This window comes from Lactuca saligna, chromosome 5 (assembly GCF_052625555.1).
Source record: "Lactuca saligna cultivar CGN05327 chromosome 5, ASM5262555v1, whole genome shotgun sequence".
NCBI classification, from domain to species: Eukaryota; Viridiplantae; Streptophyta; class Magnoliopsida; order Asterales; family Asteraceae; genus Lactuca; species Lactuca saligna.
In genome coordinates, this window is record NC_136421.1 from 4,404,874 (window position 1) to 4,476,962 (window position 72,089).

The 72,089-nt window shown below is 38.5% G+C and overlaps 3 protein-coding genes, 1 long non-coding RNA gene and 1 pseudogene across 9 annotated transcripts; 3 read left to right on the plus strand and 2 right to left on the minus strand.

Annotated features, from left to right (window-relative positions):
- Positions 1-396: 396 nt before the first annotated feature.
- Positions 397-4,679, plus strand: LOC144997287 (fimbrin-5-like). Of its 4 annotated transcripts, none has more exons than XM_078957150.1 (15): positions 397-681; positions 824-1,080; positions 1,206-1,376; positions 1,456-1,691; positions 1,792-1,963; positions 2,075-2,113; positions 2,214-2,282; positions 2,366-2,482; positions 2,629-2,840; positions 2,928-3,089; positions 3,288-3,487; positions 3,564-3,715; positions 3,798-3,894; positions 4,015-4,106; positions 4,181-4,679. In XM_078957150.1, the coding sequence occupies exons 2-15, from the start codon at positions 994-996 to the stop codon at positions 4,418-4,420; spliced, it is 2,046 nt and encodes a 681-aa protein (XP_078813276.1). In that variant the 5' UTR covers positions 397-681; positions 824-993; the 3' UTR covers positions 4,421-4,679. The 4 variants fall into 4 exon arrangements, with proteins under 4 accessions (XP_078813276.1, XP_078813274.1, XP_078813275.1 ...); XM_078957148.1 differs by having other exon boundaries at positions 854-1,080; XM_078957149.1 differs by lacking the exon at positions 397-681 and having other exon boundaries at positions 715-1,080.
- A 2,914-nt stretch (positions 4,680-7,593) lies between these two features.
- LOC144998190 (long-chain-alcohol O-fatty-acyltransferase-like) lies at positions 7,594-8,702 on the plus strand. The gene has a single exon (XM_078958008.1). It carries the CDS (start codon positions 7,632-7,634, stop codon positions 8,688-8,690), a length of 1,059 nt encoding a protein of 352 aa, XP_078814134.1. The 5' UTR covers positions 7,594-7,631; the 3' UTR covers positions 8,691-8,702.
- Positions 8,703-16,102: 7,400 nt separating this feature from the next.
- Positions 16,103-19,706, plus strand: LOC144998191 (uncharacterized). 3 transcript variants are annotated; one of them, XR_013660189.1, is made up of 10 exons: positions 16,103-16,414; positions 17,393-17,828; positions 17,947-18,189; positions 18,276-18,373; positions 18,539-18,589; positions 18,701-18,752; positions 18,926-18,967; positions 19,103-19,208; positions 19,299-19,369; positions 19,535-19,706. It is a non-coding gene; the product is annotated as an uncharacterized LOC144998191 (long non-coding RNA). The 3 variants fall into 3 exon arrangements; XR_013660191.1 differs by having other exon boundaries at positions 18,276-18,362; XR_013660190.1 differs by having other exon boundaries at positions 17,947-18,054.
- Positions 19,707-28,718: 9,012 nt separating this feature from the next.
- LOC144997933 (signal peptidase complex subunit 2-like) lies at positions 28,719-56,952 on the minus strand. Its single transcript, XM_078957797.1, has 6 exons — positions 56,839-56,952; positions 56,586-56,732; positions 56,315-56,368; positions 54,214-54,359; positions 53,981-54,087; positions 28,719-29,023 (listed from the first exon to the last, which is right to left on the minus strand). The coding sequence occupies exons 1-6, from the start codon at positions 56,950-56,952 to the stop codon at positions 28,719-28,721; spliced, it is 873 nt and encodes a 290-aa protein (XP_078813923.1).
- Positions 56,953-64,317: 7,365 nt separating this feature from the next.
- Positions 64,318-65,532, minus strand: LOC144998728 (putative long-chain-alcohol O-fatty-acyltransferase 8 pseudogene; annotated as a pseudogene).
- Positions 65,533-72,089: the final 6,557 nt, after the last annotated feature.

Genomic DNA, 72,089 nt, shown 5'->3' on the forward strand with positions numbered 1-72,089 from the left:
AAAAAACATCAAAAATTAATTATGTACAATTTTTAAAGTTTATTTAATCTATTAAAAAAACACCAAAAATTAATTATGTACAACTTTTAAAGTTTAAGTGACCTATTAAAAAAACACCAAAAATTAATTATGTACAGTTTTTAAATTGTACGTAATTTTATCATAAAAAAAGTCTGACGTTCTTTTGTTAAAATAAATAAACATATATGCAGAAAGTATATAAATATAAATATAAGGGTAAACAATGTCATTTCTTAAAAATAGAGAGGTTATTAATGTAAATGTAAAAAAAGAAAAAGAAAAAACTGTTCGCATAGTTCGAGAAGCTTGTCTTGAGGATTTGTTTTTCTAACAAAAACAAATTGATTTTTCCGTGACATTTATTCAAAAGCTGCAATACCACCTAAAAAATAATGATTAAAGCCGTAGGATTATTCAAAATAGGGTAGGAATAACAATACCCAAATAGTGGCATTCGTGACAATCGTTTCGTATCTGGTGTCGTCCATGCCTCTCATTCATGGCCAATTCGTTCTTGCCCGAATACCCCCATTCCCCTCTTAGCCTCGCCCTCCCCTGATACGACATGCATAATCCTTGTTAAGCAATGGACGTTTTTGGACAAAATTTATAGAAATCAATCGAAATTGGACATTCAATTACGAATGTCTTATTATGCAGGTAATATGTTCAATCAAATGTCTCAATCAATATATTGTTGGCCGAATCTTGATTACTGAACCTTGAATGCCAATCTAGCATTCGTAAATCTATTTCATATTATATTCTTAGTTCTTGTTATTTGATGATTTGATTTGATCAGGAATGCTGGTTAATGGGTTTTGGTTTTTAGATTTTCGGTGTTGTAGATTTGATCGGTTTCTTATTGGTGGTGGTTTTCGGTGAGTGATTTTGTCGGAAAAGGAGGTTGAGAGGGCAATTTGATTTAAATTTTTCCTGGGTTTGCAAAATATTGTGAACTTTGGGAAGGAGATGTCTAGATTTGAGGGGGTTCGTGTTTCTGATCAATGGCTCCAGAACCAGTTCTCACAAGCTCAACTTCGTAGCCTTAAATCCAAGGTAATAAATTTAGCCTCCCCATCCTAATGATTGATCTTGGGTTTGGAGATACAAGACATTGTAAGTATGGGTTCAACATTTTATACCATGCAATTCATGGTTTGTTGTGTTTGGTTGATGTACAGTTTTTACATTTAAAGAAGGAAAATGGTCAAGTTACTGCTGTTGACTTGCCACCCGTGCTTGTAAAATTGAAGCCCTTCAATGTGATCTTCAAGGAGGAGGAAATAAGGGATATATTGTGTGAGCCTGGTAGCGATGAGGGCAACAAACTTGACTTTGAAGGCTTTCTTAGGGTAAATATTGGTTGTCATGTCTGAAATGTTTGTTCATTAGGAGGCCATTTAACCTTTTTCATTGTGTGGGTGTGGACAGGCTTACATGAATTTACAAACACAAGCTGCTAAAAAATTGGGTAATTCAAAGAATGCATCTTCATTTCTTAAAGCAACAAACTCTACGCTACACACTGTGCAAAATTCAGAGAAAGAAGTTTATGTTGCTCATATCAATAGCTATCTGAGAGAAGACAAATTTTTGAAGCAGTTTCTTCCTATTGATGCATCCACCAATGCTTTGTTTGATCTTGTAAAAGATGGAGTTCTTCTATGGTATTATAGCAGGGTCTGCTGTTTTACTCTACTTTGTCATGACATTAGGAGCCGATTGTTTGTGGTGGTTTTGATATACATTACTAATGGTCTGATGCAGTAAACTTATCAATGTTGCTGTGCCCAATACAATAGATGATCGAGCAATTAATACCAAAAGAGAACTCAACCTTTGGGAAAGAAATGAAAATCATACCCTTTGCCTTAACTCTGCAAAGGCTATTGGTTGCACGGTTGTCAATGTTGGCAGCCAGGATCTTGCTGAAGGAAGAGTAAGTTTGTTTTTTTTCAAGTTACAACAACAATAATCACTTTAAACACAACATCCCATAGTTGATGCTTTTGGTGTAGGTTGTCTGACTTTTGCTTCCTCAATTTTGCAGCCTCATTTGGTACTTGGCCTAATTTCTCAAATCATAAAGGTGGTTTTCAAAAACTGTATTTACTAATGATTTAAGCAATCATGAATAAACAAAATGAGTTATCATAACAGACTCGTGCTTACGATGATTGCACCTGCAGATACAACTCCTGGCTGATCTCAACCTTAGAAAGACACCTCAGCTTCTGGAATTGGTGGATGAGGATGATGTAATTCTTGATCCTTGTTTTTATTTTTGGATTAATGAGAATATTCAACATGTGGTTTATATCATATGTTGTTTAATTTATAGGATGTTGAGGAGCTCATCACATTATCACCTGAGAAAATATTATTGAAATGGATGAACTTTCATCTTAAGAAAGCGGGCTACACAAAAACTGTAACAAATTTCTCTGCAGATATAAAGGTATTTTCATTGAGCTTGACATATCGATCTTTTTGTGTGGTCCGTATTAATGTTGAAATAATAATAATATGATTTATGTATCCAAAAATGGTATTGATATGAGAAGTTAGTATTAATAAATTTAGTTGGGTTGGTATTGTATGTAGGATGGAGAAGCTTATGCTTACCTGCTTAATGTTCTTGCACCAGAACACAGCAGCCCCGGTGCAGTGGTTTCAAATGATCCGGCTGAACGGGCCAAACTGGTACTGGAGCATGCCGAGAGGATGAAATGCAAAAGATACTTGACTCCAAAGGATATTCTTGACGGCTCAACCAATTTAAATCTTGCCTTTGTTGCACAGCTCTTTCACGAAAGGTTCCGCATATCACTTTATATCATAACAAAATAAAATTCATGACTCCTCACTCAACTTACCAACAATATATACATATGCATGTACAGGAATGGTCTATCAAATGATAGCAGCAAGAGCAAGGTCTGTTATGCTGAGATGATGAATGATGATGAGCAAGTCTCCAGGGAAGAGAGATGTTTCAGACTCTGGATTAATAGTCTTGGAATTTCTACCTATATTAACAACGTCTTTGAGGATCTCAGAAATGGGTATCTACATCTATATCTTATACTTATCCATTCAAAAATATCTACTAATATAAGTATAACACACTCATTTATAATTTATAATACCACCATTAATCCAACCAACATTTTATTTCATTGTATGTTTGTTTCTCTTGTTAAGACTTATAATAGATGAAATTCAGAAACATTAATTTGATTGTGAATCTCTGGTTCATGCAGTTGGATTCTTCTGGAAATCCTAGATAAGATTTCTCCAGGATCGGTCAATTGGAGGCACACAACCAAACCACCTATCAAGATGCCATTTAGAAAAGTTGAGAATTGCAATCAAGCTGTTAGGATTGGAAAACAATTAAAATTCTCCCTTGTCAACGTATCAGGGATCGACATTGTACAAGGGAATAAGAAGCTCATACTTGGTAATTAATTAATTAACAACATAAATAATGATCATGCATGGATTCTTGTAATTAAAAATGATTTCTTGCATTTCAGCTTTCTTATGGCAGCTGATGAGGTTTAATATGCTTCAACTTTTAAAGCACTTGCGATCTCGATCCCATGAGATAACAGATGGTTATATACAGAGGTGGGCCAATAGAAAAGTCAAATCCACAGGCAGAACTTCCCAAATGGAGAGTTTTAAGGTCATTTTGGTCGGTTTTTTCTTTATTTCTTATGATTGTTAAGTCATGGGTCTTCATGTGTCATTTGTTAATGTGTATGTAGGATAAAAGCCTTTCAAATGGGATATTCTTCCTTGAGCTTCTAACTTCCGTAGAGCCCAGGGTTGTCAATTGGAACCTTGTAACCAAGGGTGTAACTGGTATGCTCTTTTATGCTTTCCCTTAACTAACCTTCATCTCTCTTTCTCTTTATCTTTTATGAACAAAGACCATTTTATGGTGTACTTGAAAATATGAAAAATATGTATGATTGGTGATAGATGATGAGAAGAAGTTAAATGCAACTTATATCATCAGTGTTGCACGAAAGCTTGGTTGTTGTATATTCTTGTTGCCGGAAGACATCATGGAGGTAAATTCCAAATCTATCCTTTTAATATATGTATCATTATCATCATCTTTTACTTATTTGGCCATGGTTGACAGGTGAACCAAAAAATGATGCTTATGTTGACAGCAAGCATTATGTACTTTTACCTTCAGCAATGTGACGAAGAGACAGAATCAACTCCATCATCAGTTGCAGTCACACCGGAAGCTTCCCCAGCCACTTCTTTTTACGGGGATGATGGTGCATTTAGTGGAGACTATTTCAACATGTCTATGGATGATGCAGCCTCAGATACCACTTGTGCTTCCAATCTTGAAGACACCGCTTCACTGTAATCTTTAAAACCTTCTTTCTTTTTATATACATAAATAAATATAATAGTATAGTTTTTCTAGATTTTTAAAGAGTAGTCGAAGATGGGAAAATCTTCGGTAGAAAGGTCAAAAGACCACTTTGACTTTGACTTTGACTTTTTTTTTTTTCTTTTCTTTTGGGGAGAGGGGAGGGGAGGGAATTTCTTTATTGTACTTGTGAACTGGATTGGTTTTGGTTTTGACAATTGTTATTAATCAACATATGCTCAAATTACATGTATTTATACATCTCAAATTGTTTATCTATTACACCTACTTCTCGAGTTTTCGTAAAAGAAAATAAAAAAGAAGGGGAAGAGAAATATATGGAGAGAAAATAAAATAAGGGAAAATAAAGGAAATTGTATGTTGGCATTCATGAGTTAGAAGAAAGGAAAGGAAGATTAGGCTTTCTGGCAAAGAAAAGAAAAATAAAAAATAAAAAATCCGGTGACAATCAATTTTTATTTTTTAGAAACTTGAATTTAAATTATTTGGAAATTGACTAAACTAACTGTCTTCAAGCCATTTTTAAGAAAATAACCGATCTTTTCTTTTTCAAACTAACCACATAAGCATCATCTGGGACCCGATTTTTATCGGGTCACCCACATGGTTAATCTAGCTAAATATTGTGGTCCCCTTTACATATGGCATTTCCGAGAATTAGTTCATTCGCATTTCATAGTTGATGGACACTCCATTTTAGGCATTTAAGAGTTATTTTTGTGGGTGTTTATTGTTATTTTAAGTAGAGGTTGCAATCGTGTCGTGTTGTGTCGAAACACTAAACAGGTTGAAAGTGTTTGATTCTAACCCAACCTGTTTAATTAACGTGTTGTGCCATGTCAATCTGTTTATTTCCATGTGGAGTTCGTGTCAGCTTTCATGTTAGGGATATACCTTGAAATATGTCGTATCGGTTAAAAGATTGAGAATGTTGAAAGATTAGGAGTTAGGTAGGCGGAATGGAAAAATTAATAGTTTGGAGGCGGAATAAATGAAGTCATATCAAGTTCAGATGACAATCGAAAGAGTGGGAGTTGGGGAGGCGGAAGACAAGGTCATGAGGATGAGAGAGTGGTCAAAAGGATTGTGTAGTTTAGGAGAGAATGGAAAAACTGAAAATGAAGTCTTGATTTTGAAGGCTAAGTTATTTCAACATTAAAAAATGATTCAATTTGAATGTTTTCTTTTACTTAAGATATCTTTCTAATTTATTTAAATAATTAAAACAACTTAGCATATATATAGGGTGTAAGAAAATAAGGTGTTTTTGTTGTGTAAAATTGTTTTTATTTTTTTAAAAACGTTTTTAATAATAATAAAAAAAAAACCAGAGTTGAGTTTTCATTTTCAGTTTTCAATAAAAAATTTGGAAAACACGTGTGGTTGAAACCGGTGAAGTTTTCATTTTATAAATTTAGAAAATTTTGAAAAACTATAAAAATCACTTTTCTAATTTATATACAATCTTGATAACAAAAATTTCTAATCTTCTTGGAAAAAAATTTAAAACTGAATCAACAGATCATGTTTTCAAAAAAAATTAATTTAATTTGAAAATTTTCATAGAGTACTGGAAAATTTACACAGCTAAACGCACGCTAAGCTTTTCCTTCCCAGTCCTTCAATTTTCTTCCCTTTCCCTCTTTAAATGAAACTCGAGAACACATTTCCTCTGTTTCCCTTTCGTGAAGAAAAACTCAAGAACATCTATTTCTTCACTTTCCCTCCTTATAAAAAGCTTAAGAATGTCCATTTTCTCTTGATTCCTCTTATTTCCTTCTATTTCTTTCCTTCGAAAACACACAAAAACAGGAAATAAAAGATGAGATAGTAATAAAAATATATACCTCGGGAAATCGAAGGTGAATTACTTGGATTAAAGGTTGCAACTCTAGCCAACTCAACTACAAAAGTTATTACAACTTGAACAACTCAACTACAAAAGTTATTAATTATATTCACATATGCATATTCTCCATGTGCAATTGAAAAAAATTGCATTTCTTTTTCATTGTTAATCATTTAGACTTAGCATATATGTTTGTCTGGTGTTGTTTTATATGTTGTTGTAAAAAGAGTTTTCAAGTATTTTTAAGTTCTAATTTAATACCAATGCAATGCACGATAAAATCCTTTCCAAAAAAAACATGTTTTTGGCAAAAACAACTATGTTTTCGTCGGACCAAAAAACTAGAAAATAGCATACTATAAATGTTTATTCCGTTTTCACTTAAATTAAGTTAATTTTCTGAAAGATGATTTTTAGGCTAAAGGGTGTGGCTGTGTTTTGTGCCACCTCAGCCGTGCACACCGCCCCCAGGCCGCGGTTCTCTGCGGTTTTGGCCGCAGTGCGGTAGTCCATGGCCGCACTCCTTTTTCTCTTTTCTCCTCTTTACTTGCACTCTCTCTCTCTCCTCACAACCAATTATCTTCTTTCTCTCTCCTAACCTTTTTCCCACTCCCTCATTACGGTTTCTAGTTGATGAAATAAAAACAAATCTGAGTTGGCATCTACGTGGCATAGGAGGGAGTGCGGTTTCGGTGGCACCACTCCCTCCAGCCTTAGGGGCCCGCCCAATTTAACAGCTCCTCGTGAACAAATGAACAACGGTTTATGCAAGGTTGTCAAGATCGGGATCCTACCTAGGATCGTGTTTGGGTTTGCAAAATCGGAATCGTAAGATCGGGATCGAGATCCTAAGATCCCACAAAATAAAATATAATTTTAATTTATAATATTAATCATAAAAAATATTTCAAACATTTAATTTTTCGTTCAAAAGTTATAAAAACTTTAAAATATTAGTCATAAGTCACAATAAAAATGATAAGGGGTAGATTGGTAAAAGGTAAAAGACATAAAATGGTAAAAAAAATTCATTTGAAAAAAAAAATTAAAGGAAGATAGGATCGGATCGGATCGCGATTTTGACAACCATGGGTTTATGATCATAGAAAATATAAAAAATAATAAAAATAATAATAATAAAATACCCAGCACCAGGCCACCACAACAAGTTGAGTTGCATGACATATGCCGGGGTAGATGGATTTGAAACGGCGGGGCAATTGCAGATGTGCATATCATAAAATAATATTATGAATATTTAATGAATATTCATATCTCGATAAACCCTAATAAACTATATATTTAATACAAAATGAAAGAATTAAGTACAGAGAAATGGAGGACGGCGAAGAACTCAAAACTTTTGCCAGAGTATGGATTCTAGCCATCACCTCTCTCGGTTACTGCTACTTGATACCAACTCGGATCTCCAATGGCGTCTCCAGGTTCGTATTTCTCCTACCCGTCATCATCTTCTTCTTCATCCTCCCACTCCCTCTCTCCTCTGTCCATCTCGCCGGCCCCACCATCTTCTACCTTGTCTGGCTCGCTAATTTCAAACTCGTACTCCTCGCATTCAATCGTGGTCCTTTAGCTTCCGATCCGCCGTTACCTTTCTTCATTTTCATCTCCATCGCTCTTCTTCCAATCAATCCTAAACATGCCGTTGCTGATATCTCAGATCCAGTTCTAGATTCAGCTTCAGTTCCATCGCATAAACCAACTCTATTGGCGTTTAAAGCATTGATTTTAGCTGTAATCGTTGGGACTTATCGGTACCAGGATAACCTCCATCGGTATGTGATTTTAGGTTTCTACTGTTGCCATGTCTACCTCGGTGTTGAGCTTGTTCTCGCGATCACTGCGTATTTTGTTAGGTTTTTTCTCGGATTCAAGTTTGAGATCGAACCGCAGTTTAATGAGCCTTACCTTGCTACATCGCTTCAGGATTTTTGGGGCCGGCGGTGGAACCTTATGGTAACGAGAATCCTCCGGCCTACTGTGTACGATCCGATTCGTGAGATCTCGTTGCCGGTTCTCGGAAAGCTATGGAGCCGGCTGCCGGCGATTTTCGCAACTTTTCTGGTGTCGGGGCTAATGCACGAGTTGATCTATCTATATATCACACGTGTTCAGCCAACGTGGGAGGTGACGTGGTTTTTTGTACTACAGGGTGTGTGTACGGCTGTAGAGGTGGCAGTGAAGAAGGCGGCAAAAGGCAAGTTCCAGTTGCACAGGGCGATGTCGGGGCCGCTTACGGTGGTGTTTGTGGCAGTGACTGGTGTTTGGTTGTTCTTGCCACAGATATTAAGGAACGGTGTGGATGTGAAGGCCATAAACGAATATTCTATCTTACTAAATTTTTTGAGGTCGACATGGGAGAGTAAAATTTGATAAAATCATAAATGGGCTGTGTAAGCGGTAATCATGCTAATTTACATTTCCGTAAGAGGTTTCCCATTTGGGATATTTTTCCCATTTGGGATACAAACTTCTGCAATCCATGCAAAATCAATTCAAACAAGTGAAACCTTTGTTGTTCATCAACCAAAGTTATGGATATGTTTTTAATTCAAATTTTCAAATTTTTTAAATACAAGTGATATAAGAGAATACGTAAAATTGTAAACTAAACTGTATTTTTTTTATTAATTTATGACATTAGTTTTCCAACTTTTTTTCAATATAGTTCATTTAGGAATTACCCGGTTGCTAACTGAGGTGGAATGTAGCATGCTTTTTTTTTTTTATTACATGTCATTATTCGGTAATTGAAAGAAAATAAAATGAAATATAGTAACTGGTTATTCAAATATATTGAAAAATATGGTGACTTGTGCCCAAAGGGTAATCAGAGGCACCGAGATTAACAAACCAATCCCCACTTGGCATTACTCCTCAAACTGACATGGTGTGCATAGTAGTCGTGCAACATACGTATGTGTTTATACGTGTCAATATGAATTTAATTTGTGTCTATATGTGTTTAAACAGATAAATTCGTGTTTGATGCGAAACATGAATTTAATATTCATGTCGACACAAACAACGAATTTAAAATGGAAATTTCTTTTGACACACCAATCTATTTCTTTTAAACAATTAAATCTAGGAAATTGTTTTCATCATAATTACTTTCTAGTAGTTTACAAATAACCATTGTTGGTCCGGCGAAGCAACGATGAAATATAACTTCTAATATATATTTTTTATATGTATAATTATTTGATGTACCGAATGACTTCTATTTCAGCGTTATCGTCGGCAAAATATTTAATCAACTTTTAATATTTTTATTTTTTATTAGTTTTTTTCATAGGTTTTTAATTATATATAAATTACAAAATCATAAATTAAACCCATATATTTTTTGAGTATTTTTCAGTAGATATAAATTATTATTAGAGAAATATATATTATTATGAGATAAATAACTATTTTAAATATTACATAACGTGAACCACTATATTATTACTCGTGCAACGTAAAATTTATATACATATCTATTACTACTAGTAAACATTTATTTTTAAATAGTAAAAAAAGTTAATTACTAAAAGATTAAATAATTAGAAAAAAAAAAGTTTTAAAGCAAGGTTGATAAGCAGGCAAAAACAAAAGTCGTGGCATTCTTTGAAAAAAAGGTAAACATTGTTTTTGTCTTGTTTTATTAAAAACTAATAGATCTATAAAGAAATGATTAAAGTAATTATAAAGTCCTTTAAAAAGCAAGGTCAAATAATAATTACTATATTAACCTAAAAAATAAACCTAATAATATAGATTGATGTTATAGATTGGTGTGTTTAAAGTAGGACCCATTTAAAATTGATGTCGACACGAAACACAAATTTCTAAACTGTTTTGTATCCCCTTCGGCTTTCGAACTTAACTGTTTTGTCTCCTTTTCGGGTTTTGACTTTGTTAGACTATAACAATTTTTACATCATCACCAACATAAGTGTTTTTAAGAAAAATAAGAGTATAATCAAAACTCTTACTCATTCATGATAATGAGTTTTACGAACCAATTCCTCATATTTGTAATGTCCAAAAATGCATACTTTTATTATTTGGTTAATTACAACTCATATCACCTCGTAGTTCTATACGATCGTAAGACACTTGATGATAAGATCTAAGATAAGACCGTTCCATTTACCCATAGGTAAAAGTTTCAAGTTCCCTCACGATGTTTAATGTCGTCTTTACTTTCCAACCAAAACATTCACTCTTCATAACAAAAATAGAAGCTAATAACTCTCTTTTAGCTTCTTGTGCTGCAACTCTCCTAGATCCTGACGTTAAATCCAAAGTCGAGTTGCCTTTCACACTTTTGGATCAACGGTTGGGTCTCCCCCAAATGGGTTTGAACTCCCAGTTGTTGCTATCTACAATCAATCAAAGCCCACACTGTCTCTGTCTATGTGATTTGCAACTTTCTTCCTTCTTAAAAGAAACTTCTAATTGTCATATTAATGACTTTATCACCCCTAACGTAGTACCACTACTTATGCTCACGAATGATTTTCTCGTATTTCACAATCATGGTCTGATTAAGATCATGATAAGCAAGAAGTCGTCTACCAACGTACAAGTGTACAAAACAGTATAAGAGGGTAATACTAGCAACAAGGATGGTTGTTGAACTCAATATTATACATGCCTCCTCTTTGGTACAATCAACTTGTCTTTCTCCAGTTGTTTATTTTGACCACATCTAAATTATCTGGACACAAATGCACAACAAACATCCTCATGCATCTTCTCATTCTCTTTACCACATTCGTAACTCTTATGACTTGCCACACGAGCATCAAACTCTTGGACTTCTTAGCTGATAGTGGTACTCGAACCTACACCCACTATTCATCATCTGTTGGACTTCAGTCCTAACCTTCAAGTTACAAACTCAATCTTCATCGTAGATTCTCGTTCCTTCTCAAGTTAGGTCGTAGACTGAATCTAAGATAAAGACTTTACTTTGGCTTTAGTAACAGACCGAATGGTCACACTCTAATGGCCTTCCATTGCACAGTGCAACGAACTAGACTCTTGTCTTTTATGAGTCAAATACTAGCACGGAAGAAACTTTCCTTCATGTTCTAATGTGGTACAACCACATCATAAAAGGTAGCATTTCTAGCTATTGGTAACTCAACCTTAACGAAGGTTGCAATCTTTCGTCGATCAATCTCCTTCTTAATTCTCCCGACTAAAGTCGGTTACTACATCGCATCAATCAACTCACTTACGCGAATCTGTATTACTCAGACTCGATGGCCACTAGGGTCTGAACAAAGATCATTTTCCTAGTCATCACCAAAACACAAGTAATAACAGAAACAAGCAAAACAAACTCAATTATTAGTGCCTTAGTAACATTGTGACCCTTCCTGATCTAAGTGTGAATCATGTGCTTCGGGTAATACATGCCTTTACTACCTTTCACACCTATTCATACCAGTGGCCAGATCCTAGTCTTCAATTCAAGAGTCACAAAGACAATCTAGCATCCTACATAGTATAGTGAGAATACTCACTTTACAATCGAAGCTAAAAGTACCAAAACTCTCACAGACGAAAAGCGAGTGCTACCCACCACCTAATGAAACACCCAAGGTCAAACCTTACTCTATCATCTAAAACTACTCAATTGACCAAAAGTATTAGGTCAAAAAGTCAACGGTCACCACGTCGTGGCTATTCTCCGACAAAATAGTCGTGACCAGCTCTGCCACCATGTCGTGGCAACAAAATGACAAAACAGTAGCAAAAACCCATCACCACGTCGTAGCGAGCAACATGGCACATCGTGGTTTCTAGTTGAAGACAACTTAATTGATTAAGCTCTAAATCTGTTAAGTCCTTTGCTCAAACTTTCCAGAAGGATTCTTCACACTTATATCTATTATAAAAGTCCTTACTTTGTGGACATGCATGTCCAATGCATGTCTTTCACTTAACTAGGTAAAAAATGTGAGAGATGGGGTCAAAACCCCATGTATGGACTAAAAACTACATAACACTTCAGATCTTAAGCATCTAACCCTCTTGAGACCTCAGGGATCAATAAAGTTGCCAACTTTATTGATCATAACCATTTAAACCAGCTCATACATCAGGAAATGTGCATAAAACCTAGATGTAGAAAGGTAGAGCAAAAGATATTGTAGCATCCCAAAATTCTAGACCAAAAATTTCATTTTTGATATAACGATTCATAAAACAATTTTTTTTAAGAAAACATTATCAAGTTATTTCATATCATAAAAACCATAGATCATATGTCTCAAAAGCATATCATAAAAACCATAGTAACAATGTCAAAGTACAAATCCAAAGAATCTCATATGCGGAAAATCATGTGTGTGATGCGCTGCTACCGTGCCGACTCCTTTCCCTTCGCGGAAGAAGTACCTGAAACCAAAACTGAAAACCATAAGCACAAAGCTTAGTGAGTTCCCCTATCATACCACATACCAAACATAGCACATACTTTCTAACATATTCGGGTACTAGCTACCCCTTCAGTCTCTTTCAATCGGTAACTTGCCTAGCATACCAGGGTGCTAGCCTACCCCTTTGGTCCTTTTGACTGGTATCTTGCCTAGTATAGCAGGGTGCTGGCCTACCCCTTCGGTCCTGTCGACCGATACCTCACCTAGCATATCAGGGTGCTGGCCTACCCCTTCAATCCTTTCGACCGATATCAGGGACTATTTCACCCCCTACTCCTACCACATAGCATCCTAGTCCATAAACATACAAGTCATATACTGCTTAGCTTATCCGGGTGTTGGTATACCCCTTCGAACCTATCAACTGGTAATGGGGTCTATCCTACCTCTCCTACCACTATCGCATAACATCATAGCATACTAGAACATAAGCGTAATAGGTAGTGACATACCAGATAATTATCACAAAGACATTCATCTCTACTATAACTCTACTAGTGGGCCGACATTGATGCCTTCGACGCACTTCTACGGGAAGGTAACTCACCTCAATTTCGTGAAGTAGTTGAACTGTCCTCGATGCTAGGATCAACTCCTCTCAAACTCCTACACATAACAATCTTCTTTAATTACTCTTTCATACTCATAACCCCTTTAAGGGTCAACTATGGTCAATGGTCAAAGTAAAGTTAACATCCTGGTTGACTCAACTCGCCGAGTTGGTGTATCAGCTCGTCGAGCTCATAATCCGTAAAACCTTGAAATATCAATCTTACTCTTCAAGTTCTTTCATGAATCGTTGAGTTCCATGACTCGTAAAACTTTGAAACTCCCAATCCTACTCGTCGATTTCTTTCATGAACTCGTAGATTTCTTCATTATAACGTAGTCGAGTCCTTTTACTCAAAACTCATCGAGTTCCTCCTTGAACTCGTCGAGTTCTCCTTCATAGAGATTCGGGACATTTTGCTCCTAACTCGCCGAGTTCCTCCTTAAATTCGTCGGGTTCTCCTTCAATCTTCAATCTGAAACAAGTCCAACTCACTGAGGCATCTCCTAGAATCAACTAGTTTACTCAGTAACAGAAAAGGTTATGGGACCACGACCCAACTTGTCGAGTTGTATGAACAACTGTTGAGTCCCCCATAGACTAAATCCATACAGTCGCTTTTAATCAGGCTTATTGCATCCAAAACATAGATCTAGTTCCCTAGGGTCGATATATCACGTAAAGTTTCTAACTTTACGTGCATACATGGGTTATTTAACTCAAAAGCCGTAAAAAGTGGTTTATATGATGCATGGGACTCTTATGGCCATAAAGTTGGCACCTTTATGCCATGGAGTCCCTCAAAGACTCTGGATCTGAAGTTATTACCCCAAAACATGGTTGCATCCATGAATGGTTCCATAATATGCTCCATATAGCCCTAAACTACCCCATGAAGAGATCTAGTAAATAAATAGACAAGGTATAGACTTTATACCTCAAATGAACTGGAAAAGAAGTTCTTCTTCTTGATCCAAAACTCCTTCCTTCAACCAAGCACTTCTAGCTTCCACTCCTTCAAGAAAATACTAAAGAATCACTCCTTTTTCACTCACACACACTCACAAAGATCAAGATCACAAATTAGGGTTTTTTGGACTAAGGGAGGCGATGGGGGAGGCCACAATGGGGGTGTTAAGGTCTTTAAATAGGGTGCAAACCTTAAAAATTAGTGTTTCACTCTAGCAGCCCTACTCATTGAGTCGATGCTTCTTGACTCGTTGAGTAGACTTCAAGTCCCATAACTGGGAGACATGAAAGGTACTGCGGATCTGACTAAGCTCGGCTGGAAGATCCAGCATATATGTCACGTTGTCCACCCAGGCTGCAACCCTAAAAGGAACAATATACCTGGGGCCCAACTTGCCCCGCTTCCTAAACTGGATGACACCTTTCCAAGGTGACACCTTCAGGAGAACCATATCCCCGACCTGGAACTCCAGGTCCGATCGGCGTCTGTCAGCATAGCTCTTCTGCCGAATCTGAGCAGTCTGAAGTCTGCTCCTGACCTGCTCACTACTAGAAAAATAGCCTTTTACGACGCGCGAACCATGACACGCAGTGATTTATGATACGCAAAGGTGAGTGTCTAAAAAATAATATCATCTCTTCCAAAATTTAAAGGATTTCAGACGCGCATTTTTGTTTGCCCTAAAATTAGTGTCTAAACAAAAAAAAAAAAAAAAAAAAAAAAAAAAAAAAAAAAAACGGAGGGCACCTGCGTGTCGTCTACGACCGTCGCTTTATAAATTTTAATAGAACACGCGCGTTCCATCCGGGGAAAATGAAATCCCAAAAACTTAAAATCCCCGCCTTCCTTTTTTTTCTCCCTCCACTTTAATTTCCCTAGTAGCTAGGGATTTTTTTCAAGAACTTGCCCCGATTGCCCTCCTGTACAGCTCGTTCTCTCTTCAACTTCCCTTTCTCTCCTTCTCACTTCAACAAACCCTTTCTCTTCTTCTCAGTTCTCGATGTCGACAGCTTCTCCCACCTCCGATGTTTCTCTTGGTGTTGGCGCCTCCCACCTTTAACCTCCGTCTAGCCCCACCCCACCGTCCAACGCTTTCCAGCGTCACCCAGATGATGGAGCCCCTCATCTTCGGCAATCTCACCTCGCCTAACCTTGCCAGCAACATTAGGTCCGGTGACCTTAGGGTCACTGCTTCTATTGCTCAAATTTACAAGCCCTGTGTCTTATTAAGGTATGTTTTTCTTGATTCTAACTTCTCAATGTTTTCGTTCTTCTATAAGAGTCTCATGGCTCCTTTACTTTCCATCTTCATGCTGTTAGTGTTTGTACTCCACGTTGCCTCTGAATCCACGAGAGAAGTAGTAGAACAAATCGATGGAGAAGAATTCACTGAGGACTTGCTTTTCAGGCCACTTCCTGATCAGAAAGCTCTTTCTGATTTTCACTTCGAGAGTAGGGTTCCTCCGAAAAATTCTTATGGACATCACCACCGGCTTTTTCCCAAAGCTATCTATTAGATGGTATGATTACAATAGTTCGTTAGTTACTTTACTTGATTAGATTCATTTTTCTATCTAGGCATTATTTGAATCCTTAGGTTTAACAGTACCAAAGGCTTTCTAATTGTTGCTCTGGTCCATCCTAATTGAGTATAGGGTTTAATGATTCATTGATTAGGATGATTTGTCAAGTTGATCATTATATCATCTAGTTTTGAGGGGTTTCTTCAATAGAAGGTCTAGGTATGATTTGTCAAGTTGATCATTATATCATCTAGTTTTTGCCTGAGATTTTTTGCTGCCAGCTATCCCTTCAGGTCCTTCATTTAGAGATTTTGTTGTCTGGAAAGGGGAGACTGCAACTCCTACTCCTGCTCCAGCTTGGTCAACTGATTCAGGAAAGATTGCAAGGCATACTTCCTTAAGGTACATTCTTAAAGAACAAGAGAATAAAGGTGGTGGTTCTTCTGTTCAACAACAACAACATCAAGTACATGTCCCAATGCAGAAGCCCATGTCATCATCTGTTCAAACTAAAAATGGTTCTTCATGGTCATCACCTGTCCAGATTATGTCACATAGTGGGAGCACTCTTATGTATTATGTCAAAAGCACCTATTCAGAAATTTGCTGATTATGTATGTCAGCTTTCCTCTTCCTTTTTGCTTCTTATTATTTATGCACCCTTATGCCACAAATCTCTTTATTTATCATACTAAATATGCAACCATCCCTTATTTTACTCCTAACTTGTTGTATAATTCATTCGTGTCAGCTGCATATATGTTGCATAAAATAAATTGGTAAAAGTAGACATGTGAATTATGGTTGGAGTGTTTTATATTTAAAAGGATTAAATGCATATGCATATTTATGAAACAACATACACCCTCTTCCCGATTCTGCAACAAATTTGTTTCTTTATTAGAAAATATGCACCGGTGTATTATATATTGTAGGACCAAAACATACGATGTTTTACCAGCAACCTGTTTAACCTGATGAAACATGGGTGTATAAGTTGCATAAATAGGTTAAAAAGGGAAAGATGATTGCATAAATTGGTAAAAAAAAAAATTGGAACATTATTGCATGGATTGGATAAATCAGAAACATAGTTATTATGTGAGTTAAGCTGGTGTGTTCTTGTTTCTATATGTATAAACTTGATATTTTGTTAGGGCTTTTTTTTTTTCCAGCAAATGCTGTCTCAGTAAATATATTTATCAATCCACATAATTTTATACATAATGGACAATTATGCTGTTTACATGTTTACTTCATTAGATTTTCAAAATTAGATCATATTTTTCTTTTTTATCGCAGTCATGTTTCTTACCTTTGAAGCTAGCTAAAATTCAAAATATTGCCAATTAATATCCTTTTCTTTTACCATGTTCGTTCTTTAATCCACTAAGATTCATTGTTTTGACTGTTATACCCCTCAATTTGAAACTTAATTTTTTTCTTCCTTGATCATTCTTTAAACCACCATAATCAGAGAATTAATATATTTAGAAACATATGAATCATAACCAGATCATATGGATGTTGGATTTTTATGCTTCAATCCAGATGTCTAGTTAAATTTATTTGACTTGTTTATTGCATTGCAGGTAGGTAGTTGATGAATGAGGCTTTCTCAGCCTCCTATTGCATTGGATTTGGTTGAAAAAAATAGATGGTAAAAAGAATCAAGGATGGGGTCAAAGGAAGTAAGTGGGGAAAAGGATTCAAAATCGTCAGATGAGTACTTATCCTCTTCTCTTTGTGTGTTTTTGAATCAAACCTGTAAGTATTGTCATATATATCTTAAGTTCTTGGGTCATTATGTGACATTACTATAGGTAACAATCTAATTATCTATGCCACCCTGTTTTTGGCTGCATGTTGAATTCTTTTGATATTATTTTTTGTGTATTTGATTCAGGTGCATGATATTGTTTGTTTGGAAAGTGTGGTGGTTAATCTAACTTTGGACTTGAAGGTTCATGCTTTTGATGCTATTTTTAGTTTGATGGGAATAATGAACTCTCCACTGGACCAGTGTTTGTATGCCATCCTCAATTATACTGCCTTTCTCTAATGGAATCTTATATAAAAACAATTTAAAATGCTTAAATACCTTTTTGACGGATTTTGGGTTCTTAATTTTTATTTATTAATCTAGCAATACGAATGGCTTCTTGGCACACAATTCTAACCATTGGAGTTGGCAAAATCAGACTCGGCAACAATCTGGAAATCTACACCATGGCCAACTGATTTTGGGGTTTACGTAAGCTTTTTTTACCAGATTTCTTTTTTTATAAAAAAAAGATTGTTTAATTTTTGACTAGTATACGGAGGTTGATGTGTACAAGAAACTCTCTACTTATGTTATCTCGTGGATGCTGATCGCTGCATTGACAAGGTTATTTTTGTCATTAGTTAAAAATTTCAGATATTGATATGAAGTGTTTTATAATTGGTCAATGTATAAAATGAGTTTGGTTTCAGGTTGATGCTAAGTTGAAGGCTGCAGTTGAGAAAGAGGTTGGTAGGATAAGAGGTTTGGTTGGATTAGCTTTTTCCACAACACAGAAGGTTAGGGACAGGTGTGATTATGGTTGGGTCAAACTTAATGATCTTTTCGCCTCAATTTAGTAAAATAAGGGATTAGAGTTGATTAAATTTAAATCCCATTTAAAGAAATACAAATTGGCTTTCAAATCATGGTGAAGAAGCTAAGCTAACAGAGTTTTGTGGCTTTGTGATGAAAGATGAATGAAGATGTTATGGTGAAGCCCTGCCAATGACACATAAACTAAAAGGTCTATATTTTTTCTCTTGATTAAGTCTTGTTTTTGTTAAGTAAACAAGAAACATAAACTAAAAGGTCTATATTTTGTTTCTTGATTGGTTTGATGCAACAACTTCTTTAGCTGGTTCAGTGGGACCCAATGTGAAGATGACATGGATTAAATTCAAGATGGAGTATGTTCAGATTATATATTCTTTTAATTAATCATGCATAAAAAAAATAAGCATCTTTTTATTGTTTGCTTGAATAAAACCTTTCTTAAAACCTTTTCTTTTTCTTTTTTTGAAATCCACCTTCCTTCATTATTGTGTTACTGATTTTGTTTTTGAAAATTCTTTTTTTAAAGGATGCTGATGAAGAGGACTTTGGTGATGAGGATGATGAAAAGGTAAACAAGTATAACAACCCTTTTATATATCGATCTCTGCTAAAAGGATATCTATTGCTTGATGATCTTTCTGCAAATTGAAGTACAAAATATATTAGGCATATGATCTAATATATTTTGTACTTCAATTTGCAGAAAGATCATCAAGCAATATATATCCTTTTAGCAGAGATCAATATATATGAGCTTTTTGCTTTCAAACATTGTTGGGGAAGAAGGTTGAAACTTGCTCTTTGTGAAGGTAATTTTTTTTCTTAATGTATTATCCTCTATATTCTTGATATTTTCCCACTTTTAAAATCTTTTATCAAATTCTCACTTTTGGATACAGAGCTTGATGAGAGAATGTGTGACCTAAATCTTTTATCAAGTTCTCACTTTTGGAGGTGGCCATAAGAAAAGGTAAGCAAAGGGTAATTTGGTATTTGTTGCTATTATTGTGTATTACAATACTTCCATGTATATATGTATAAAGTTTGTTCTTATTCGGATTTGCCTGTTACCATTGATTTCCTTATTGAGGCATTGTACTTTGAAAATGTTAATTCTTACCTTTTGTCCATGTAGGATCCACCAGGAACAGGAAAAACACAAACAATTTTTGGGCTTCTTAGTGCCATATTACATACCAACTGAGTATCTAAGTCTCTTAACTTTGTAAGACATTGATTACTTGAGAGTATTTTTAGTAACATTGTAAGAGATTGATTACTTGAGGGTACTTATGGTATATAATGTTATATTCTTTTGTTAACATGGTCCTTAGTGCAATGAATTATCTTTATTGTTTATGGTATTTTATTTTGTATTATGAGACTTTTAATGTGCTATTTAATTTGAAAATTAGTAAATCTATCAAAAAAGTATTTTATTTCTATTATGAGATTTTAAATGCAAATTTAATTTAAAAATTAATAAATATATAATTTTTTTTATACATTTAAAATTACGATACGCAAAAATGTGTGTCATCTTCATTTATGACATGGCCTTTCTTGACAGGGGCTTTCTTGATACGCGTTGCGTGTCATTAACACGCGCGTCGTAAGGTTACGACACGCGAATGCATGTTGTCTTCCTTTATGATAGGGCCTTCCTTGATACGCATTGCGTGTTGTAAACGCACGTCGTAAATGAACGTCGTAAATGCGCGTCGTCTCTCTTTATGATAGGGCCTTCCTTGACGCGCATTTGCGCGTCCTCTGAGCCTTTTACGACGCGCAATGAGCGTCGTAAAAGGCTGTTTTTCTAGTAGTGGTTGTATCCTCTCCGTCATCTTGAGTACCACTTCGGTGCTCCCCATGACCCTCTGTCGAACATCACCCCAGCATATCGGGGTTCTGCACTTCCTCTTGTATAACATCTCAAAAGGAGGATGGTCGATACTCGCGTGGTAGCTATTATTGTAAGAAAACTCTGTCAAGGGAAGGTGGGTATCCCAGCTACCACTGAAGTACAGGATGTATTCCCGCATCATATCCTCCAGAGTCTAGATGGTCCGCTCGCTCTGACCATCCGTCTGCAGGTGAAAAGTCGTGCTAAAGTGCAGACGAGTGCCCAACTTGTCATGATTTTCTTCCAGAATCTAGAAGTAAATCGCAGGTCTCAGTCAGAAATCACAGAAACTGGAACTCCGTTCCGAGCTACTACCTCTTTGATGTAGATGTCGGCCATCTTCTCAACCGAAATGCTCTCCTGGATCGGTATGAAGTGGGCACTCTTGGTCAACCAATCCACAATGACCCAAATCAAATCCACTCCCTGTGCGGTCCTAGGAAGCTTCGTGATGAAATCCATAGTAATATCCTCCCACTTCCACACAGGGATGTCCAACGGATGCGTCTTGTCGTGAGGCCTCTAGTCCTCTACATTGACCTTCATGTAGGTCAAGCATCTCTCGATGTACCAAGCTACGTCCCGCTTCATACAGGACCACCAGTAGTCAGGGCGAAGATCTCTGTACATCTTCGTCGCCCCGAGATGGATGGAAAATCTGGACTTGTGGGCCTTATCTATCAAAATCTACCGTACTCCGCCCCAGTACGGAACCCAGACCCTCCCATGCAGGATCAGCACCCCAAGGCTGTCATAGTCGACTGATGCCACCTAGCCTATGATTTGCTCACACTTCCAACGCTCCTCCTTCATACCCTCCACCTGCACCTCTCAAATCCGCTCCAAAAGTGGAGTCACCATTGTTATCCTCGAACAAAGGTCTCTGATCGGGCAGCCTTGCGGTTAAGCGCATCGGTCACAATGTTGGTCGTCCCTGGGTGGTATAGGATCTCACAATCGTAATCCTTCACCACATCTTGCCATCGATGTTGCCTCGTGTTCATATTCGGCTGTTCCATGAGGTACCTCAAGCTCTTTTGGTTCGTGTATATGGTACAATGGACCCCATATAGGTAATGCCGCTGAATCTTGAGGGCGAAAACAACCGCCCGCAACTCCAGATCAAGCGTCGGGTAGTTCACCTTGTGAGGCTTTAGTTGCCTCGAGGTGTAAGCGATGATGTGCCCCCTCTGCATCAATACTGCGCCCAAGCCTGAAATAGAGGCATCATAGTACACTACAAAATCCTCCACGCCCTTTGGCAGGGCTAAGATAGGCGCCTTGCACAACCTCTCTCTCAGCCTCTCGAACGTTGCATGCTGCTCAGGCCCCCAACAAAAGACCACGACCTTCTTCATCAGTCGGGTCAAGGGTACTGCTATCTTGGAGAAGTCTTGTATGAATCCCCTATAATAGCCCGCTAACCCAAGGAAACACCGAATCTCAGATGGAGACTTTGGAAACTCCCATCTCATCACGACTTTCACTTTGGCCGGGTCGACCAAAATACCGTTCTGGTTGACAAGGTGCCCAAGAAACTGCATCTCGCGCAACCAGAAATCGCACTTGGAGTAGTTGTCGTACAAGCTCTCCCCCCTCAGGGTATCCAACACATCTCACAAGTGCTCCTCATGTTGCTCCTGCATCTTGGAGAAAACAAGATGTCATCAATAAATACAATCACAGATCGATCCAACATCGGTCTGTATATGCGGTTCATGAGGTCCATGAACGAGGCAGGGGCAGTGGTGAGCCCAAAGGGCATCACCACGAAGTCGTAGTGGCCATAGTGAGTCCGGAAAACAGTCTTCTATACTTCCTTATCTCTGACCCTTATCTGATGGTAGCCCGAACGTAAATCTATCTTGGAAAACCAAGATGCCCCTGTAGCTGGTCGAAGCGATCATCAATCCCAGGGCGAACTGTTTGGTCTAATGAATCCTTTGTCTAGCAACTCCCGCAGCTCTGTAGATAACTCCTGCATCTCGGGAGGAGCCAACTGATATGGTGCCTTGGCTATCGGAGCCGCACCATGGACTAGGTCGATCCGGAACTCCACCTGTCTCTCCGGAGGTATCCTCACTATCCCAGACAGCTCCTATGGAATTACGTTTGGGTACTCTTGCACCACTGGTACATCACTCACAGTCGCCTTACCCGCCTACTGGGTATCCATAACGTAGGCGACATACCCTGCACAACCCTGCAGAAGGTAGCGCCTAGCCCTCTCTGCCGAACACAAAGTTGGTCCACGATGCGGCCTCTCGCCCTGAATCACTAGCTCTCCCTCACTTTGGGTCCTAACACATACCAACTACTGTGCACAATTGATCACTGCCCTATTAGGGCTCACCCAATCCATACTGATGATAACCTTTTTCCCATGCAACGGAATAGGAACCAAATCTACTAGGTAGCGTTGTTAAAATGTTATCGTGTGCGTATTAAGCAAATAAATTATCACTGTTGGTTGCACTAAAAATATAGCACAGGGAAGCAGGGTTGAATGCTCAGGGACACATCCTAACAGTAAATGCCTTTTTGCATCAGGCACAATCTAGTCAAGATAGAAATTATAAAAGGGGATTATGATTAAAACTAAAAAACTAAAAATGCAGTGATAGTAAACTAAATGAAAATCAATAATAAAAACGATTTCAGCTCTGCTGCGACTTCCCTAATCATGCAATCAACCCAGATCTGGTTATTTGAGGTGCGTTCTATCTAAGCTGGTACTAAGAAAAACCAGCAAGCTTTAGTAATTTCTCTTTTACCTTATTTAGTTAACCAAAACAAGCTCTTCAATTAACCCTAACTTTTTACTGCCTAATCAAACAAGCTCTTAATTAAGATCAGAAAAGTTGCATTAAGATCTATGTAAAATTCCCAGCAATATCTAATACTTCTCACAAGCTCGGAAGCATAAAGATATGATTTTTATAGTTTATACCAGAGTTAAATCCCAAAACAGAAGCAATCTAATACTTGTTACTTTTACCAATTTATTAGAACAGTTACAGATTCTATTAATTGATTAACTTGAATGATTAAACCCTAGCTAGGTGATCAGACTAACAAGAATTCAAATCAAACATTCATTAAGCTCAAAACTAAAGAATCTAGATAGAAACACAAATAAAAACCAGATCTAATGATCAATCACATGAAAAGTACTTGTCTTTGCAGAACTGAAAACTAAGGTTTAGCCAGACATGGCCAAAATATGATAAAAACAAATGAAAAGAGACATCAAGCAACTAATCTTACTAATCTACTTGAAGGAGATGCTCCACAGTCTTCAGATCTTTAGAAATCGATGAAATCGGAGAAGGAACACCTCCAAAATCGTATTTTCATCATGTGGAACCTCTGGAATCGCCAACTTAGGTTACTGGAAGGTTATTAGGGTCTATTTATACGTCCATCAGCAAAAACGATGTGCATGTGATCGTATGTACACAACCTGCAATCGCAGGTTTTGAAGGAAACACGTCTCGTGCCTTTTTAATGAAGTAGGATGCTATTTTAGCACTTTTTGGCCAACCTGCGATCGTATGTACACAACCTGCGATCACAGGTATTGAGTTTTCACTCTTGAATGAATTTTGGGCACTAAAAAACCTCGAATCCATGTTGCGACCTAACCTGCGATCGCAAAAAGGCCCCATGCGATCGCATGAACACAACCTGTGATAGCATGTTGTGCCTAAGACGTCCAAAATTTTGTCTACTTTTCAGATCATTTTGAATCGCGTCAATCAGAGTTACGGTTCTTGATATATGGTCAAAATACTGACAGGGGGTCAAAGTTGCCATCAACATCCTTTAACTTTAGATTGCATATTCTATCTTCGTGTGATCAATTCGATTGAATGTTTCTTGACCAAATCATCTTCCAATCATTCATCAACATACTCCATAAGTCCCAAGCTCCACTTTAAGCTCCAAACGTGCATCCAACTGCTCCCAAAGCACTGCTCCACTCAAACTATCTGAAATTGACATAAAAACATGAGTAGTACGGGAATTCTAACGAAAGACATGAGGTGAATATTGTTTAAATAAATGACATGAAAATGTACAAAATATGATGCTAAAATGATAATGAAAACTACCCTAAAAGATGCATAAAACGACTTCTAACAAATCTCCCCACGCTTAAACCTTAGTTGCCCTCAAGTAAGAAAAAGATATAACATTATAAACAATTGGAAAGATGTAGATGACATAAAAAGAATTAGAATAAAATAAAAAGAAAACTTAAACTAAAGTACTTCACTCTTTTTTTTGTCACATGATTAGATTTCACAACGAGGAAGCTCCAATGAAATCACTACCTAGACAACAGTCTCAATACTTTATATTAAGGATTCATGTTTCATGTTTAATATGTCAAACAAGCTTGAGCAAATAATTTTTACGCCGAATTAAATTTGTGAAAACAACGTATTTTTAAAAATAATTTCACGAAAATTCGTTTATAAAAACATAGCTTGACCGACCCCTCCTTTTTTCCGAACTCGTCCAGTAAATGCGGTAAGCTCCATTATAGACATAAAATCCAAGCTTACCCCTATGATTCCACTATCGAGGGATCAATCTCATCATACCACACATCTTCTTCGTCTTGATCAATTCTTTAGATTTAACTTGCTTGCTTATTAATTTCGACTTGAACTTAACATGGATTTGACTTTGAATTGCAGATTTCTTCAAGTTGCTTGATATACCATTTCTAACATATATATATATATATATATATATATATATATATATATATATATATATATATATATATATATATATATATTGACTGGGCGTGAATTTTACTTTGAGGCCCACCATATCTTCAGTACTTCAAAAATGATAACTATTTTGTAGGTATAACGAGAGTTCCCTCCTAACCTCAAAAGGCGCAGAAACTATAGGGTTCAGTACTTCAAGGAATGATAAAGGTTATCCAATCTAGGTTCTTTTTAAGGCATTCAAGGAAATTATTTTCAAAACACTGTTCATTTTTTCATCCCACACTTCCATTGTAAAAATTATCCGATTCTTATATTGGTTCATATTAAAAACATTTAAAGCACTTGAAAAGATAATTCTTTATATTGATTGTAATGAGACCGTTATTTTCGGTAACTATCACACTTCATCTTAACAGAGCTATCAAATGTAAAAAAATATCCTCATCTCATGTATATTCCAATTTTTTAATTTTCGAATTTTATTGATTTTTTTTAAAATTTTTATATGCAGAAAATAAAAATAAAAATATCTAGAAATAAAATATTGTGGGTTTTTTTTTATGAATGCAGAAAAATAAAAAGGAAAATAAAATATTTTTGGATTTTCAAATTTTTAGTATGCAAATGCAATGCAAAAAATAAAATGCAAAAAGAAAAATAAATTTTGAAAAAATTTAAATAAAAAACTGAAAAATTAAAATTTTTAAGAAAAAAAGCAACATTTTACATTAACCCCCTCCCCAAGCTTAAGATGATGTATTGTCCTCAATGCTCAGGGAGAATTGAACAGGTCAATAAAGAAAATAAAAACAAAAGGGTGCAGCTAGGAAAGAATGTACCTGATAAGTTTGCAGAAATTCTGATTTTGACGAAGATGTGGCGAAACATCTGAATTTCGGCAACTCTGAAGATCCTCCAATTTCCCTAAGTTTGCTTGGAAATGCGACCATCTCTTTATTAATAGCATAAAAACTAAAAAATACTCATCGGGTTGCCTCCCGAAAAGCCGCCCTTTTTTTAAAATCATTGGCTCGACTTTGCCCAACCAGATTATTAAATGGTATGGTTTTGCCCTTTTTTAAACTCTTTTCCTTGTCGCTCTAGATCCCTTCAAATATGGAAAGATGGGTGGATCTGGAGCTTGTTCAACTATTTGGAAAAACTCCAGATTATCTTCAGAAATATCTTTCAAATTATTTTCAGACTTCTTCCGTTTTCTGATCTTCTTCTTTTTCTTCCCATAATTATTTTTTTCAGATTCCTTTCTTTTCAGATTTATATCAGAAATCACATTTCCCTCTTTTTCTTCCAAAATTTTTTTTCTTTTTAACTCCATCTCAGCCCCTTCAGATAACTTCTTTTCAGGTTTATCAGCTTCTACGAATTCCATTTCAACAGCCAAGTTCCCTCCTTCGTTTTCCCCAAGCTTATCTTCAGCCAGCTCCTTGGATATATTATCAGATGAATTCCTATCTAAAAAAATTTCTTGCATAAAGACATTAGAAAACTCAGAGCAGCCCTTAGAAAAGGACTGTTGGTACCTATATAATTGACAGAAACATTTTCAGAAGGAAAATCATCATTATTAATTTTAAAGTTCACAACTTCCTTATCAAACTCCATTGAAAGTGTACCAGCAAAAACATCAATTTTTGTTTTTGTAGTTTTCATAAAAGGTCTTCCCAAAATAATAGAGTTTGTATCTGAAGTATCCAAGTTTCCCATGTCCAAAAATGTAAAAATCAGCTGGAAAAATCAGATTATCCACTTGGACAAGAACATCCTCCAGCACACCTTTTGGGTGTACTGTTGAGTGATCAATCAACTGTATAATTGTCCCGGTCTTTTGTAAAGTTCCCATTTTTTATTTTTCAAAAACAGAATAGGGAAGGACATTAACTGAAGCTCCTAAATCAAGCATGACTTTTGGAAAATTAAGTTTCCCCAATTTACAAGGAACTAAGAAAATCCTCGGATCCTTGCACTTTGGAGGCAAACCTTTTTGTAAAATAGAAGAGATATTTTCACCAACTTTTACAATCTCATTAAATTTCATTTTTTTTTCTTTGAGTTATATAAGAAACTTAGCATAGCGAGGGATATGTTGGATAATATATAAAAGTGGGATATTCACCTCAACCTTGAGAAGAATTTCCATAATATCTTCATCGTCTCTTTCACGCTTCGTACTCTTCAGTCTTGATGGGAATGAAGGTAATGGCTTGTACTCCTTTAGAATTGGCTTGGGTAGTGTTGGAGTTTCTTTTTCTTCCAGCTTTTTAGATTCTTCTTCAACCAACACCCCTTCAAAGTCTTCAACTTTAGCTTCATTTTCTATCCCTTCCACATCTCCTTCATCTATCAGAACCTCTTCAAAATCTTCTTCATCTTTGTTTTCTGGTTCAGATGAGCTTGGGCCTTCATATGTTTTCCTGCTTCTCAAGAAAATAACACTCACATTATGCTTTGGATTGTTTTCAGTATGCCTTGGTAACTTTCTTTGAGACTCCAGACGACCCACAAATGTGGCAAGTTGAGACACCTGTTGCTCCAGATTCTTGATACTAGCTCTAGTTTCAGTCTACAATGCTTGGGTGCTCGTGGCAAGACTCTTTACTATATCTTCTTAAGCCACACTGGAGCTACTGGGTTGATGTTGCAAGTTTTTGATTCTAGAAATTCGAGTTCTGAAATTTGGGCTGAAAGTGAGAATTTTGATAAAAATTTGTCTGCTGAAAACCCGGTTGCTGAAAATTCCGTTGCTGTTGAAATCTGGATGGAAGCTGAAATTGTTGTTTCTACTGATAATTATTCTGAAAATTTTGGTGGTAGTCCTTGTCAATTTTTACTGCAACTGTATCCTCTTGCAATATTGGGTACATGTCATTAGGGTGATCAATCTTCAAGCAAATCCCACATTGTTTCTTTGCAGCTGCTTTTTCTTTGGTCAGGAGCAGAACAACTTTCGTCAATTCAGATATCTGAGCTTCCAGATGAACATTGTTGACTTCATTAACACCCCTTGGTTGATCTGGATACCACTCGTCTTCATTCCCGGAATGTTTAGATTCGATCGCTAGCTTTTCAATCATCTCTCTAATTTCAGTTGGTGTCATATCACCCAAAGAACCACCACTGGAAGCATTTATAAGGCGTCTTTCCATGGGTGTCAGACCTTCACAGAAACAGTTATAGAGCTGTTAATCACTAATTCCATGTTGGGGGCAACTGACCAACAACTTCTTGAATCTCTTCCAGTAAGTATGTAAAGCTTCTCTTTTTCCTTGTTTGATACCAAGGATTTCTCTTTTGAGACTGGAGACTCGCGTTTCTGGAAAATGTTTCTCTAAGAACAACTTCACAAGCTCTATCCAAGTGGTGATGGAACCAAATGGGAGTTCATATAACCATTCTCTTGCTGAATCTTGAACTGAAAAGGGGAATGCCCTTAGTTTGATCTGGTCTTCAGTAACTGCATGAGGCTTCATTCCTGTACATACCACATGAAATTCCTTGAGGAATTTATGTGGGTCTTCATTTTCTAGACTGCGAAATGTGGGAAGAAGGTGAATCAACCCAGATTTGAGTTCGATGTTTTGGGCTTCTGAAAACATAATGCAAAGGGGATGCTGGTTGACCTCTTGAGTGGCCCATTCTCTAAGGGTCTTCTATGCTTCATCTCCACTCATGGTTAAGTCTTCAAATTCGGTTTCAGAAGAGTCTATGGTTTCATATTTAATAGAAGAGGGCGGGGAATATATTTTATAAGGGCTGTTTTGAGGAGAAGATGGGGGTACTTTCGGAAAAAATGGATCTGGTTCATTCCACAAGGGAGTGCCTTGTGGTGTGGAAATTTCTGGAGGTAGGGAGGATGATGAACTAAAGAGACCAGCTGATTTTTTCTTTCTTGTTGCTTCTTTCTTCAGTCTCCTTGCAGTTCGCTCGATTTCTAGATCAAAAACTAAACGTGTACCTAAACAAAAAATTCTCGGCATAAAACTATTAGAAAGCACCGTGTCCCCGGCAACAACGCCAATTTGTAACACGTTTTCGCGTGTGTATTAAGCAAATAAATTATCACTGATGGTTGCACTAAATATATAGCACAATGAAGCATGGTCGAATCCTCAGGAACACGGCCTAATAGTCAATGCCTTTTTGCATCAGGCATGATCTAGTCAAGATAGAAATTATAAAAGGGGATTTTAATTAAAAACTAAAAAACTAAAAATGCAGTGATAGTAAACTAAATGAGAATCAATAATAAAAATGATTTCAGCTCTGCTGCGACTTCCCTAATCATGCAATCAACCCAAATCCGGTTATTTGAAGTGTGTTCTATCTAAGCTGGTACTAATAAAAACTAACAAGCTCTAGTAATTTCTCTTTTACCATATTTAGTTAACCAAAACAAGCTCTTCAATTCACCCTAACTTTTTACTGTCTAATCAAACAAGCTCTTAATTAAGATCAGAAAAGTTGCATTAAGATCTATGTAAAATTTCCAGCAATATCCAATACTTCTCACAAGCTCGGAATCGTAAAGATATGATTTTTACAGTTTATACCAGAGTTAAATCCCAAAAAAAAAAAACTAATCTGATACTTGTTACTTTTACCAATTTATGAGAACCATTACGGATTCTATTAATTGATTAACTAGAATGATAAAATCCTAGCTAGGTGATCAGACTAACAAGAATTCAAATCAAACATTCATTAAGCTCAAAATTGAAGAATCTAGATAGAAACACAAATCAAAAACCAGATCTAATGATCAATCACATGAAACGTACTTGTCTTTGTAGAACTAAAAACTAGGATTTAGCAAGACATGGCCAAAATATGATAAAAACAAATGAAAAGAGACATCAAACAACTAATCTTACTAATCTACTTGAAGGAGATGCTCCACAGTCTTCAGATCTTCAGAAATCGATGAAATCGGAGAAGAAACACCTCCAAAATCGTATTTTCGTCGTGTGGAACCTCTGGAATCGCCAACTTAGGTTACTGGAAGGTTATTAGGGTCTATTTATACATCCAGCAGCAAAAACGACATGCATGCGATCGCATATACACAACCTACAATCGCAGGTTTTAAAGGAAATGCCTCTCGTGCCTTTTTAATGAAGTAGGATGCTATTTTAGAACTTTTTGGCCAACCTGTGATCGCATGTACACAACCTGCAATCACAGGTATTGAGTTTTCACTCCCGAATGAATTTTGGGCACTAAAAAACCTCGAATCCATGCTGCAACTTAACCTGCGATCGCAAAAAGTCCACATGCTATCGCATGAAGGCAACCTGCAATCGCATGTTGTGCCTAGGGCGTTCGAAATTTCGTTTACTTTTCATATCATTTTAAATCGCGTCAATCGGAGTTATGGTTCTCGAGATATGGTCAAAATACTGACAGGGGGTCAAAGCTGTCAGCAACATCCTTTAACTTTAGATTGCATATTCTATCTTCGTGTGATCAATTCGATCGAATATTTCTTGACCAAAGCATCTTCAAATCCTTCCTCAAGATACTCCATAAGTCCCACTCTCCACTTTAAGCTCCAAACGCACATCCAACTGCTCCCAAAGCATTGCTCCACTCAAACTATCTGAAATTGACATAAAAACATGAGCACTACGGGAATTCTAATGAAAGACATGAGTAGAACATTATTTAAATAAATGACATGAAAATGTACAAAATATGATGCCAAAATGATAATGAAAACTAACCTAAAATATGCATAAAATGGCATCTAACAAGCGTTCATCATACAACCTCAAAACACAATCTATGAAAACCTCTGATGCCCGGACAGATAGGTCGTCATCAATCTCCACCTATAAAGGGCAATACAACATGCCCGAAGACTTAGAAAACCTCATACGAAGAGCAATAGAGACAAATGATCGGATAGCCCCCAAGTCAAATAACACCTATACTGGGATGTCGTTCACATGGAAAGATCCAAAACAAAACACATAAACATAGCACATAAATATCATAACCGACATGTAATAAAAGCTAGGGAGAAGAAAACATACCCATCACCACATCCGGTGCAGCACGCACCTCCTCGGTGGTCAACTGGAAGGCTCGGCTCCTCACACTGGAGCATATGTCTTGCCCTATTGGCCATCCGTGATCCTCAGGGTCGTTGGATCTAGCGTCGCCACTGACGCTCCTGATGTTAGTCTCGGGAAGTTGGCATTTTTGTGGCCCTTATGATTGCAACGAAAGCAAATCAGGTCTGATGCCTAGAGGGTGGGGTAGGGGCAGTACAATACCTTCTAAATTACCCAAGCTTTCCGCACTTATAACATCCCGATGATCCCAGTCTACAAACTCCCTCATGAGTCTTACCGCATTTCCCGTAGCGGCTCTAGCCCTGCTGGCCCTTTGACTTACTGTCAGATCCCTTGGGTTTCTTCCTTGAAACCACAGTAACCTACCCATCCTCCACCTTCATCTTCCGGATGTGCTCTATATCAATCTCCCTCTCTCTCTCTCTCTCTCTCACACACACACACACACCCTAGCTATCATGTCCTCCAAAGTCGGGCATGTTGAGTGGCTGACATATATCCTGATATCAGCTCTCAACACGTCATAGTACCGGGTCTTCCGCATCTCCTCGTCCCCCGCGTACTGAGGCACCAGTAAGGCCCTCTCCCTGAACTTGGTGGTAATCTCATCGACCAACTCAGTTGTCTGTCTCATGTCAAGAAACTCCCTATCCAGCTACTGAATCTCCATAGTTGGCGCAAACTCAACCCAAAACCAAGTCACAAAATCTGACCAAGTAATAGGCTCAATGGTTGGGGCTCCCAACGAATAACTGACTGTCTCCCACTAATCTTGAGCTCGGTCTCTCAAACAACTTGCAGTTTACCGGACCTTCGACCCCTCAGGGAAGAAGCTCATCAACTGTGTAGACATGATGTCTACAATCCACCTCCTGGCAACAATGGGGTCCTTCACCCCGTGGAAATCTGGCGCACCACATCCCCTGAAGTCCTTGAAGGAGAGTGTGTGTGTCCCTGTCTGGCCAGATGCCATGTCACTCCTAAACACCCTGAGATGCTCCTCCATCAGCTCGATGATCCCTTCCTTGATCGACCCGAAAATCACCGGGGTCGCCTCAAGGATTCCTCTTGTAATTTGTGACGTGATGAACTTGTGTAACCCATTATCAATCGGCTCGGAACCCGCACTCGAACCTAAACCTGATCTCGATCCTGAACCTCCTACTCTGAAATGTGTCACCACCATTCTGAAACAAAACACATAATCGGCAGGGTCATACATAATTTCGAGAGGTCTCACACACTCTACACGTTCCCTGGTTCTATCTCATCCCTCCTTGATTCGAGTATGGATCCTCTACTTTTAGTAGTATGGGCCCATACTACTTTCCACATCTATCTGTACTTTCCTCAAGCATTTCCTTGACTTCACCAAGTCCTTTTCACTATTACTGTTTTCTACACTAAACTCATCCTAGGCTTACCCTAGGGTAACTTTCCAACCCAATCTCCGGCATCGGCTGCATAAGAAGTCCCTGCTATCTCTCCCTAACTAGCTTGCGAATACCATTACATATTACTAAGACTAGATAATTCTTCGAATGAGAGGTCCTACCCTAAAATGGTTGGACTCAGACAAGAGCTGCGAAATAGGGCTAGACCTAACCTTCTAAAATTATTTAGTCCTTGCAATATGTAACTTAACATATTTGTTTACTAGTTAATTAAATATTACTAAGACTCCTAAAAGCACAAAGCATGCAACATTCGGGCATTGAGTAACCCAAACTAAACATATCCTATCCAGGCTATCATATCATTAACTAATCAGTACTATCATGCAACTCAATAAGCACATACAATAGGCATATCAGGCATCTTCCTAGATCCTTAGCCATAATCTAGCATGCAGTTCACATACATACAATAGGCATATAAGGCATCCTTCCTAGATCCTTGTCCCTAATCTATCATGTAGTTCTCATAATCATAGCATATATCTTAGCAAACTTGTATGGGTATCTTGGGGAAAACTTAATTGAGCTCGGCCGATTGCACGCATCACACACCTTGTTTTTTCTCAAAACTCTTATTTTAATTTTTAAAAAACTATTTTCTTGTAAAAATCTTTCAAACCCTCGATTTGAGTCCAGACACCCCCAAAGGTGTGTCCGAATCTCTCGAACCAATGCTCTGATACCAAATTGTAGCATCCTAAAATTCTAGACCAAACAATTTAATTTTTGATATAACGATTCATAAAAGAATTTTTTTAAGAAAACATTATCAAGTTATTTCATATTATAAAAACCATAGATCATATGTATCAAAAGTGTAACGCCCGCAGATCCGGGCTAGTCAATTTAGAGGCAATAGGGGTCAAAAATGACTTTTTGACAAAAGATTATTTAGAATGAATAGTCTTAACCAAGTTTTAGAATATGTCACAAGGTTTCCGTACATATAAAGAACGCCGAAATCCGAGTTATAACGAAGAAGTTATGGCCCGCCGAAGTTTTACGGCAAAACCGTCACATCACCGGAAGATGTAAATAGTGAATTTACGATAGAAGACTTTTTAGCCTTAGCAATCTAAATAAAAGTCGTAGAATATGTTAAACTAAGAGCGTCGATAAAAAGAACGCCCAAATCTGACTTCGTATGAGGAAGTTATGATTTTTCTAAGATTCGGCTTAGCAGTGTACAGCCCGAAACTCGAATTTTAGTTCGAGCGGTTTTTGGATTACGTGAACTAAATGAGAGTTGAATATCTCATTAATAGGAACTCAACGGTAAAAAGACAGACGAAAACGGAGTCCGTATGAAGGAGTTACGAATTCTTCGCGGTCATTTAACAGTCTAAACGCCTCGTACTGTTAAATTTAAGATCGGTCGAGAATTAGCTGACGGAGTCAAAATGAAAGTTGTAGATATTATTTTTACCTATGCGTGGATATAAAGAACGTCAAAAACGGAGGTCGTATGTGAAAGTTACGGATTTTAGAAGTCGGAAGTGTGTTGTGCGAAAATGGGTGATGTGGCACAATCATGGTCATTGCTTTCTCCCCAAGTCTTGCCACTAGATGGTGACATGTGACACCAAGTTCAGCCATTTTCACCCTATAAATACCACCTCTCCCACCCTCATTTTCTTCACACCTTTTCCATTCTTTCTTCTCTTTACTCTCTCTCTAGAACCTCTCTCTAGCCCCGAAATCCCCCGAAAAGCCTAGGGAACCTCCCTAGCACGAGGCGGAAGCCCCGGAGTGCTCGACGGCTCTGAGAAGAAGAGCTTTTCGGCTCGGAAACGCTGCTCCAAGCAAAGCCTGGTTTTCTATAAAACCCGCTGTAAGTGAGCTACGTCTACGCTATTTTTAATATAGTTTTTATTTAATTATATGAACGTTATTAAGAACATATAATAAATACTTGGGCTATTATTATGGGTTATATAAGTATTTTTTTAACGCTTATATAATAGTAATAATAGCTAGACTATTAATTAGTCTCGGCGAATAATAGACTAAAATCTATTGGTGATAATACTAGGTTTCGTCGAAGGAAATTATTTTAAAGTAAACGAAGCGCTGTCCGAGTACCGAGTCACCACCTTCTCAGGTGAGTGCATAGTCCCTTTCATGAACATGATTTTAATACAAGTATTGATTGAAGTATTAATTATATGTTTATGTGCGAGTTAACTGATGTTGCTTGAAATTCGTGTTAAAGAGCATACCTGATTATATTTGATAATTTAGGATAAAGAGTAGACCTAAATTAAATATGAGGAATATTGGATAGTATATTCTTACGAGTACAAGTGAGTTAAACTCAGAGAATAGAAGTTAGTATATGTCACTTATCCGGGAGTATGGATTAGACATAGTCATTGTCCCTAGTCCGAGAATATGGATTAGGCATAATCATTCGTCGTTAATCCGAGAGTATGGATTAGCTATTGTCCCTAGTCTGAGAGTATGGATTAGGCATAATCATTCATCGTTAATACGAGAGTATGGATTAGCTATTGTCCCTAGTCCGAGAGTATGGATTAGGCATAATCATTCATCTTTAATCCGAGAGTATGGATTAGTCATTCGTCCCTAGTCCGAGAGTATGGATTTGGTAAATTCGTTCATTTCTGATCCGAGAGTATGGAGTAGGTAAAACGACTAATCTTAGGTCCGAGAGTATGGATAGCCTCGTTGCGAGGATCAACGGGGTGGGATAAGAGTTGTTTATATATATATATGGTGAAATTGTATATTTTGTGAATTTTAAACTATATATATGGTATAACATTGTGGGATTGAAATCCCTATGTGCTCACCAGGTTTCCCAACCTGACCCACTCAGTTTATTTATACCACAGGTGTTGATATGAAGTGACATTACACTGAGAGATTTAAAGAGATGTAGACCACTAGTGTGAATAATTGTAAGTTCTGTTTATGCTTATGTTCCTGTATTAACGATGACATCCCAAATGTTTTAAAATGAAATAAATACGTTTCTTCGAAAATGTTTTAATAACGTATTTACCATGTTTTTCTGGGAACAAATTCCGCAACCTTTTTATAAAATGAAGTACTCTGATTTTTATAAACCATAAACAAAAATCGGTCTTTTCTGGCCGTGATTTTGGGGATGTCACAGTTGGTATCAGAGCATTAGTTTAAGCGAGCTGGGAATATGGATTTATTTCTAGACTTAAACTTAGAATGCTAAGCGATGATTGTGAGGTGTGAGCACTAGCTTATTTTAGGAATTATGCCTAAAATGCTTTTATGTGCTAAATACTTGTGCCTGATATGCTGTTACTTGTTCGGATCTATGGTCTGTTGCCGACCGGATCTGGAAACCTTATGTGTTTAGGATTCTAAACGTACGACTACGATATTAGAACTAGCATATAAACGTTTTGGAGTGATAAGGATGATTTAACCGTCAATCCTAAGTAAAGATCTAGATTCACCTTATTCGGTGTATAGATCAAGATGGCAAGAACCCGTAGCGGAAACGTGAATGCAAATGGGAACAGAAACCAACCCCCAGTGATTGAGCACATACCGGTGATGGAAGCCGCCGCTGAGCCAGTCACAATGGCCGGAGTGCAAGCGATGATCCAAGCGATGTTGGATCGTCAAATGGAGGAAACTAGACGTTTGCTCCAGCAAAATCGTGAGGAAGCCACTATTCAGATCAAACAGCCTGAGTTGAACGAAGGGCAGACTGAGGAAGGAAACTACAGTGGGACTGTTGGTCAAGTCAACCCACCAATAGTTCGACAAAACAACCAAGATGACGAGGTCGAGAGGAATGGATGCAAGTACAAGGATTTTATGACTTGCAAGCCATCGACTTTCACTGGAAAGGAGGATCCGATCGGGGTCATGGATTGGATCTCGGAGATGGAGTTAGCCTTCATGACATGCGGTTGTAGAGGGAAGCTACATACCACATTTGTAGTGCGTCAGTTTCGAGGAGGCGCTGTACGTTGGTGGAATACCTTGGGGAAGACTCTGAGCCCTAATGAGCCTCTGCAACTGACATGGGCAGAATTTCTGGTGCAATTCAAACAAAAGTACTGCTCAGCTCAAAACCTGCTTGAGCTAGAGAACCAGTTTCTAACCCTGAAGAAGGGAAGCATGTCAATCGATGAATACACCAACAACTTCACAGAGAAGATGGAGTTCGCCTTGCGTCTTGTTCCGGATGAGCTGACGAAAATCGACAAGTACGCAAAACGACTTCCATGGGAGTACGCGGTGCCAGTGCGTCAAGCACCTACTCTAGAGGCAGCTATCTGGGCTGCCAAGTCTGTCGAAGATATGATCAAGGGAAGAGCCTCCAGCAAGATGGAGGTTGGCGAGAAGAGAAAGTTTGAAGGATCTTCAAGGTCCAACGAGAAGAGAAATTTCTCGAAGTTTGAAGAAGGAACGCAATGGTGTGACAAGTGTAGAAAGAAGCACATCGGGAAATGCTCTAAATATACGACATGCTTTAAATGCGGGAAGACTGGTCATTACGCCAGCGAATGCACAACCAAGAGAGAAGTGTGCTTTAAGTGTGGAGAAGAAGGACACTTCAAACAAGACTGCCCAAAGAGAGAAAGGGCTACAAAGCCAAATGTACCACCAAAGCCAAAGGCGAGAGCATTTCAAATGATCCTTGACGAAGCAGATGACAATGCAAGGATTCAAGAGTGAAGGCTTGACATCCGAGGATCGAGTTATGGAGTAATCATGTAGATAGTACCTCATGATGTAGCCCGTTAGAGGCATAGTCTAGGGTGAACTTGAACACCTATGTAACAGTTTCAAGAAATAATATAAAACCTTTGTTTTGTTATCTGATGTGTTAAGTTGTTGTATGGTTTTCTTGTATGGTGACTTGAAAAAACTGCGGGACAATACATGGGACGAGTATGAGTAGGTGTGAATGGTAGTAGAGGCCTATACTACCGGAAGCACAGGACTCACACTTGGATCAGGGAAAGTCACAAGGTTACCAAGAAGCCAGTAATTGATTTCGTTTTATTCAAGTATGCCGTTACCATTGTTTCGGTAATGACTAAGAAGATTGTTGTTATCCCGACCCTAGTGGTCATATCACCTTGAGTCCGACTACGATGAGTAGGTTACGTGGTTCAGAGAACCAAGTTTGATATAGCGTCCGACTTAAACTAAACGGTTAAAAATCAAAGCGATCAATAGAAGTATCGCGCTCGTTGGTAGCTAGAAATGCTACATGTTAAAGTATGATTATATCACATTAGAACATGAAGGAAGGCTTAGTCTGTTTTAGAATTTAAGAGACCTGAGTCTAAACGTACATCACATAATGATAGGTCATAATTTGGAGTCTAATATGAGGTAGAGAGCAGGTGCACGATCAAGTACTGCTTACAGTCTAAGAGATAGACTTGAAGGAATAAAGAAGTTATAATTATTACCTAGGATGAAGAGATGACGTATGGAGTCATTATACGATCCTTGTTTCGTTGATGATTCCGGGACGTAATCATCCTAAGGGGGAGATAATTGTAACGCCCGCAGATCCGGGCTAGTCAATTTAGAGGCAATAGGGGTCAAAAATGACTTTTCGACAAAAGATTATTTTGAATGAATAGTCTTAACCAAGTTTTAGAATATGTCACAAGGTTTCCGTACATATAAAGAACGCCGAAATCCGAGTTATAACGAAGAAGTTATGGCCCGCCGAAGTTTTACGGCAAAACCGGCACAACACCGGAAGACGTAAATAGTGAATTTACGATAGAAGACTTTTTAGCCTTAGCAATCTAAATAAAAGTCGTATAATATGTTAAACTAAGAGCGTCGATAAAAAGAATGCCCAAATCTGACTTCGTATGAGGAAGTTATGATTTTTCTAAGATTCGGCTTAGCAGTGTACAGCCCGAAACTCGAATTTTAGTTCGAGCGGTTTTTGGCTTACGTGAACTAAATGAGAGTTGAAGATCTCATTAATAGGAACTCAACGGTAAAAAGACAGACGAAAACGGAGTCCGGATGAAGGAGTTACGAATTCTTCGCGGTCATTTAACAGTCTAAACGCCTCGTACTGTTAAATTTAAGATCGGTCGAGAATTAGCTGACGGAGTCAAAATGAAAGTTGTAGATATTATTTTTACCTATGCGTGGATATAAAGAACGTCAAAAACGGAGGTCGTATGTGAATGTTACGGATTTTAGAAGTCGGAAGTGTGTTGTGCGAAAATGGGTGATGTGGCACAATCTTGGCCATTGCTTTCTCCCCAAGTCTTGCCACTAGATGGTGACATGTGGCACCAAGTTCAGCCATTTTCACCCTATAAATACCACCTCTCCCACCCTCATTTTCTTCACACCTTTTCCATTCTTTCTTCTCTTTACTCTCTCTCTAGAACCTCTCTCTAGCCCCGAAATCCCCCGAAATCCCTAGGGAACCTCCCTAGCACGAGGCGGAAGCCCCGGAGTGCTCGACGGCTCTGAGAAGAAGAGCTTTTCGGCTCGGAAACGCTGCTCCAAGCAAAGCCTGGTTTTCTATAAAACCCGCTGTAAGTGAGCTACGTCTACGCTATTTTTAATATAGTTTTTATTTAATTATATGAACGTTATTAAGAACATATAATAAATACTTGGGCTATTATTATGGGTTATATAAGTATTTTTTTAACGCTTATATAATAGTAATAATAGCTAGACTATTAATTAGTCTCGGCGAATAATAGACTAAAATCTATTGGTGATAATACTAGGTTTCGTCGAAGGAAATTATTTTAAAGTAAACGAAGCGCTGTCCGAGTACCGAGTCACCACCTTCTCAGGTGAGTGCATAGTCCCTTTCATGAACATGATTTTAATACAAGTATTGATTGAAGTATTAATTATATGTTTATGTGCGAGTTAACTGATGTTGCTTGAAATTCGTGTTAAAGAGCATACCTGATTATATTTGATAATTTAGGATAAAGAGTAGACCTAAATTAAATATGAGGAATATTGGATAGTATATTCTTACGAGTACAAGTGAGTTAAACTCAGAGAATAGAAGTTAGTATATGTCACTTATCCGGGAGTATGGATTAGACATAGTCATTGTCCCTAGTCCGAGAATATGGATTAGGCATAATCATTCGTCGTTAATCCGAGAGTATGGATTAGCTATTGTCCCTAGTCTGAGAGTATGGATTAGGCATAATCATTCATCGTTAATCCGAGAGTATGGATTAGCTATTGTCCCTAGTCCGAGAGTATGGATTAGGCATAATCATTCATCTTTAATCCGAGAGTATGGATTAGTCATTCGTCCCTAGTCCGAAAGTATGGATTTGGTAAATTCGTTCATTTCTGATCCGAGAGTATGGAGTAGGTAAAACGACTAATCTTAGGTCCGAGAGTATGGATAGCCTCGTTGCGAGGATCGACGGGGTGGGATAAGAGTTGTTTATATATATATATATATATATATATATATATATATATATATATATATATATATATATATATATATATATATATGGTGAAATTGTATATTTTGTGAATTTTAAACTATATATATGGTATAACATTGTGGGATTGAAATCCCTATGTGCTCACCAGGTTTCCCAACCTGACCCACTCGGTTTATTTATACCACAGGTGTTGATATGAAGTGACATTACACTGAGAGATTTAAAGAGATGTAGACCACTAGTGTGAATAATTGTAAGTTCTGTTTATGCTTATGTTCCTGTATTAACGATGACATCCCAAATGTTTTAAAATGAAATAAATACGTTTCTTCGAAAATGTTTTAATAACGTATTTACCATGTTTTTCTGGGAACAAATTCCGCAACCTTTTTATAAAATGAAGTACTCTGATTTTTATAAAGCATAAACAAAATCGGTCTTTTCTGGCCGTGATTTTGGGGATGTCACAAAAAGCATGTCATATAATAGTAACAATGTGAGAGTACAAATCCCAAGAATCTCATATGCGGAAAATCGTGTGTGTGATGCACTGCTATCGTGTCGGCTCCTTTCTCTTCACGGAAGAAGTAACTAAAACCAAAACTGAAAATCATAAGCACAAAGCTTAGTGAGTTCCCCCATCATACCACATACCAAACATAGCACATACTGTCTAATATATCCAAGAACTAGCTACCCATTCGGTCTCTTTCAACGGGTAACTTGCCTAGCATACCAGGGTGCTGGCCTACCCCTTTGGTCCTTTCGACCGGTATCTTGCCTAGCATATCAGGGTGATGGCCTACCCCTTCGATCCTTTCGACCGGTACCACGCCTAGCATATCAGGGTGTTAGCCTACCCCTTCGGTCATTTCGACCGTTACCGAGCACTATTTCACCCCCTACTCCTACCACATAGCATTTTAGTGAATAAACATATAACTCATATACTACCTAGCTTATTCGAGTGTTGGCATACCCCTTCGGTCCTATCGACCGGTACTGGGTTCTATCCTACCCCTCCTACCACTATCAAATAAAATCATAGCATACTAGCAGGTAGTGACATATCAGATAATTATCACAAAGATAAGCATATCTATTATAGCTCTACTAGTGGGTTGGTATTGGTGCCTTCGACCCACTTCTACATGAAGGTAACTCACCTCAATGTCGTGAAGTAGTTGAACTGTCCTTGGTGATGGGATCAACTCCTCTCAAACACCTGCACATAACAATCTCCTTTAATTACTCTTTCATTCTCATAACCCCTTTAAGGGTCAACTTTGGTCAATGGTCAAAGTCAAAGTCAACATCATGGTCAATGTCAACATCTTGGTTGACTCAAATCGCCGAGTTGGTCCATCAACTCGTCGAGTTCCATAATCTATAAAACCTTTAAATCTCGATCCTACTCATCAAGTTCTTTCATGAACTCATCGAGTTCCTCATTATAACGCAGTTGGGACCTTTTACTCATAACTCATCGAGTTCCTCCTTGAACTCATCAAGTTCTCCTTCATATAGAGTCGGGACATTTTGCTCCTAACTCGCTGAGTTCCTCCTTGAACCCGTCGAGTTCTCCTTCAATCTTCAATCCCAAACATTTCCAACTCGCTGAGTCATCTCCTAGACTCAACAATGTAACATCCTCCTCTGGCACATATCACAATATTGTCCACTTTGGGCTCCCAGTGCGAAAACTTCCCAGGAGATCACCCATCCATGAATTGCTATCATCTGGGCACACTTAACTGCAGAGTTCTTATGGGATCTACTTTCCTCACGACTTTAAAACACGTTGTGATAGGGAGGTATCAACACCCTTTATAAGGAATGCTTAGTTCTCCTTCCCAGGCGTTGTGGGATTAGGTGCAACCTACCTTTACCCCCCATTATAGGGTTCTATGTCCCCATCGAACACATCAACACGTGCCCTATCTCTGATACCATTTGTAACATCCCCCTCTGGCACGTATCACAATATTGTCAGCTTTGGGCTCCCGGTGCGAAAACTTCCCAGGGGGTCACCCATCCCTAACTTGCTCTTGCCCGGGCACGCTGGTATCAGAGTTGGGGCAAGGGCCAATGTGTTCGACGGGGACGTCGAACCCTATAATGAAGGGTGAAGGTGGGTTGCACCTAATCCCACATCGGATTGGAAGGAGAACTAAGCATTCCTTATAAAGGGTGTGGATACCTTCCCTAACACAACGCATTTTAAAGTCGTGAGGGCAGCAGATCCCATAAGAACTCTTTTGTTAAGTGTGTCCGGACGAGAGTAATCCAGGGATGGGTGACCCCCTCAGAAGTTTTGGTGTTGGGAGCCCAAAGAGGACAATATTGTGATACGTATCAGAGAGGGATGTTAAAAACAAGTTTACTCAGTAACAGAAAAAGGTTGGGGGGACCAAGACCCAACTCGTTGAGTCCCCCATAGACTAAATCCATATAGTCGCTTTTAGTTGGGCTTAATGCATCCAAAACATAGATCTGGTTCCCTAGGGTCGATATATCACGTAAAGTTTCTAACTTCACATGTATACATGGGTTATTTAGCACAAAAAGTCGTAAAAGGTAAAATTTTCTTGAATCATCAAGTTTCAAACTATAGAACAAGGTTCATTTATCTTGCTCCAAGATCTGGTCATCGTCATCCGTAAGAGGAAATGTAATTAAGAAGAAATGGTGAAATTGATCGTCGACGATTTGGAGCTTCGACGAGCCTACAACGCTGCAATTGAGAGGTTCGACGAGCCTACAAAGCTGCAATTGATCGCACCAACCAAAAGGTTGTACTGTCGATCCATGTCGCCAAAAACTGTGGTATTTGGGGTAAGACAAGCAAAATCGGAAAAGGTCAGATGGCTAAGCCTAGAGTTCTTGCAATATCCGATAAGCTTTCTCTTCATATCTCTATTTGTTTTCCTTTATCTTTATTTTGTGTTTTCATTGCAGGTTGCTAACAGTAATAACCTGTTTAAGACGATGTGGTGCCGATTTTTGTATTGCAGTGTTTATTAGTTGGGTTTATGATTTACTTAGCTAACTGGTTATTGCTTTCGCTTGATGCACTTCATACTTTTGAGAACTTGTGCATCTTTAATTGAACTTAGGAATTTGTTAATGATGCTAATTGGGCAATTCATTGGTGTCACTAAGGTTATTTGATTCTAGAGGTGTAAGGATAAGAATTCAAGAAGATACGTTGTCCTGATTAGGGAAGAAAGCTACTTACATAAATAAAGTTAGGATTGAGGTAGATAACAAATATATATTATATAATGATGGAATTGATCTAGAAAAGATTTGTTTGTATTGGGCTTAGTGATCAAGAGAAAAGTCCAATGAAGAAACTAAAATGAAGGATAAATCACCAAAAGTATCAATATATTGCCAATAGAGCTAACAATACAAATATCTTGTGCATTTCAAACAACTTTGATGATTTTTAATATATGATCATCCAAAGACTCCATATGTGGCATATCATGCATGTTACGTGACAATGTGGCATGCCATTTTGGGTTTGATAGCCATATTGTTCTAAATTAGAAAAACAAAAGTTGTAAACCCTAACAAAGTGAATTAGCGGTAACAAAGTGACCAAATGTGTAAAAATCAAAAAATATATTACCCTTTTAAGTCATTATCCCTTTAAATAACCACAGATTAACAAATGTTTTTATCGATGGCTAACAAGAAAAGTTCAATTATCATGTTAAAAGGGGGCTTATTAAGCATGCATCATTTTATCTATTTTTATGACTAACAATATCAAATGTGACTTTTTGTAACGAGCGTTTCCGGTATGTTAATTCCTTGGTATTTGTTTTGAAGTTTTGCAAGAGGGACTCGGCGAGTTCATAGCCTGACTCGCCGAGTAGGGTCGGGATTTCGAGCACGTGTTAGCTGGAGACTCGGTGAGTCCATATTCCGGACTCGGTGAGTCTGTCCGTCTGGGAGAAACCCTAAATCCCCGAGTTGCCCACTATTTAAGCCACCTTATGGCCCTCATTCTCGCCTCCTTCACCCTCAGAAGCTGTGAGAAAAACCTTAATTCATCCTTGAGTGTTTGTAAGTGATTTTTGTGTGCATTTGTGAAGGTTTGAAGAAGGAGAAGAAGAAAGGAGCAAGAAGAAGGATTGTAGAGCAGAGATTCAAGGGAAAGCAAGAGCTCTTTGAGGTATTCTTCTAGTTTCTTTCCCTTTTTATGCTTAAAAGCCCTTTTGAGATCTAGTTGGTGCCTTTCTCAAGCTTTGTGTTGATATGGAAGCCTTCTTATGTCGAGATATCTTTAGATCTGTATATTTAGGAGTTGTAGAGCCCAGATCTATTGCCTTTTTGGAGCTATTTTGCATATTAGCCCTAGATCTACCTCCTTTAGGCATCTTTTAGCCTTTATTCCCTTATTCATGTGTTTGTGCACGTAAAGTTGGAAACTTTACGTGGTAAACCAGCTTATTGGACTCAGATCTATCATTTGTATGTTCTGGATTCGAGCAGAAACGAGTGTAGAATAGTTGCATGGCGGTGACTCGGCGAGTCGAGTCGCGAGTCCCCGATTCCTTCCTTTTGAGCGGTGTCTGTCGTGTGGGACCAGTGAGTAGTAGGGTGGACTCAGCAAGTCGAGGGTAGACTCGGTAATGAAGGGACTCGGCGAGTTGTTCATACAACTCGGCGAGTCCAAGGCAATCTTCTTAAGTTCAAGAACAACTCGTCGAGTTGTTCATATGACTCGGCGAGTAGGATGAAGATTGTCTGAGTTCTTGGATCGAGAGGGTACTCGTCGAGTTGATGCCATACTCGACGAGTAGCAGCGAGTAGGGTTGAGGTGGGAGAGTAGAGACTCGGCGAGTTGGCGGCCCAACTCGGCGAGTCAGGTCAAATGAGAGTTGACTGTAACCAAGGGTAAAAGAGTCATTTTACCCAAGTGCAATGTTTAGTATTTGATTGAGTGTGTTTATGGACTTGTAGACGGGGATATACCGGAGCAGCAGCAGTTAGATTCCAGAGTCTTACACTCAGCAACCAGTTTACGAGGTGAGTTTCCTTCCCGTAGTTAGGGTGCTTGACGTCTTTGTGATACAAGCATGTTTGTGTTATGAGTTCCGGACTCTGTTCCGATGCAGTGTGCAGTATATGTGATTATGATAGTGTTATGTGTTATGCTATGCCATGATCGGTTAGTTCCGGACTTCGGTCCGATGCAGTCAGCTCCGGACTTCGATCCGATGCAGTTAGTTCCGGATTTCAATCCGATGCAGATAGTTCCGGACTCGGGTCCGATGCAAGGGACAAGGTCCCAGTCAGTTCCGGACTTCGGTCCGATGCAGCTAGTTCCAGACTTCGGTCTGATGCAGCGGGCAAGGCCCAGTATGTGCTTTATATATATGTTGTATGGTATGTGGTATTTTGGGGGAGCTCACTAAGCTTCGTGCTTACAGTTTCAGTTTTGGTTTCAGGTACTCCCGCAAGCAAAGGGAAGAGCTCGGGGTGATAGCATCGCACACACCACAGCTTTAGCTTTTATCCTGGGAATTGATTTAGTTTGTTTTGATTTGACATAGTATGATACAGCTTTCCGCACAGTGTTTTTATTATGTTTGGGATACATCACGTATGGTTTTATGATATGACACTCAGATTATGGTTTTGGTTATATTGAAAAACGAAATTTTTGGGTCATATTTTTGGGTCGTTTCAAGTTGGTATCAGAGCCCTGGTTTGAGGGATTCGGATACACTTCCGGATGTATCTGAACTCAAACTAAGGGAAATAAAAAGATTTTTTTAAAAAAAAAGAAAACGTCTTCTAAAAAGAATTTTGAAAGCACTTAGAAAGAAAGAATTTTTTTTCGAGATAAAGGTGTGTGCATGCGATCAGCCTAGCTCAAGTAAGTACTCCCAAATTACCCATACAAGTTATTTGTTCAGTTTCAGTTTCAGTAGAACAGCATGCTAGTATAGGACTAAGGATCTAGGAGAATGCCTTATGTGCCTGCTTTATGTGTTACAGCTTTATGAGTATTGCATGCTAGTATTGAGTAGACAGCAGTAGGATAGCCTGTTTAGGTTATGCCTGATAGTATGAGCTTAACATCCTATGCTAGTACAGTTTCTTGTTATGAGAATAGTTTTGCTTGAGTCTGTTTCCCTTATCCGAATGCTGCTTGCTTCGTGCTTTGTGGGGTTCTGAGTGATGGGAGTTAGCCATTAAGTGAACACGTCACACCACATGTGATCAAGGTTGAATAATCCCAGAGTGCTGGAACTGGCCCCATTGCGCAGCTCTTGTTTGAGTCCAACCATTATAGGGACGGGTCTTTTACTTGAAAGATTATCTGATCCTCATCACATGTGATGGTGTTTAGGTGGTGGTTAATTGGCATTATGAGGAAACCTTCAGCAGTTGAGGACCAGTTGTGTTGAGCCTGAGGTTTCCCTAGGGCAAGCCTAGGATGAGAGTAGCAGAGAGCAGCAGTAGTAGAAGTGACTTGGTGGAGTCAAGGCAGTTCTGGAGGAAAGTACGGATATATGTGGAAGGTAGTATGGGCCCGTACTACTGAAAGCAGAGGATCCGTACTCAAATCAAGGAAGGCCAAGACAAGACCAGGAAGCTAGTAGTAGTATCATGATCCCTTGAGATATTTCAGTGTTCTGATGTTGTTATGATATGTTTCAGAATGGTAGTTTTGCGTTCGAGACCAGCAGTCGGCAGCTCAGATGCCGGAGGGGGATCAGGATCAGGATCCGACCCGGAGGTCGGGCAGATGGATGAGTAGACCAGAGAGTTCCTTTCTTCTGAGGTCACCCGCATCATACTGGAGCAGACTCCTGTGATCTTCGGTTCGATCAAGGAGGGTATTTTAGAGTTAATGGATGAGAGATTGGGTATTTTCCGTGCCGAGATGGCGGCCATGATGGGGTCGTGCACACTTACATTCAGGGAGTTCAGGGCATGCGGAGCTCCAGACTATCATGGGGCGCGGGACCCCATAGCGAGTACCAGATGGTTGGCGGATGTGGCCAACGCTTTCCGCTCTAGCAGGTGTCCCGAGGGGGACAAGGTCAGATTGGCGTCTTATCTTCTGAAGGACAGGGCGCGGGATTGGTGGGAGGAGGTCGGACATGCCATCGGGGATGATGCGGCATTGGATGCCATGACCTGGGCTGATTTCTCTACCAGGTTCAGGGCGGAGTTTGCACCAGTCATTGAGGTGCAGCAGTTAGCTAGGGAGTTTCAGGACCTTACCCAGACTATAGAGATAGTGGCGGAGATCACCGCCAAGTTCAGGGAGAGGGCTCTTCTTGTTCCTCAGTATGCAGCCGATGAGGAGATGAAGAAGGCCCGTTATCATGAGATGTTGCAGAGTGATATCCGCATGTTTGTGAGCCGGTCCAGCTGTAAAACGCTGGATGACATGATTGCTAGAGCTCGGGAGAGGGAGATTGATCTCGAGATGGAGAACAAGAGGAAACCGGAGGCGGTTTCGGGTCCAGGCAGTTCAGGCAAAAAGCCCAAGGTATCTGATCACAAGTCCAGGAGTCAGCAGAGCCATGGTCGATGTGGCAAGTGTGGGAGATTACACGAGGGAACGTGCAAGGCAGGGAGTTCTGGCTGCTACAAGTGCGGTCGAATTGGGCATTTGAGCAGGGATTGTACGGCCCCTGCTACTGCTGTTGCAGCATCAGATCTGATTTGCTTTCAGTGCAATCAGAGGGGACATAAAAAGTCCCAGTGTCCAAGTTTAGCTGCAGCAGGGAAGGTGGTTGCACCTGCCCCTGCTACTTTGAGGATTACAGATGGCCGTCAGGGCCGAGCAGAGACACCAGTGGCTAGGAGCCGAGCTTTTCAGTTGACAGCAGAGGAGGTGCGAGCGACTCCTGATGTGGTAACGGGTATGTATCTTTCCTTCATCTCTTAATTATTATTATCGTTGAATATTACTTGATGGTATGTTTTATTTAGGGTCGTTCTCGGTGAACGGCATTTCTGCTTTGGTATTGTTCGATTCGGGGGCTACCCGATCATTCGTATCGCTTGCGCTTAGCAAGAGATTTAGTAGAGCTCCTGGGGAGCTGGATTGTCCACTAGAGGTTGAGATAGCAGATGATAGGACCGTGAGGGTCGGCAGAGTGCATAGAGGGTGTTCCCTTCAGATATTTGATGAGCAGTTTTCAGTGGATCTGGTACCTATTCCCCTGCGAGGGAATAAAGTTATTGTGGGTATGGATTGGCTAAGCCCCAATGGGGCGGTGATTGATTGTGAGCTTCAGCTAGTGAGGGTTCGCACTCCCAATGGGGGAGAGTTAGTGATTCAGGGCGAGAGGCCACAGCGAGGACCGACCTTTTGTTCCGCCGCAAGGGCGAGGCGCTATGTTCAGCAGGGTTGCGCCGGTTTTGTAGCTTACGTCTTGGATGCCCGGGAGAAGGGCAAGACGATAGTTGATGATGTTCCTATTGTTCGAGACTACCCGGATGTGTTTCCCAAGGATTTGCCGGGGATACCTCCTGAGAGACAGGTTGAGTTCAGGATCGACCTAATTCATGGTGCGGCTCCGATAGCCAAAGCACCGTATCGACTAGCTTCCCCTGAGATGTAGGAGTTGTCTACATAGCTGCAGGAGCTGTTAGACAAGGGTTTCATTCGGCCGAGCAGTTCGCCTTGGGGAGCGCCGATCCTGTTTGTGAGGAAGAAGGATGGGTCACATCGTATGTGCATTGATTATCGGGAGTTGAATAAGGTAACGGTGAAGAACCGTTACCCACTTTCGAGGATAGATGATTTGTTTGATCAGCTTCAGGGAGCGTCTTGGTTCTCCAAGATCGATCTACGCTCCGGTTATCATCAGATGCGGGTTAGAGATGAGGATGTACAGAAGACTGCTTTCAGGACCCGGTATGGTCATTATTAGTTCGTGGTGATGCCATTTGGGCTCACCAATGCCCCAGCCGCGTTCATGGACCTCATGAACCGCGTGTGCAGGCCGATGCTGGATCGGCCAGTGATAGTATTCATAGATGATATCTTGGTATATTCCAAGACGCAGGAGCAGCACGAGGAGCACCTGCGGGAGGTGCTGGAGGCTTTGAGGAGGGAGAGACTTTTTGTAAAGTTCTCCAAGTGTGAGTTCTGGTTGCGCGAGGTGCAGTTTCTTGGTTATCTCGTCAACCAGAAGGGTATTTTGGTAGATCCGGCCAAGATAGAGGCCGTGATGCAGTGAGAGGTCCCGAAGTCTCCATCTGAGATTCAGAGCTTCCTAGGGTTAGCAGGGTATTATCGGAGATTTATTCAGGACTTCTCCAAGATAGCAGTGCCGCTCACCCGACTAACCAAAAAGTCGGTGGTATTTCGTTGGGGGCCTGAGCAGCAGGCGGCGTTCGAGACTCTCAGACAGAAATTGTGCGAGGCTCCGATCCTTACCTTGCCAGAGGGAGTAGAGGACTTCGTAGTCTATTGTGATGCTTCGATCACAGGTATGGGGGGCAGTATTGATGCAGCGAGGCCATGTGGTAGCTTATGCCTCGAGACAGTTGAAGCCTCACAAGGCTAATTATCCTACCCACGATTTGGAGCTGGGGGCAGTTGTGTTTGCCCTCAAGATTTGGAGGCATTACCTTTATGGGGTCCGTTGTACTATTTACACGGATCACAAGAGTTTGAGGTATCTTATAGATCAGCCGAGTCTGAACATGAGGCAGAGGAGGTGGTTGGACGTACTGAAGGATTATGATTGTGAGATCCTTTATCATCCAGGGAAGGCCAACGTGGTGGCCGACGCCCTAAGCCGCAAAGTGTCGGCGGGCCCTATCAGAGATCTGTGTGTGAGGATGACAGTGATCACTCCGTTGTTGGAGCGGAACAATGAGGCTCAGATGGAGGGCCTCAAGGAGGAGAGGCAGAAGTGTGAGAGGATAGTGGGCCGAGTAGCTTCGTTTGATTATGACAGTCGGGGTTTGCTGATGCTTCACGGGAGGGTGTGGGTACCGTACTGGGGTGGAGTACGGCAGGTATTGATGGACGAGGCTCATAAGTCTCGATTTTCTATCCACCCAGGGGCGACGAAAATGTATCGAGATCTTCGACCTGATTATTGGTGGCCCTGCATGAAGCAGGACGTCGCTTGGTATGTTGAGAGATGCTTGACCTGCCGGAAGGTCAAGGCGGAGCACCAGAGGCCTCATGGCAAGATGCAGCCATTGGACATTCCCGTGTGGAAGTGGGAGGATATCACCATGGATTTTGTCACCAAGCTCCCCAGGACCGCATGTGGAGTGGATTCGAGATGGGTAGTAGTGGATCGGTTGACGAAGAGTCCCCATTTTATTCCGATCCAGGAGAGTATATCGGCGGAAAAGTTAGCCGATATCTATGTGCGAGAGATTGTGGCACGTCATGGAGTGCCGGTATCGGTGGTGTCAGACCGAGATGCCCGTTTCACATCCAGATTCTGGAAGCGGTTCCACGACGAGATGGGTACTCGTCTCCATTTCAGCACCGCTTTTCACCCCCAGACTAACGGGCAGAGCGAGAGGACGATTCAGACTCTTGAGGACATGCTTAGGGCATGTGTTCTAGATTTTGGGGGCAGTTGGGATACGTATCTTCCGTTAGCAGAATTCTCGTATAACAACAGTTATCATGCGAGCATTGATCGACCTCCTTTTGAGATGCTGTATGGGAGGAAGTGTAGGACCCCGATTTGTTGGGGCGAGGTCGGTCAGCGAGTCATCGGGAGCACAGAAGTGGTGCTCAAGACGACTGAGTTGATCCAGCAGGTCCGTAGCAGGCTGCAGACTGCGCAGAGTCGGCAGAAGAGCTACGCCGACAGGAGGCGTTCGGACTTGGAGTTCCAGGTGGGAGATATGGTCCTTCTGAAGGTCTCACCTTGGAAGGGTGTCATCAGGTTCTGGAAGAGGGGCAAGTTGGGCCCCAGATTTATTGGTCCTTTCAGGGTTTTGGCCCGGGTGGGTCGGGTTGCTTATCGGTTAGATCTCCCTGAGGAGCTTAGTTAGATCCACAACACCTTCCATGTGTCTCAGTTGAGGAAGTGTTTGGTGGATGAGTCAGCAGTCGTTCCCCTAGAAGATATTCAGGTTGATAGCAGCCTGAATTATATTGAGAGGTCGGTCGCGATTCTGGACCGGAAGACCAAGACCTTGAGGAAAAAGGTAATTCAGTTAGTGAAGGAGCAGTGGCAGCACCGGAAGGGGTCTGAGTGGACGTGGGAGGCTGAGGAGGAGATGAGAGTGCACTACCCGGAGATATTTGCAGATTCAGCCGTAGCAGACTTCGAGGACGAAGTCTGAGATAAGTGGGGGAGATTTGTAATGACCCGTTTCCGGTATGTTAATTCCTTGGTATTTGTTTTGAAGTTTTGCAAGAGGGACTCGGCGAGTTCATAGCCTGACTCGCCGAGTAGGGTCGGGATTTCGAGCACGTGTTAGCTGGAGACTCGGCGAGTCCATATTCCAGACTCGGCGAGTCTGTCCGTCTGGGAGAAACCCTAAATCCCCGGGTTGCCCACTATTTAAGCCACCTTATGGCCCTCATTCTCGCCTCCTTCACCCTCAGAAGCTGTGAGAAAAACCCTAATTCGTCCTTGAGTGTTTGTAAGTGATTTTTGTGTGCATTTGTGAAGGTTTGAAGAAGGAGAAGAAGAAAGGAGCAAGAAGAAGGATTGTAGAGCAGAGATTCAAGGGAAAGCAAGAGCTCTTTGAGGTATTCTTCTAGTTTCTTTCCCTTTTTATGCTTAAAATCCCTTTTGAGATCTAGTTGGTGCCTTTCTCAAGCTTTGTGTTGATATGGAAGCCTTCTTATGCCGAGATATCTTTAGATCTGTATATTTAGGAGTTGTAGAGCCCAGATCTATTGCCTTTTTGGAGCTATTTTGCATATTAGCCCTAGATCTACCTCCTTTAGGCATCTTTTAGCCTTTATTCCCTTATTCATGTGTTTGTGCACGTAAAGTTGGAAACTTTACGTGGTAAACCAGCTTATTGGACTCAGATCTATCATTTGTATGTTCTGGATTCGAGCAGAAACGAGTGTAGAATAGTTGCATGGTGGTGACTCGGCGAGTCGAGTCGCGAGTCCCCGATTCCTTCCTTTTGAGCGGTGTCTGTCGTGTGGGACCAGTGAGTAGTAGGGTGGACTCAGCAAGTCGAGGGTAGACTCGGTAATGAAGGGACTCGGCGAGTTGTTCATACAACTCGGCGAGTCCAAGGCAATCTTCTTAAGTTCAAGAACAACTCGTCGAGTTGTTCATATGACTCGGCGAGTCGGATGAAGATTGTCTGAGTTCTTGGATCGAGAGGGTACTCGTCGAGTCGATGCCATACTCGACGAGTAGCAGCGAGTAGGGTTGAGGTGGGAGAGTAGAGACTCGGCGAGTTGGCGGCCCAACTCGGCGAGTCAGGTCAAATGAGAGTTGACTGTGACCAAGGGTAAAAGAGTCATTTTACCCAAGTGCAATGTTTAGTATTTGATTGAGTGTGTTTATGGACTTGTAGCCGGGGAGATACCGGAGCAGCAGCAGTTAGATTCCAGAGTCTTACACTCAGCAGCCAATTTACGAGGTGAGTTTCCTTCCCGTAGTTAGGGTGCTTGAGGTCTTTGTGATACAAGCATGTTTGTGTTATGAGTTCCGGACTCTGTTCCGATGCAGTGTGCAGTATATGTGATTATGATAGTGTTATGTGTTATGCTATGCCATGATCGGTTAGTTCCGGACTTCGGTCCGATGCAGTCAGCTCCGGACTTCGATCCGATGCAGTTAGTTCCAGATTTCAATCCGATGCAGATAGTTCTGGACTCGGGTCCGATGCAGGGGACAAGGTCCCAGTCAGTTCCGGACTTCGGTCCGATGCAGCTAGTTCCAGACTTCGGTCTGATGCAGTGGGCAAGGCCCAGTATGTGCTTTATATATATGTTGTATGGTATGTGGTATTTTGGGGGAGCTCACTAAGCTTCGTGCTTACAGTTTCAGTTTTGGTTTCAGGTACTCCCGCAAGCAAAGGGAAGAGCTCGGGGTGATAGCATCGCACACACCACAGCTTTAGCTTTTATCCTGGGAATTGATTTAGTTTGTTTTGATTTGACATAGTATGATACAGCTTTCTGCACAGTGTTTTTATTATGTTTGGGATACATCACGTATGGTTTTATGATATGACACTCAGATTATGGTTTTGGTTATATTGAAAAACGAAATTTTTGGGTCATATTTTTGGGTTGTTTCAAGTTGGTATCAGAGCCCTGGTTTGAGGGATTCGGATACACTTCCGGATGTATCTGAACTCAAACTAAGGGAAATAAAAAGATTTTTTTTTTAAAAAAGAAAACGTCTTCTAAAAAGAATTTTGAAAGCACTTAGAAAGAAAGAATTTTTTTTTCGAGATAAAGGTGTGTGCATGCGATCAGCCTAGCTCAAGTAAGTACTCCCAAATTACCCATACAAGTTATTTGTTCAGTTTCAGTTTCAGTAGAACAGCATGCTAGTATAGGACTAAGGATCTAGGAGAATGCCTTATGTGCCTGCTTTATGTGTTACAGCTTTATGAGTATTGCATGCTAGTATTGAGTAGACAGCAGTAGGATAGCCTGTTTAGGTTATGCCTGATAGTATGAGCTTAACATCCTATGCTAGTACAGTTTCTTGTTATGAGAATAGTTTTGCTTGAGTCTGTTTCCCTTATCCGAATGCTGCTTGCTTCGTGCTTTGTGGGGTTCTGAGTGATGGGAGTTAGCCATTAGGTGAACACGTCACACCACATGTGATCAGGGTTGAATAATCCCAGAGTTTTGGAACTGGCCCCATTGCGCAGCTCTTGTTTGAGTCCAACCATTATAGGGACATGTCTTTTACTTGAAAGATTATCTGATCCTCATCACATGTGATGGTGTTTAGGTGGTGTTTAATTGGCATTATGAGGAAACCTTCAGCAGCTGAGGACCAGTTGTGTTGAGCCTTAGCATACTCATTCACTAGGCCCTCCACATCTTTCCAAAACAACCCTTCCACCAACACTCCATCCTTTGTAAGCCTACAAAACAACCCATATGCAATGCAACAACTATTATAAACTACTATATACATGTATGCATCTATGTGTGAGTGTGATATATATATATATATATATATATATATATATATATATATATATATATACCATTTGGTAACACTTTTGGTAAACTCGACAGTTGATTTTGCAGAAATGGTTTTTGGATCAACGCTTACTATGGTGAGTGTATACATGTCAGAGAATCTGGGCAATTTAGAAGACACCATTAATACAGTATTGTTATAAGCAGAAGCCTGTCAAGATAACAAGTATACCATTTCCATCAAAACTCAAGATAATTTTGAAGTTTAAACATTATCTCAAATTTAGAAGACACCATCAAGCATACGATATCTTCTTAATATGTAACATCCTGACTCTCAGGTATTATATTTATGTATTTATTTATTTTTAGGATCTAACGAGTGACTCGACGAGTTGTGTGCCCGACTCGTCGAGTAGAGTTGGATTGATCACGTGGGTTTAATGACCAACTCGACGAGTCAAAGAGGTGACTCACCGAGTTGGCGTTGTATGAGGAAACCCTAAATCTCCGGTTTTGTGTCCTATTTAAAGGTCCTTAAGCCCTCATTTCTGCCTCACCAGCCACCTTACATCCTTGAGAGAAACCCTAATTGTCCGCTTGAGCTAAAGAGTGAGAGAGAAGCTAATCTTATGATTATTAGTGCACTTTTGAAAGGGAAGTGGAGAGCATCAAATCTTAGATCAAGAGGAGTCTTTGGATCTAGAGGTTCATCAGGGTTTGCTTCAGTTGGAGGTAAAAAGATGCTAACTTGATCATTTCCTTATGAGATCTTGCTTTAGGGAGTTTTTAGGGTTTTCTCCCATCCTTTTGTGTCATTGAGTCCTTTTAGAATAATGGATTATAGGAGGTCTTGTAAGTCCAAAGACCCAAACTTTATTGAGCTAAATACAAGATCTTGTGCATCTAACCCTTGTTGGAGCTTGTATTGGCATTATGGAGCAGATATGTCATGCATGAACGTAAAAATCGATGCTTTACGTGATATTCTAGCCTTGGGAGACTAGATCTAGAGTTTGGAGTGGTGGATCTGCCTTAAGACGTCTGAATGAGAATACAAACTGAATGGACTCGCCGAGTCAATGAGCAGACTCGACGAGCCGGCTAGGGTTTTTCCCGATGAGTCTGGACAACGGTAACTCAGCGAGTTGATGAGACAATTTGATGAGTTAAGTTGGGTTTTCATGATGTTCTGAGGAACAATGGGTACTCGGCGAATCATATAGATGCACTCGGCGAGTCAAGTCAACAAGGAAAGTTGACTCGAGTGTTGACTTCTGTTGACTTTAGGGTTTAGGCAAGGCAGGGATTATGGGGACCATGGAAGGGTAAAATGGTCTTTTACCCATCCCAAGAGTTAGAGAGGGATTAGCATGAGTTTAAATAGAGTTGTGATCTTTAATTGTTAATTAGAGATGTGTATTGCGTGTAGGCAGAGATTAGATTGTTCAAGGGGTATCTGGTTTCCTTGCTTGCTTACGAGGTGAGTCTTCTCACTATACTTACCTGAGTGGTAATACCGAGTGACCGGAGGGTCTTATTTGATTTATCGACCGGAGGGTCCTATGTGCTTATATTGATTTATGTGATATTATGCATTTATGTCTTTATGATATATGCTATGGTATTCTGTGTTTTACTAAGATCGGACCGGTGGGTCTTCACTGAGATATTGGACTGGAGGGTCCAACCTAAGCTGTGAGATCGAAGGATCCTCACTGAGGCACATGACCGGAGGGTCCACACTAAGCCGTGAGACTGGAGGGTCTTCACCGAGACGCATGACCGGAGGGTCCATGCCGAGTTATATCCATGAGAGGCTTAATATTTGTGTATGTGGTATTTTGGGGAACTCACTAAGCTTTGTGCTTACCGTGTTATGTGATATGTGTTTCAGATACTTCTCAGGATCGCGGGAAGGCATCAACTTGATTGTACACACCGATTCGAGACTATGTGGATGATTCTGGGATAGTGACATTTTTATGTGGATTTGTGTTGACACTTGAAACAATTATGTTTTTGAGAAATATATTATGAGTTTTCTGAGTTTTAAAAATGAAAATTTTGATTTGAAAATTTACGTTGTTACATAATAAGCAAGTAGAATTTGAGCCTATTTAAGGATTATAACTACTGATCTATATTAAGATGAATCAAACTTACTATAGGAGGGTAGGTGAATAGAAATGAGTTCTTTTCCTTGGTGTAGATGATCAGCTGTAATATCCCATTGAATACTACATATTTGCCATAGTCAAAGATCAAACAAACTCAATTCTTCAAAATAGCAATAAAAGAAATTTAAGAGTGTAGAGTGTACATCATGTATCTCATTTTAGAATTGTGAAAAATATTGAACTTTCAGTTATCAATTTTGTAAATACAATGCACTATAGTGGAAATTGAATTTGGGGCTTAGAAAAGGATATAATATGATGCATCTAATGAGGATATTCCTGTTATCCATAAACTTCTGATTGTAAAACTGAGAAAAGAGGGCAATGATAATAATGATCGCTCTGATCAACAATCTAACGTTACTCATCCTCACATCTTCGTTGTAACCTTGATTAGTCACGATCTATTTCACAATTTAAGAAAAAAAGATTGACCATTACAGCATATATGAAAGAAATTGAAATCTGAATTCGAGATGTTTCTTGTTTGTGAGTAGAATTGCTTTGTACCTCAGTGACAGATTCGTCGAGTAAGTGTTTGATGGAGTGATGATCTAAGAGATTGGTCTTTTTAGGGTTTTTGATAGCGAAACTAGTGTTGTTGTTGATCGTCGCCGTCACCATCTTTGATATGTCTTGTCATGTATTTCCGATTGAGAATTCTAGGGAATGATATGATATTTGGGGATTGCAACTAAATCACAAAAATCCATGGGCCAGGTCTCTAGACTCCTTGCGTTTGTCGGTTTTTGTATTAAGCCCAGCTAGATGTTTTCTGTGTTTTTGGACCAAAACTTTCGTCCAAGTTTGCTTATCAATATATTTAATACAAATTTCACGTAATTTTTTTTTGCTTGGTTGACCTTTAAATTAATATAAAACTATTTTTTTATTTTTGTTAGATTTATATGTATGCTTACTTATTTTTTAAGTGAAAAAAAACACACACAAGTGAGTGTACCATCTCTCTCTTTCTCTTGAAAATCACGAATTTGTGTTTTAAAATCAACACTTGCTAAAAAAATAATAGATGTACCATCTCATTCTCAATTGAAAACCGAAATAGTCTAGCATGCTCAGTTGAAATCGTCGCTCACATCTCTTCATCTATCAAGACGTGTGTCCTAAACTCGAGGATGAGGAAGAAATTTGAACAATTTATGTGTATATATATATATATATGTGTGTGTGTGTGTGTATGTGTGTGTGTGTTCTTCGATTCGGAAAGCAACTGACCGAAAAAAATTAAAACCAGTAAAAGATTTGATTAACAAAGGAAATCGAAGCAAAACCATCAGTTAACCTCTTATTCAATTTCATTAAGCTTCCTGGTATCTATTGTTTTCCGTCTATAATTTGAGTTGAGATTGGATTTTAGTTTATGCATAAGAATACCCTAGTCTAGACAACATGTATATTACATAACATTGAAAGGTACATCGACTCATTGAGTATTTATTTTGTTTGGAATTTTCATAAGAGCAAATTACCAAAAAGTCACTATATTTTTGATATCCCAAAAGTCACTAAATTTTAATGTTTTCGATTTTAACATCCAAAATGTGATATCACCAAATAATGACACGTGACTAAAAAGTGTTACGTCGACTTGCATGACTGGGCCTAGGTGAGTGGTCAAAGTTTAAACAATTTGAAAAAAATCAAGAAGTTGATTGAAACAAGAAAAAAACATCATAAATGGTCCATGTGGTTTCCCAAAATCTGAAGTTTAGTCACTGTGGTTTAAAAACATCATAGATAGTCCATGTGCTTTCAAAACTTTTGACGATTGGTCCTTATTGTTAACTCCGTTAAATTTTTCCGTTAACTAAAGGGCATTTTCGTCTTTTCACGATCACAAGGACCATTTATGAAGTTTTTCTCTTATTTACAAAGGGGTCTCTCTCTCTCTCTCTCTCTCTCTCTTGATGTCTGCTTCCCCTTCCTTTGTTTCCCTCTCTCACACAGTGTACAAAAAGTTGAAGCTTTCATGGTGCCATGATTCATCGGCTACCGACTACACCCATCGTGGTAAATCAAACGCCCCACCATGCTCAACAACTGATGGGCTCAACAACTGCTAGATCGATGTTGATTTCTCCCTCTCCGGCAAATCTGAGTCGTCAACCCTTTTCCATTCAGTTGACTTTCAAAACACAGTCACCCAACGTCACAGTTCTCCTTTTTCTCCTTTCTGAATAGACTAGCCTCTTCTTTTATCTTTTATTTTTTACATTTGCAGCTATTAGGGATGATGATAATGGAAGAATATGGGAGGTCTTTCGTGATTGAAGGTGATGTTGGGTGGTGATGTTTGTGTGGGTGGTGTAGGGGATTAACAGGAGAGAAGAAGTTAACGAAGGTAAGTGAATGGAGACTGGAATTAGAAAGCTGTGAATGTTTGTTTGAAGGTCAATTGCTATGGTTTTATAGAGTAGGACTTTAGGGTAAGGTGGCTGGAAGTTTTGAGGAAATAAGGGTGGTGATGGGTGGTGGTTTTGGTGGTCATGGTGGAGAAATGGTGAAGGTGGGTCTTGGTGAAGCGGTGGCTGGAATGGAGATTGTGGAGCTGGGAACGGTGTTCGGTCATGGTGAATGGAGGAATAAGGTGATTCATGATGGTAGAAGGTGGCGATGGTTGTGTGGATCTTGGGAGGTTGATGGTGGTCATGGAGAGAGAGAGAGAGAGAGAGAGAGAGAGAGAGAGAGATTTAATATTAAATATTAATAATAATAATAATAATAATAATAATAATAATAATCATAATAATAATAATAATAGTATTAAATAAGAGAAAAACTTCATAAATAGTCCCTATGATTGTGAAAAGACGAAAATGCCCTTTAGTTAACGGACAAATTTAACGGAGTTAACAATAAGGACCAATCGTCAAAAGTTTTGAAAGCACAGGGACCATCTATGACATTTTTAATCCATAGGGACTAAACTTCAGATTTTGGGAAACCACAAGGACCATTTATGATGTTTTTTCTTGAAACAAAAAAAATGCATCAAATTTTTTATTTATTTATTCAATCTACCTTTTTTAAAAAGGACAAAATTGCAAAAATGGTTCCTGTGGTATGCATTTTTTTGGGGTTTCAGTCCAAACCTCGATTTTTTTTGGATTTATGATCCTTTTGGCCTAGTTTGTACGCAAAATTGGTCCCCCCGACTTAACTGTCGTTAAGTTTTTGCTGTTAACCTCCTCATGTGCATCTCACATGAGGGTATATTTGTCTTTTCATTTCTAAATGACCATTTTTCCACCTAATTTTTTTAAAAAAGTAATACTTTTTTATTTATTTTAATAATGAAAAAATAAAAGATCTCTCTCTCTCTCTCTCTCTCTCTCTCTCTCTCTCAAAAGCACACAGACCCAGATGACATTATGATGTTATCCCTCCTCTTCATATACAAATCAATTTTCACATTCATATACAAGGAGATGTAATAGTGCTTATGTTTACATAAAACGTCTGCATAAAGATTTCTTAGTTGCCTAAGTTCAAAACTAAACACCATGCCCACTATCAACTTCACTTTGAAGTATCTACTAGAAGACCATGTGCAATCCAATTTCAATCACGAAGCAAAACTTATCTCAATAACCTTACTCATGAGTTGAGCTATCAACCAATGCCTGCATATGCCTCCAACTTATCTCCTCTCTTGTCTCCCCATTTGCAGCCTTCCAAACCCTAAAAACGATGTTAACATATGCCTCCAACATCGACTTCCTCCCGAAAGGAATTTGAGACCTAATCATTGCTAGTGATACCTTCACAAGTTGTCTAGATAACCTAAATAAGAATGTTAAAAATAATCTTTCTTGACCCATTTTCAAATACAATGGGGATATTAAGCATTTGATGAGCATTAATTTCAAGTCCTATACACTCTCATCCTCAAAATCGAACAACATGAATGCTTCACGAAGAGCAAACACTCTATGAACATTCACTTTGTTCTTCAAAGCAGAGAAAAAGGCAACCGAATCAAAAGTTTATCAAGGATCGAACCCTCAATTTAGAAGAATCAGAAGAAATCAATAGAATGAGAACAAATTGACAATCAATCGATAACAATCAGCAAAGTAGAAATCAATTTTGATTTTGTGAAATTAACCCAATCGATAACCAACATATTGTTGTTAAAATAAAGAACCCACCTGAGGAAGACGACGACGTGGAGGATGAATCCGACAACATCGACGTTGGTGGAACGGCGTACGAAGTGCTTGAGTGGGGGAAGAGGTGGCTGAAGAATGTGATGGTCGATGGTCTCGTTTCAACGACTGGTTAAGGAAGAAGATGGAGCGTAAATGCATATGGGTAACAGAGGGCAAAGTTGTTTATATGAAAAACCCTTGACCGAATTTAAAGTATTCAAAGCTTCAAATGTAGGGAGTTTTCGTAGAATCTGAAGGCTGAGTGTAATTTCTTCATATTGGCTTTTTGATTGATTGAACTTCTATGAGTGTTCGCAGGTGATGTGGTTTGAGCTAGCTGAAGCGGTGAAGAAATGAAGCTGGATTATGAGATCGATTCCTAATTGTGGAGAGAGAGAGAGAGAGAGAGAGAGAGAGAGAGAGAGAGAGAGAGAATATATATATATATATATATATATATATCTTTTATTTTTTCATTATAAAAATAAATAAAAAGATATTACTTTTTTAAAGGTGCAAAAATAGTCCTTTAGAAGTGAAAAGATAAATATACCCTTATGTGAGATGCACATGAGGATGTTAATAGCAAAAACTTAACGACAGTTAAGTCGGGGGACCAATTTTGCGTACAAACTAAGCCAAAAGGACCATGAATCCAAAAAAGTTAAGGTTTGGACTGAAACCCCAAAAAAATGCATACCACAGGGATCATTTTTGCAATTTTGTCTTTAAAAATTTACAATCATCCCTAATAAATAAAAAACTTTTTAACAAATGTCACATTCTCATTTATTTGGTTACATGTCATTTTGTAGTTATTTTCAATTAATTTTTTTCTACATTACATTTTGTGGCTTTTTTTGATTTTATTAATTTTCACATAACATTTAAATGTAATAATTGCAATAAATATAATAATAAATGAATGCTGATTTCATTAATTGACTTTCTTTTAATTTCAAAATTAAAGTTTTATTAGTTTCGTTTGTTTATTTATCTAAATTATTTATTTAATTTAAAAGAAAACAAACAATTTAATTTTAATAATTTAATATTTTTTTTATTTTTTTCTTATAAACTCAAACTTCTTAAATCTTTAGAATTTCATATTTTTTTTCATTAAAATGAACTTATATAAACCTAGTTACTACTTTAAAAAAAAAAAAATTAAAAATTAAAAAAAAAAAAAGCAACGAAATGCGCATAATACAATTTGGTCTACATGTCGGCAAGGGGTTATGATAATGTCGGAGCTAATCTTAAGCACCCGACAATTTTAAACACATTGTAATGCTTACGGGAAAGTAACATACCCTTAAACGTTTATGAATATGATTTTTTTTTTTATAAATCCAAAGTTATAGTTTGTTATTAATTTATTATAACATAATTATTCTATAAAATAAAACTAGTTAGATATAATTGTCGATTATTCTATAAGTTAATGTTTTATTTATCATTTAAAATTTAACTATTTTATGTATGATATTTATCAATTCATACATTTAGTTATATATCTTTTTTAATAAATGAAAATAACTTTAATAAATGAAAATATTTTGCTACTTGTCATCTTTTTATGTATTATGATAAATGTTATTTTATGATAAATTTAGATTAAATTAAACGAATATATCATTTTGTGGTTTTTTTTTTTCCATTTTATTAAATTTCAGACCATCTGGTATGGTCATCACAAGAGGGTTAGTGGTCTACATGGCTACTAACCACTAATGCGAAGACCATCCCAAGGTGTTAGTGATTGAACTATTTTGTGGTCATTTGTGGTGGAGAGCACGAAACACCACAGCCAATAAATTTGCCTCTCTGTTTCTCTCAACCTCTCTATACCTTTCTCCACCTATCTCTACAATTTAATTAATTAAAAAAATATTTTTCTTATTTTAATAATCAAAAAATAAGAGGGATATAATGGTAAGTATCCCAAAATTTTAGTGGTAGTTAGTGGTGATTATGTGACATCCACCACTATAGTGGTTAGTGGTGGGTATACAATGACGAATCTAGAACTACAAGCCATATGGTTCCTTACATAAATAAAATGAAAAAAGAGTAAAACATATTAGTGGTGGCGGGTCAAGTCGTATGGACGACCGAAGGTGGATCGATCAGCAAGGGCATATCTAGTATGTCCAAAAGTAGGTCTTAGGAGCTACCTAAACTTTCAATTTCATTTATAATATATATTGAAGAAAAATTAAGAACTATCTTAGAAAAAATTAATGACCTACCTTGAGTTTGTTTTTTAAAAAAATATCTTAAAAATCATTTTAAAAGAAGAAAAAAATAAATTATTAGGGTCAATTTGTTATTTAAATTATTGGATTGATAACAAAAAATTAACCACTCTTAATCGGTACTCTCAAAATACCAATAAATAAATAAATTGTTGTAATAAAAAGAAGCCCACATGCTAAAGACTCTCACTCTCCGTTCACTGTTTTATCAATGAACTAATAATCAACTAGTTTTTCATTAAAAACGTACCACTTTTTTCGTTTATATTTCAATCGTTTTGTTAAAAAATTTAATTGGTGGTGTCTAATCGGTTTTAACAAGCTGAATTGATTGGTCCAGTTTTTTAAGGTACGTAACCCGACCCGATCCAACCCCACACAAGTGTTGTTGAATTTTTTTATTGACTTCACTTAATTTGGGAACCACATGATTTTTTGGTCTAAATTCGCCACTTTCGATCAGGCTAGTGAGAACGTGATGAGGCGTCCATCGTTTTGAGATGTCGATCATTGATCACATTCTTCGGGCAACGTTTCATTAGGCTTCTTTTCTTTTTTTGTTTAGTTTAAATTGGATTGGGTTATTGTCTAATGAATAAATTTAAAGTGAATTGATGCATTAGCTTATTCCATAAAATATAGGCCGATATATATATATATATATATATATATATATATATATATATATATATATATATATATATATATATATATATATATATATATATATATATATATATATATATATATATATATATTGCCAAAGATTATAATGCATTAAGGTAGGTCCTTTAAAACTAATAAGATAGGTCCCTATTATTTTGCATATATACTTTGTATTATTATTAAGAAAAATAGGTAGGTCCTAAGACCTACCTTGAAGCAAAGTGTTATTTAATTCATTAACACAACTTTTCTTATGATTTACAAATTTTTAAATTGAATCAAATTATTTTAATTTATTAAAATTATTAGTTCAAATTTAAAAAATAAATAAACATTTCAATTAATAATTAATATATTATTTTTTTTGTCTTATAAATCGTTATGGGATAAAGCTCGGACTTAATAGTTTATTCTTCTTTTGACATGTATCATCTTATTAGGTCTCCTAATTAGTACACATTTTATTCTCTTTTTGTCATGTGTCGCAATATTTTATCTCCCAATTAATACATGCCATTTGTAAATTTATTGATTTTTTATTTCAAATTTTAAATTTTAAATTTCCCACTCTAATTAAATTAAATTAATAATGTTAGAATAAAGATTAAAATAAAATTAATACAAATTATATAGTGATATAATTTCACATATTTATTTAAATCAATGATTAAAATTTATATAATTAAAAAAATCTCTTAATTAATAATTTATTTAAAATAATTAATTAATTATTTTTAATTTTTACTTTAAAAGTTTAATTAATTATATAATTAAAAGTTTAATTAATTATATAATTATGTTTCCATATGTTATAAACTAGTTGATACTAGTTGATAGTCATATAATAGATCTGTCTAATCCGTAGTAAAATATGATAAAAGGATTGTTAAAAATGATGAAAAGACATATCTGAGTTTTTTCTTCAATTAACGTAATAATTTATGTATCATACATGAATTTGTGATTTTTGAGTCATTGAATAGAAAGTTGTCTTTATGAAATCTACAAAGGAGGCGTGCTCCATAAGGACTTTCACGTCTACCTTAGTTCTGATCAACGGCGGAAAGAACAGCCATAAACCGGTGACCACCACAAACCCCACGGTCAACAGCGTCGCTAGGAACTTCGGCAAACGCCAACGACCACCAGCCAGATTGCTCTTGATAATCATCTCCACCACAACGCAGATTCCATGGATAACGAAGAATGACGTCATCTCCCACGTGGGATCCTCACGTGACAATTGGTAAACGAACAGCTCATGCATTAATCCTGAAACGAAAAACGACGATAATACGCCGGCGTGTGGGGCCCATTTATGATCGGAAAAAGCTGACCTGACGGGTTTGTATACGGTATAGCGCAGCGTTTTTGTTACCAAGAGGTTCCATCTTCCCCAAAAATTTTGCAGCGATGTAGCGAGGTAAGGTTCATTGGACGAAGGTTCGAGCTCTAATCCGGTCAAAAACAGGAGCAGAGCGGCGCCGACGCCAGCAATGATGTCGATTATCAGGAAAAGTAGGCCACAGTAGATTACTAATATAATATCCGGATGAAATCGATCTCTGTAATTATTCACTGTACTTACAAGTATGGAGAAAATCAGATTCTGCAACCCTAATTTGTACCAAGATCTCTCTGGTGACGTATTGACGGAGGTGGAATCTGTACTTTTGGTTTTGACCGGTAAAGAAGCGACGGTGATGAAACGGATAAGCGAATCGGAACGGCGATATGGCGATTCATCGAGATCGAAAGCGAATCGGATGAGCTTGAAGTTCATAAGCCAGGTAGTGAAGGAGAAGCAGATGGCGGTAGTGAAGACATATATGCAACGAAGAGGAAGGATCGTGAAGATGCAGAAGATAGGTATGAGAGAGATGAATCTGCAAATACCTTTAGGGATCTTAGAAGATACGAAATAGCAGTAGGATAGAGATACTGTGATCGACGATACGTAGATGATGAAGTTCTTAGCTATGGCTTCCATGGATTCCGCTAGTTCCCTCTGATTTCTTATGAGAATTGACCGCCTACGAAATCGAAATAAAAAAGATAATGTGTGGGGTGTTTTCAATTAAGCCCTCCTACTTTTAAGATCATCACAACTGTCTTCGCCGTTAATAACTGTATATATTAATGAAAGACTTGAATTAGATGGAAATTTTATTTTGTATTCGACTGTTTAATTTATTTATACTGTCCTAATTAGGTTACGGTTGACAAACTATAATCATATTTAAACTTTAAAAAATGTACTCATTAATCTTTGCAACAATAATTTTTTCATATTTAAACTTTATAAATTGTAATTAATCTTTGCAACAATAATTTTTATGCAAAATTAGATGTTTTGTTTAATTGTATAATCGTTAATTTAATTAAGATATAAAATGGTTTGAAAATATATGCAATGTTTTTTAAGTTTAGATTAATGATTATTATGTTACATCATGTTTTTGTTTGCATGTCATGATAGAGTTGTCGTCTCTTCTGACTTTCCTCAATTACATGAAGTTGCAGAGGAAAAGGTACCTCAACTGTTCGAAGCTGGAGATACTTCCCGGATGTAGTGTCTTGAACCATTTGCTAGCATTTCCCGATAGTGTGACTGGGAAGTAGGTACATGTGAATCTCTTGTCCATCCGAAAGGGTGTCATTATCCACTCGTAGGTGTCCATGTGTTCGTCAGGATCTGTCGTGCCGTCATACTTTGGGATGTTTTGTATCATGGCAGAATGTGGTATTTCATATTGTAATAACTCTTGATAGAACGCCGAGCTACTACTTGTTACGGGGTTGTTCATATGTTGGTAGTTGGGTGCTCTGCTAACCATCGCCTACTGTACATGGTATGGGTTGTTGTACCATTGGCCATACTCGTAATGGTACCCGTGGTTCTACATGGTCGCTTGAGGCATATACGATGCATGCATGGGGTATGTGTGTGTTAGCTGATTCGGCTGTGAACTTGACTCCGTTAGCCCCGTAGTGTGTGCATTCATCCCCTGTGTTAACGTGTTTTGAATGTTGTGGGTTTGTGGCTGTGTTTAAGGGTACACGCCTTGGTAGTGGTTTGAATATGTGTTGAACGGTTGTTGCTGTGCACTTAGCGGGATATGCGACATGGCGGCTACCGGGGAAGACTGGTGGCCTGCAGTTGGTGCGGTTGATAGAATGGCGTCAGGGGACCAAGCGTTGGTCCCTACCTGTCGCGCCTATGGATGTGGTCGATTTGTTGTTTTGTTGTGATTGGGTGGTCGACACTCTTTGAGGCGCTGTGGTGGTAGTCGTGGCTAGATGTTCCATTGCGACGGGCGGCGGTCGCCATAGACTTGCAATGAACTCCGTCGTGGAGCCGACTGGCAGCGTCATCGGTGTCTGTGTGAGCAGCTGCCCTTCCAGTGTCGAAGGCTTGCTTCTGTCGAGGGACTGCATTGCTCTAACCGGGCTAATGTCGTCACCTTCCTGTCGTATCGATCCGTTATCCGTCATTTCTGGCGTCTGGTGTTGCGAAGTAGGTTATGGTGTACTGGGTGCACGTCCAGATGGCGCCAACTGTTGTGATATGTCTCCGGCTTAACTCTGTCTCTTTGAAGAATGGAACGAAAGGCCTGAGAATCACAACAAAGAAAACAAGATCGTCAGTCGTTGTCCGGGAGGCAGTCTCGGAACGAGGATCCGACGATTAAGTTAGTTGGTTTCTTAGAGAGAAGGTGAGGAGATGTTGGGTAAGAAGGGTCGTGTTTTTTCGATCTGTTCTCTTGGAGGAGAATGGAACTTTTTATACATATGGTCAGGGGGATTGATCCACGACAGTATTTTCTACCTTTTCAGGTTTGGCAAGGGTAGTGGCCTTTGATTGGTAGATCATGCTCCGTGAGTAGCTGCTTGATGTAGCTGCAGGTTTTCCAAGAGCGACACCCTGAGCGCTACATCTGCCACTATGGGAGGAAATTGGTACTATTTTATCCTGATGTTGACCTTGGCTCTTGGGCGCCAAGGAAAGAATACGGAATCGAGATGGCGAGGATGAGGGAAAGGACGCAGCGTTAGACATACGTCATCCTTTGCCCAAACTGTCTACCAGACTAACGATTCTGTTATGTTTGACGTATTCCTAGTGGGATACGTTATCACATGTAGATCCCTCTAGGATAGATGTAATTAAGGATTGGGAAGCACTAAAGACTCCAATGAATGTGTGTCAATTCTTAGGGTTTGTAGGTTATTATCGAAGATTCATAGCCTTAAGAATTCGTCCATGATAGGGATTTTAGAACTATCTTATGGGTTGCTTGGTGGCTAAGTAACCAAATAAGGATAATGATTGAAACCATAATTCCTACACCTATATAAAGACCCCTTGGGCATGGGAAATTCGGCCACTTAAAACCCTAGAAGTCCTATATCCGAATTTCACATCTCCCCTCTCTCTCTCTCTCTCTCTCTCTTACTTCCTTCAATTGCTCTTGGTGTTTGTGATTCATTAGAGGCACAACATTTGAGGTGCTAAGGTTCTCAAGGCTTCAAGATCTTCAATCAACAACAAGGTAAACATCTAGATCTGTTTATTTTGTTAATTTTGAATATCATATGCTAGATCTAGGGTTAGAAAGTCTTGGATGAATTGCATGTACAATAGAGAAACCTAGATCCAAGCTTTAGGGTTTGCATGAACACATAGGATTTTATTTTGTGTAAAACCCACTAGTAGTATCAGAGCATTGGTTGGTTTCTTTTATATTGATGCCTTGTATGCAGGGCCGGTCCCGAGATTTTGAAGGCCTTGTTCAATTTAGTAAAAATAGGTCTTAAAACTAATAAATTTTTGAAAATTTTCAAATAAAGTTAAAAATTTTCATGTAATATTTTTATTATTTTTATAAGACAATTTCATTCAACCACCCAAATGTATTACAAAACCAATTTTTTAAAGCAACCAACAAATCTTCACTTTTTCATCTAAACCATTCAAAAATGGCAAAGAGCCAAAGACATTGTTACATTGCATTTATCTCCAATATGTATAACAAACACATCATTAAACGAACATAGAACAAGAACTAGAGTATTCAACAAAAACAAACAAAACAAACTCCGGCTTTGATGTTGTAGTAGTAAACACCTTTGTTGTGGTTAACAAACTTTACAGAAAATAATTAACACAAGGGCAACAACCTAACATTAAATATTTGTTGAACATCAATTTTTTTGGGAGCTCATAAATATGATACCCTTAAATGAAAACTAAGCAATCTACTGATTACTAGAACTGAATTCATAACCATAAATATTACTTAGATTGTGCACAATGACATTCTATGTATGTTCATGAGTAAAATTAGAATCATATTTCATCCAATGATCACCTAAAACAAAGAAAAAAAACTTATGCAAAAGAAAACTCTATATATCCCTGATAAAATAAGTACCTCATCAGTAAATCTACATTTGTAAGAAGCTTTTCGAAGGAGTTTGAAACCAAAATAAAGATTTTATGCACCATATTTTTTGGCAATATGCTACTAAACCAGTACATTATTGCAAACACTAGAACCACATTAAATAAATGAACAATTTTGCCTCTCACCTGGTTTTCATCTAGAAGCGTTCCTGATACCTAAAACCATGGTCAAAAAGACAAAACATGTTCAATATTTAAAATTAAAAGAAGAAGAAAAAAAAAGAAGTAAGTCATTCAACTTGTATACACTTGTTTAAAGCACCCAGCATTCTTGCACACATTTCCGTCTGCAAAAACATCATTGAGACAATTCAGTAAACCCTAAACCACTTTGAATGAATTAATCTATAAACAAGATATAAAAAAAATTAAGATTACCTTATGCAAAGCTTCAACCAAAGCGGGAACTACGTAATCTGAGATTGGACAACTGAAGTAAATATATAATAAATAACATAGAGAACTTTTAAAAGAATGAACAGAAGGCCAATTTCTAATCAAGAAGACAAGAACCAGCTACTGGGATTATAAAGAAGGCAAGATCGTTACTGTAAAGCAGTCTAGACGATTCAATTTAAAAAGACCATTCCTGCAAGGAGTCTAGAGGATTCTGTCACACCCCAAAACCGATAATGGCGGAATACGTTTCGGGGTGGATGACGTAGTGTACAATATCATCACATTTGTATAATAGTAAAAGCAAGAAACATGCAACCATTTCATTTACATAGTAAGTGTATTTACAGTGTGTTTTGTAATGTTTGACAAACACCAAAGTAAACAAAAATAAGAGATGGGTTTTGCATACTCCATCTTCTCCAAAAATGTTGCAGCTGTACCTGTCTATCTTTGACCTGAAGATACAAGTTATTTTGAAAAAGAATATCAGCATAAAGCTGGTGAGTTCATAAGAGTTTAGTGTGAGTTCTTGTATAAAAAGCATTTAAATCATTAGTATGTAAACTGAAGTTTGTAATCATAAGTAATAGTAAAACCTAGAAAATCCTATATTTTCCAGAACTGTATAGTAAATGAAAATCTTTAAGGAATATGTTGATTCTATCTTTGAAAGTCATTTATTGTAGAAGTGTAATAGTGTCTCACCATTAAGTAAGGCAATATAGTGAGTTATTCTTAGAGTACATAATAGTGGTGCAGCATCTTTTAGTATTTGATACTTATTTACTTCGGGATATTACTTCATCTTTCTTTTAGTATTTTAGTGCGGTTATAGTGTTTTTCTTGTATGTTACCAATAGTGTGAGTAATAGCGGACCACCATGACATTCCCTGTCATGCATAATGTAGTAGAGTACAGGCATCCCTGGACCTGAGCGGCTCGGACTGAAATTATCAGTCGGGATGTAATAGTGTCTGCCCTGTATAGATCTATACATATAGTGTCGTCTTCCTCTCGGAAAACTTAGGGCGTAGTGTGTAGCGTATAGAGTATCTCGTAGTGGATTAATGAATTATTTCATGATTAGTACATTCTCTTGTATTATAGTGTAGTAGTCTTTTGAATAACTTGTGTTGTATTCTCTTATTAGTGTATTGCTTCATAATAGAGAGAATTATAGTAGTGTAGAGTAGTAGTTAAAACAAGGAATAGAGTCCTTAACTATACCTATTATAGTTAAATTAGTGTGTATGGTTCTAATCAGCTTAGTGATTTAGGCATCCAATGAAATAAGAAGTACTCGTAATCCGCACTGATATACGAAATATATAACTAAGAAATCAATGACAGTCGGACGGATAACCACTACCCTAAGCCCACAATCAAACAAGAAACAGGAAATAAGGCGAGCTATCGGTCCTAAGTCCTTCAAGTCTTACTTATATAAATATATTAGTGTGGTTACATTTTTATAAGGAGTTTTGTTAAACAAAAGTGTTGTACAAAAGAAACATTTAAAGCTTGTTTGTTTATCAAAGATAGTTTTGAAAACAATTGATTTATTTATAAAGCATAGTGATAAATCACATGTGATTTGAACTACAGGTTGTGAATCACATGTGATTAAGTCTGTAATATGAAAAATTGTCTAGTATAACTTTTCATAAACATGTATATTCAACTTGTATCCCCCCCCCCCTTAAAACATCTAAAACATTTGAAAGGTTCATTAAAGGGGTATGAACTCACCTGAAATCGCGTAAATCGGGTGAATCGGGTAAATCGGGTAAAAGTGTCGGTTGAGCGTTTTGTTCCAAATAATGACTTGTACACCTTTAGGACCCTAATTTCATATGAAAATATGTGTTTTACAATAAATTAATCATTTTATGCTTTCCGTTTAAGTATTGAGGCATTCTAGCATCAATTCGGGGTTTTAGGGCCTAGAAGGGGTTCCCGGGAGTGGTTTAAGGCTAAGAAGGATTTACGGGAGGGTCCATGAGCTCACTCCCTTGGAGTTTACGGCCTAAAGGCCACTCCTTGGGAGTTTACGGCCGTAATCCCCCTAGGCTTGGCCGTAAGCTCATGTGGTCTTCCAAATTGCTTGTTTAAGGCCTTATTTCACTTCCTTACTTTAATGGTATGTGTCTTGGACCAATATGGGGGGATTAAACTCTTGTTTTGTGACATTTTGGGGAGTTTACGGCCAAGACTTGTTCTTGGTCCGTAAACTCCATTAAATCCTTCAAGATGGATGTTTAAATGGTACAACATGTTCTCATTCACCTTAGATAAATCCTAGAAGACCTTACAATGAGTTTTGGGACAATTTGGCATGAAATTTGGGGAGTTTACGGCCCAAGAATATCCTTGGCCGTAAACTCTTCATTTGGCCTCAAAATGGGAAGTTTAATGGTACAACACCCCTCCAAAGGCCTTAGCTAAATTCCTTGCATGCATTTGAGGGGTTTTGGGACTTGTTTGACACAAAAACATGGGTGTTTACGGCCCAAGCTTAGCCTTGGCCGTAAACTCCTCTTTTTGCCATCAAATGATGTTGTTTGATGCATTTAAGCCTTCCTTGTTGTCAAGTCTAATTCACCAAACACCCTAGATGAGTTTTTGGGACTTTAAACAAGGGTTTTTGGGGTGTTTGAGGTGTTTACAGCCTAAGCACAAGCTTGGGCCGTAAACTCCTTTTTAAGCTCCAATTCTTTGTGTTTTAGTGTCCAAAGTCTCCTAGGTTTATACCTCAATTAGTCCATAAGCTTAAAGGAAGGAAAAACATGGTCTTTGGC

Coding starts and splice junctions, on each gene's coding strand:
- LOC144997287 (XM_078957150.1), top strand. CDS start 994: ATGTCTAGATTTGAGGGGGTTCGTGTTTCTGATCAATGGCTCCAGAAC. Junction 2,841..2,927: donor GCACAGCTCTTTCACGAAAG/GTTCCGCATATC, acceptor ATGCATGTACAG/GAATGGTCTATCAAATGATA. Junction 3,488..3,563: donor GAATAAGAAGCTCATACTTG/GTAATTAATTAA, acceptor CTTGCATTTCAG/CTTTCTTATGGCAGCTGATG.
- LOC144998190 (XM_078958008.1), top strand. CDS start 7,632: ATGGAGGACGGCGAAGAACTCAAAACTTTTGCCAGAGTATGGATTCTA.
- LOC144997933 (XM_078957797.1), bottom strand. CDS start 56,952: ATGGTGACGGCGACGATCAACAACAACACTAGTTTCGCTATCAAAAAC. Junction 56,733..56,838: donor TCGACGAATCTGTCACTGAG/GTACAAAGCAAT, acceptor ATTGTGAAATAG/ATCGTGACTAATCAAGGTTA. Junction 54,088..54,213: donor ACCAAAAGTGTTACCAAATG/GTATATATATAT, acceptor GTTGTTTTGTAG/GCTTACAAAGGATGGAGTGT.